Genomic DNA, 72,089 nt, shown 5'->3' on the forward strand with positions numbered 1-72,089 from the left:
AGTGCAGTACTGAGGGAGTGCTGCATTATCCAAAGCCATCTTTTGGATGAGACATTAAACCAAGGCTCCATCTACTCTCTTAGTTGAGTGTAAAACGTATCATGACACTATTTTGAAGAAGAAATGCAAAGGAACTCTCCCCCACAGTCCGAGTCAAATTTACCCTTTAACTGATACAATCAAAACAGATTATTTTTTTGATTTTAGCAGGTCTGGCAGCATCTGTGGTGAGAGAAACAGAATTAAAATTTCAAGTCAGTAAGGCTCTTCTTCAGAGCTAGAGAGAAGTAGAAATATGATGGATTTTATACTGTTTAAGAAAGGTGGAGCAGGTGGAGAAAAGTAGAAGGTCCGGGATAGGTGGGAGCTAAGGAGGCATTTGACAAAGGGAGTGTTAAAGACTAAAGAAGGTGCTGATAGTGGCATAAAGGTAAGATAGCAGAATGTGTTAATAGCAAAACAAGGGTCAGCACTCTGTGAAAGCATAACATAAAAACAAGTGACAGATGGCCCTATTTTGAGGTGGGGGGGTGGTGTTGGGGAAAAGGGATAAAAAATAAATCACTAAAAATGATAATAAATTAAAAAATGAATAAATGAATAAATATTTTTTTAATTGGATTTTAAAAAGTGGTAAAAATGGAGGAGAGAGTTTATGGTCTGAAGTTGTTGAACTCAATGTTAAGTCCGGAAGGCTGTAAAGTGCCTAGTCGGAAGATGAGGTGCTGTTCCTCCAGTTTGCGTTGGGCTTCACTGGAACATTGCAGCAGGCCAAGGATGAACATGTGGGCATGAGAGCAGAGTGGTGTGTTGAAATGGCAAGTGACAGGGAGGTCTGGGTAATGCTTGCGGACAGAGTGAAGGTGTTCTGCAAAGCAGTCACCCAGTCTGCATTTTGTCTCCCCAATGTGGGAGAGACCACAACAGCATAAAATCCATCACATTTCTACTTCTCTTTAGCTCTGAAGAAGAGTCATAGGAACTCAAAATGTTAACTCTGTTTCCCTCTCCACAGATGCTGCCAGACCTGCTGAGTTTTTCCAGAATTTTCTGTTTTTATTTCAGATTTCCAGCACACACGGTATTTTGCTTTTATTTTTTGATCTTGGTGTGCATAAATTAAATGCCAGATTTACCCCGCGCTGACATTTCAAAAGTAATTCTTCAGCAATGATGTTCTTTGACAAATGCTGTGAATATGAAAGACACTATTTCCACGAAAACATCTTTCTTCCTTAAGAATCTATTAACGATAGAACAAAGCTACTCTTGGCATCTCATTTGCATTGTAGATATTAAATTGGAAGATTTTTGAAGGATCTTCAAGAAGTTGACAGCTCAGGCAGAATTCCACAGAACTGCTGGCAGTCAACTCAACCAAAATAAATTACGGGTTGTCTAGAAGAAATAATAATTCTCATAATGTTATTGGAATTTATTGTCAATTAAAGTAATAGTGGGATGTGTCTATGTGTTTATATTTGACTGTATGTGTGTGTTTGTGTGTGAAAGAGATTTAATTGAATTAGAGGCACCTTGCCTGGGTGCTTTGGTCTAAGAAGAGAGGTTGGGATTGAAATGTTAATTAGATAAATATGGGGAAGTTTAGAAACATAGGTGTCAAGGGAACATTTGCATTTTGAAATAAACCAGGCTGGATTGTTTTCAAAGGAGGGGTGAAATGTGTCACCTAGCCAGGTGAAGTTTAGAAACGGTGTGTTTATTTTTCCCAAAGATCACTGGTAAAACTTAGTGCTATGAGAGGGTTCTATTATCAGGGAGATAAAGTCCAAAGACATAGTGAAACAATGGGTATTTGCATTCAAAGGGAAAGATATGTATAAAGAAGGAGCAAGGGCTTTGTGTAAGGGGAGGCAGTTTTAAGATCTTGCAAGTGCGTGAAAAGCCTTCAGCATCTATGCCTCAAACTGCTGTCTTTCCAAAAGACTGCAGTTAAGAAAACTCACTTGGAAGTCGATTTGTTCAGGGGATCATGTTTCTTTGTCTGGGGTCTTTTAAAATCTATGTGTCTTACTGTTGCCTTAACAAAAGTGTAACTGGGAGTTAGACTGATGAGGGGGTTTAGAAATTATCATAGTAGTAATTTGTAGATCTATGTATGTATTTAAAGTCATTTCTTCTATTAATAAATGTTTTATCTAGTTTTGTTAATTTATTACTACTGAATTCAGGGCATGCATTTTAAAATTTGTACAAATTGCAAAACAAGTTATGGCAGTTGTTTCAAGTTTCCCTTTGGGATTTGAACAACTCAGCATCACTGCCGGGGTTCCTCAGATAGCATCCTCGGCCCAAACATTTTATTAAGATTCTTTCATGGGAGTTTGGTACCGCTGACAAGGCCAGCATTTGTTGCCCACCCCAATTTACCCTTGAGAAGGTGGTGGTGAGCTGCCTTCTTGAACCGCTGCTGTCCATCTGGGTGCATATACACCCACAGTGCTGTTAGGAAGGGAGTTCCAGGATTTTGACCCAGCGACAGTGAAGGAACAGGATCTTCTGATGCTTCTTTCTATCACATGGTTAGTCGTGGAGACGAGGTGGCCCTAGTATTTAAGGAGTGGCAGGGAGGGTGTGGGGAAACCAGAAGAGAAAAGGATGTGGAGGTCCTGCTAAATTTTTACTTATTTATTTGTGGGATGTGAGCATTGCTGGCTAGGCCAGTATTTATTGCCCATCCTAATTACCCTTGAGAAGGTGGTGGTGAGCCACCTTCTTGGACCTCTGCAGCCCATGTGATGTTGGTACACCCATAGTGCTGTTAGGATGGGAGTTCCATGGTTTTGACCTGGCAACAGTGAAGGAACGGCGATATATTTCCAAGTCAAGGTGGTATGTGACTTGGAGGGGAACTTGCAGGTGATGGTGTTCCCATGTGTTTTGCTGCTCTTGTCCTTCTAGGTGGTAGAGGCCACGGGTTTGGAAGGTGCTGTTAGAGGAGCCTTGGTGAGTTATTGCAGTGCATCTTGCAGGTGGTACACACTGCTGTCACGATGCACTGAAGGTACAGAGAGTGAACGTTTGTGGTGCTCGATAGTGTGCTAATCAGTCTGGTGCTTTATCCTGCATAGTTTTGAGCTTCTTGAGGGCTGTTTTAGCTGCACTCATCCAGTCAAGTGGTGGGTATTCCATCACACTCCTTATTTGTGCCTTGTAGATGGTAGAAAATCTATGTGGAGTCAGGATGCGAGTTACTCACCGCAGAATTCCCAGTCTCTGACCGGCTCTTGTAGCAGCAATAGTTATGTGGCTGCTCCAGTTAACTTTGGTTACCACCAGGAAGTTGACGGTGGGGGATTCAGGAATGAAAATGCCGTTGAATGTCAAGGAGAGAAAATTAGATTCTAGCATAAAAGCAAAATACTGTGGATTCTGGAAATCTGAAAAAAAAAACAGAAAATGCTGGAAAACCTCAACAGGGCCAGCAGCATCTGTGGAGAGAGAAACAGAGTTGATGTTTGGAGTCTGAATGATTCTGTCTTGTTGTAAATGGTCATTGCCTGGCACTTATTTAGGGCAAATGTTACTTGCCATTTATCAGCCCAAGTCTGAATGTTGCCCATGTCTTGTCCCATGCAAGCACTCCTCAGAATCTGAGGAGTTGTGAATGGCATGGAACACTGTGCAACCATTAATGAACATCCCCACTATTAACCATGTGATGGAAGGAAGCATCAGAAGATCCTGTTCCTTCATTGTCGCTGGGTCAAAACCCTGGAACTCCCTTCCTAACAGCACTATGTGTGTACATGCACCAGATGGACAGCAGAGGTTCAAGAAGGCAGCTCACCAACACCTTCTCAAGGGTAATTAGGGTCGGGCAACAAATGCTGGCCTTGTCAGCGATGCCAACATCCCATGAAATAATTTTTTTAAAGGCGTTTGGGCCTAGGATGCTACATGAGGAACTCCTGCAGTGATCCCCTAGGCTGAGATAATTGGCTTCCAATAACCACAACCATCTTCCTTTGGGCTAGGTATGATTCCAACCAGTGGAGAGTTCCCCCTGACTTCCTATTGACTTCATTTTTTCTATGGCTCTCTGATGCCACACTCGGTCAAATATTGCCTGTCTAGGGCAGTCACTCTCACCTCACCTCTAGAAATCAGTTCTTTTATTCATGTTTGGAGCAAGACTGTAATGAGGTCAGGAGGTGAGTGGCCCCGGAGGAAAGCATACTGAGTGTCAGTGAGCAGGTTAATGTTGAGTGAGTGCCACTTGATATCACTGCTGATACCACCTTTGATCACTTTGCTGATGATCGAGAATAGACTGATGGGATGGTAATTGGCCAGATTGGATTTATACTACTTTTTATGGACTGGACATACCTGGGCAATTTTTCACATCGTCAGGCAGATGTTAGTGTTGTAGCTTTAATGGAACAACTTGGTTAGGGGGCGGCTATTTTTGAAGCACAAGTCTTCAATACTATAGCTGGAGATAGCAGATGCTCTGAGGATGATTTTCCAAGCTTCACCAGATACAGGGGAGGTACTGGAGGACTGGAGAAATGCAACTGTAGTTCCATTGTTTAAAAAGGATCAAAGGAAATGCCAAACAATTATAGGCCAGTTAGTCTTACATCGGTGGTGAGCAAATTAGTAGAATCAATCCTGAGAGATAGGATTAACTGTCATGTGGAAAGGCATGGACTAGTCAGGGATGGTCAGCATGGATTTGTTAAAGGAAGGTCTTGCCTCACAAATTTGATTGAATTCTTTGAGGAAGTGACAAGAGGGTTGATGAAGGTAGTGCAGTGGATGTTGTGTACATGGATTTTAGCAAGGCATTTGACAAGGTCCCACTTGGAAGATTGGTCAGGAAAGTAAAAGCCCATGGGATTCAGGGTAATGTGGCAAACTGGATAAAAGGCTGGCTTTGTAACAGGAAAGAAAGGGTAATGGTCGATTGATGCCCTTACGAATGGAAAGTTGTCTCAAGTGGTGTTCCATAGGGCTCAGTGTTGGGACCCTTGCTGTTTGTGTTATATATTAACGAATTGGACGTGTAAGTGGGGGGCATGATTGGGAAATTTGCAGATGACACAAAGATTGACCGAGTAGTGGATAGTGTAGAGGATAGTCATAATCTCCAAAACGATATAGATGGGTTGGTGGAGTGGGCGGTAAAGTGGCAGATGGATTTTAACATAGAGAAGTGTGAGGTCATACATTTAGGGAGGTCAAATAGTTACAGGGATTACAAAATAAATGGGAATATACTAAGAGGGGTAGATGAGGTGAGAGATCTTGGCGTACAAGTACACAGGTCCCTGAAGGCAGCAGTTCATGTAGACAAGGTTGTAAAGAAGGCATATGGAATGCTCTCCTTCATTGGCAGAGGTATTGAATATAAGGATATAATTGAGTAAGGATATAATGTTGGAATTGTATAAAACATTGGTGAGGCCACTACTGGAGTATTGTGTGCAGTTCTGGTCACCACATTACAGGAAGGACATAATAGCTCTGGAGAGAGTGCAGAGAAGGTTTACAAGAATGTTGCCAGGGTTAGAAAAGTGTAGCTACGAGGAGAGATTGGATAGGTTAGGGTTATTTTCCTTATAACAAAGAAGGCTGAGAGGTGACTTGATTGAGGTGTACAAAATTATGAGGGGAATAGATAGAGTGGACAGGATAAAATTGTTTCCCTTGGTGAAGAATTCTAGAGCCAGGGGACATAGATTCAAGATAAGTGGCAGAAGGTGCAGGGGGGACATGAGGAAGAACTTTTTTACGCAGAGGGTAGTAGGTGTTTGGAATTCGCTGCCCAAGTTGGTGGTAGAGGAAGAAACGCTAGACTCTTTTAAAAAGTACCTGGATCTGCACCTTAAGCGCTGTAAGCTGCAGGGCTATGGACCGGGTACAGGAAGGTGGGATTAGAAAGGGCACCTGGGTGTCCTCGGGCTGGCATGGACAAGATGGACCGAATGGCCTCCTTCTGTGCTGTAACTTTTCTATGGTTCTATGGTTGTCAGGATCCATAGCCTTTGCTGCATCCAGAGTTCAGCTATTTCATGACAACCAGCGGCAGGCAACACTGGGAAATTTAGGCTGTTATCTTTGAAGAAAGGGTGGGAGTACTCTCTCTCCCTATACCTCTAGCTTGCTTTCCTCCTTTAAGACACTCCGTAAAACCTGCCTCTTGGGCTAAGTTTTCGACCATCTGACCTAACACCTCCAATGTGGCTCGGCATCAGATTTTCTAATCTTCCTTTGAAACACCTTTGGGCATTTCATTATGTTAAGTTCAACTATAAGTTGTTCTAGTTGTTCACTTGATGTACTGTCATCCTAAAGTAAAGAATACTTGAGATTTGGTCGTCTTTTTGTAGCATTGTTCTATAAAATTCTTTGGCAGAATGTCTTTTTAGGACACTTTCTGCCTTAAGACTTTGGACTTCTAACACTAAGTTCAGAAGCAGACTGCTCAAAACTGTGCATTTTAAACACCTTTGTTTTGCTACTTCTCTTCTTTTCCATCAAATCTCTCCTTAAAACATTCCTTTTTAACATTGCCTTCAGTCACAAGAGCTATCCTCAACCGCTGCTCAGTGTCTGGTAACCTATTTATTTGTTCACTTCTCAAAGCACTGGGGGGCATTTTATTCCATTCAAGGTACTATAAAAATCAATTGTTGCCTGTGTAACTTGAATATTGTCACTTAGGACACTGTTTCATTGCCTCGGTTAATCAAAAGGCATTCATTCTAGCCTTTCTACACAAATGGTCAATGGTGATTTACAATCTATAATTTATTTGTCTCAAAAATAATATGCTAAAAATATTAAAATATGTATCACAATAGACTTGAATCCATGTAACTTCAAAGATAGCAATCTGCCTAAATCCCTAATTGCCCTTGAGAAGGTGGTGGTGAGCTACCTTCTTGAACCTCTGCAGTCCATATAGTACAAGCACACCCACAGTGTTGTTAGGGGTGGGGGGAGTTCCAGGATTTTGACCCAGCAGCAGTGAAGGAGTGGCGATATGTTTCCAAGTCAGAATGGTGACTGGTTTGGAGGAGAACTTCCAAGTGGTGGTATTCCCATTTGTCAGCTGCCCTTGACCTTCTAGATGATAACGGTCAGTTTGGAAAGTGCTGCCTAAGGACCGTTGGCGAGTTCCAGCAGCGCATCTTGTAGGTGGTACATACTATTGCCGCTGTGCGTCATTGGTGAAGGGAGTGAATGTTTGTGGATGGGGTGCCAATCAAGTGGGCTGCTTGTCCTGAGTGATGTCAAGCTTTTTGAGTGTTGTGGGAGCTGCACTCAGCCAGGCAAGTGGAGAGTATTCCATCACACTCCTGAGTTGTGACTTGTAGATGGTGGACAGGTTTTGGGGAGTCAGGAAGTGAGTTACTAGCCGCAGGATTCCTAGCCTCTGACCTGCTCTTGTAGCCATAGTATTTATATGACTAGTCCAGTTCGGTTTCTGGTCAATGGTTTCTTAACATTTGAACAGAAATCACTCATTACGGTAAGATCACTATCTCAGTTGGTTTCCTTGTCAACTTATTCCAAGTTGTTAGATTCATAGACCACAAAATTTGGTTCTCTAGATAGTGCAGGTGTGCCATGTGTGCACTGGAAACATGCAAAGTGAGTGATTATGATGCCCATCAGTGTCTAGCAGGGATTTGGTGACTGTTCTCTCAGTTTGGACTTGGCAATCCTGTTAGTGCCCTCTCTTAAACACTTCCAGCTGAACATGGGTTCAATTACATGAAGAACACCCCTCACCAACAACACCCCCCCCCCTCCCCCCACCCACAACACAATTCAACTTTTGACTTTCTTTTGCTGCTGCAGAGCTAGTTGAAGTGCCATGTGAATGTTATTGGAGGAGCTGACAGAAGTGTCTGGATTCACAGGGGAGTGGTGCTGGATTCTGACAAAGAGATCAGAGGAGTTGGAAGACCTGTCGGGAGAGAGCCTGCTTTCAGTGACAGAGGCTATAGTTCCTGTTCCTCTTGGGCTGCAGCCTGACTTAGAGATGGAGCACTGGCAGCAGACAGGGGGAGCTGTGCTCAGAGGGAGGGTTCTCAGTAGAAGGCCCTGCTCACCAAGGGGAGTTCTTCTTCTACCTCAACCCCAGCTAGGAGCAGTGTCTGAGACCCTGCTGAACCATGCCACCTCCTGCAACTGGGCCTGCAGCCACATAACAGCTGTCACCAGTGGCCGTGAAGATCACCCAGCCCTTCAATTTCTACGCAAGCGGATCCCTCCAAGCGGGAGCAGAGGACATTTCCCACATTTTAGTTCTCCCTCCATCATTGCATTAGGGGCAGAGGCCCTGTGCAAAATGAGAGGGGACTTCATTGTCTTCTCACTTAATAGGGGCAAGCAGAAGGAATGATTGTGAGGCTTTGCTAGGCTGGCGGGAATCCCATTGGTGCAGGGATCCATCAATTTGACACATGTGCTCGGTGGGCCCTATTTATTAATGGGGAGCTCTATCAGAACCACAAGGGTCACCCATCCATGACCGTGAAGTTAGTGTATGATCCTGTTCCAAAGATCATGCCCAATATCCTGGCAGCAGGCATGACATGGCATAATGCACAGGTCTGTCCTTAAAGAAATGGGGTGTTGCCTCCGAATCTATGTCTATTTTTGCTTGTCGGCCTTTTATCTGTCCCAACTCATCTCAGAATACACTGTCATAATTTAGGAATTCCTCCTGTTCTAACCTGAAAAATTTATGACAAGTTGAAGTTAGTTTCTTTCAACCAATCGCGGCCCAGAAGACTAGGTCCTCCACCTGTTACTATGATCACTGGAAGCTGGGCTGTCTGTTGCCTATAGGACACAGGTACTGTGGCGATGCCTTTTACCTGTATGGACTCTCCAGTGTATGTCTTCAGCTGAGCTGTGGTTTGCACCAGATTCCGTGGCTGGGTACCTTCATTTAGGTATTTAAAGATGTGCTCTCCCACCACTGTGGTCCTTGCTCCTGTGTCAACCCCCATGACTAGAGGATCCCCATTTTCTTTAAGCGTGACGGTGATTGGTTCAGTTTTTACTGCTTTGCGATTGAATAGGGAATAGATATCAGTATCAGCAGCTTGTGGTTCAGTTACATCGTGCACTTTAATCATCTTGGCTTGCTGTCTGATTGGCTGTCTTGATTTTGCCCTGCATTGCTTTACAACAGGCCCTTTTTTGTGACTGTAATGGCATTCTGCCTCTTTAATTTTGCATGTTTCCAGTACAGTACAGATGCTTCCAGTATTTTTTGATTTTTTGGCAGTAGAGGCAGTTTTCCATTTCGCGGTTGTCTCCTTGTTTTTACGTGAGATGCCCAGCGGGAGGTTTCTGCCCCAGCTGAAGAACGGCACTATGTTGCACACTCTGCAAAGCGTGTGACTCCCCCTCAGCACTGTCCATTGCTAGCTTTACTTCCATGGCGCGCTTTAGGTCAATATTAACTTCTGCTGAATGGTATCGTCGTCTACGCCACAAACCAAACAATCTCGCAACATGTCATTGAGTGAATCTCCAGAGCCGCAGTGCTCCGTTAACTGTTTTAACTTTGCGATATACATTGCGATTGATTCACCCGGGGCCCTTACCCTAGAGTTGAACTTGAACTTTGCATAATCACCCGTGGCTTAAGCTGATAATTTGCCTTCACGAGGTCTACCAGCTCGTTAAAAGATTTAGAATTGGGTGCAGTTGTGGCTGTCAGACTGTGGATGAGGTTATATGTCTTGCTCCTGCAGACACTTAGAAGAATTCCATTCTGTATCTCCTCCTCTGTTATTTCTTTTGTCACAAAGTAGAAACCTAGGCCCTCTATGTACTGACTCTAGTCGTCCACGGACAAATCATACAGGTTGATTTTTGCCAAAAAGTGGCATGATGGTGAGTATACTTTTCTTTCTTCCCTTAAAAATATCGATATACTCACTTCAGGAGGTTGCCAGTTGTAATAAACTTGGTGTACTGGACAGGTTTCTTGTTAGAAACAGTAAACTTTATGTACAGAGCTTCTGATGAAGCTACATGCTTGAACCAGGTCCATGACTGGAAAGCTCTGCCTCTAAGATGACCCAGGCTTAGGGCTGAGTCGCCTGTATAATCACATGATCCCCAAAACAATATGAAAGGTTTTACTTACAATTACTACAATAACACAGGCAGGAGTTGGCAGGGTGGCCTGCTCCCAGGAAAGGAAGATGGTCCAATGGTGCTGTACAAGTGAGCTTCACATCCATAGAGTGGTATTTAATGTGGGCAACAGGATTCTCGCCCGCTTGCTGGAGAGCCCACAAGAGTCCTACGTTGCCACCTTTGGGGAAGGCCCACCAGGATTAAGTGACCTTGATACTGGGCCTTTCCCAGTATCAGGACCCTGCAGCATAAATCCCACCCCCAAGTGCTGTCAGCCAATCAGAGGCTGGAAGCTGTCCGTTACAGGCAGCACCAGCGGGAGCAGCGATGACTGTCGGCAATGCACCCAGGGAGAGGCTGAGGGTTACCGAGGGATCTAGGCCACTGCTGTGTGAGGGAAGGATGCGGATTGTGGTGTGAGGGTGTTTGAGAGTGGGGAGGTGGGGAGGTGGGGGGCAAGTTCAGCAGGCAGGGCAGCAGGTGGCTCTCAGGGGGCACCTCGCTCCCAGATGCCAGGTCGCTCAATCAGGCACTGAGATGGACAAGAGGTGGGGAAGGCTCCTTTTGGGAGCTTGCTCATGGGAAGCACCACTCTCAACCCCAAGGTCATCCTCCCCCTTTAACCCTCCTCCTGGCCTCTTGATCCAGGCCCCCAACTTTCCACTCGCCCCCCTCATCCCCATAAAGCCCTTACTGTGACCCCCCAGCCCCGGATTACCAGCCACGGGATCCTCAACGTTGGGGGCTGCTTGTGGTCCCAACAGTAGCTAACGCTGGCATTGCTGCAGGCTATAGGGCTGCCAACCACCCAGCTGGCCGGCATCTTTCTAAGACAGGACCTCTTTCTGAGAAAGAGGCGGAAGTCACACCGGAAAGAAATTAATGCTGCTCCCACCATTGAATTGCTGTGGGGCAGCCACTTGGATCGTGGGTGGGTTCTTCCTGGACTTTCTAGCTGGGTGGGCAGGGACCGCATCGCCCTGTAAAACCGGCCCATCGTGCTTGTGCTTGATCTTATGAAAGAACCATATAATTAGCCTCATTCCAGTTTCCCTAGCCCTGCGAATGTTTTCCTTGTTGGCATCGAAGAGATGTTTCTTTCGTTCCACTGAAACGCCTCTCCCTGCACAGGTGTCCCATTGTTCAACACTCACACTAGAGGTAGCGGGGGGCCAAGTCGCTTGAGGCTGTCTGATGACCCTCTGCTACATCGAGGAGTAGCTGCAAAAACCAATGATGAAAACTGCGTCATGTTGCAGTTTTATTGGATCCACAACAGTCAGGCAAGCTGGGTTTTAATCAGGGCTAGAATCACTGCCGACTCAGTAGCAACCATCCAATGACATCAATTGAGAGACTTGTTGACTGTCAGACCAAAAATAGCAGGTCTCCATGGAGACTTATAGCAGTAACTGGATAAAAACGGTTTCTGGAAAAATGTTTGCATAACTTTAAGTGTCAGGTGAACGTGACGTTAAGAGAATTATACTGTCTCCAGTACTGAACCTTTAACACATGCGTGCACTCTCACTAGACAGTTTACTGATAAATAATAAAATTATATAGACAACATGGCTATTAGTGCACATTCTCAACATCACCCTCTATTATACAACCAGCAGGCAATGGGGAGATAAGACTAAGAAACAGCGAGAAATGGATAAGGCTCAGCTTTGCTATTTGTTTCCCCTGAGGCTTGAAAGTGGGGAGACTTCCAGCTCACAGGGCTGCAGAAACTTGGGGCTGAATTTTCAGGTCGGTTGGCGGACGCGATCGGCGGGCTCGGGGTTGGCCGGGAAAAGGGGTCGCCGCCCGCGATCGGCCCACCGCCACAATTTCACGCTGGCCAGCCAATTAACGAGAAGTGCGGGCTGAAATGCTCAGCGCTGCCGGGGTGAGGACAGGAGGAGGGCAGGCGCTGGCATGAGCGCTGGCACAGGTCGGGCGCTGAATGGAAACCCCCTGAAGGCAGAGAGCTGCCTCAGGGAGCTGAAGGCTTGAAAACAATTAAATAAAGTTTTTAAAAATCAGGAGAAAAATGTCCCAAGCTTCACAATCAGTCCCTAGCATGATAGAAATGCTGTCCATAGATTTTTGTTTTTAATTTAACAACGGAAACCTCATCCAGCCCTTGGATGAGGCTTCATGAAAAATGCAAAGTCCGCCTGGCCGATTCGTCCGTCCGCCAACCGTAAGGTTGGACAGGCAACGTAAAGTTAAAGACAATTGCAACTTAATTTGCTTCTTAATTAATTATCAGCGGGAGCGCTTCCGACTTTTGTGTCTGCCTGCCAACCGAAATATCCCGCGATTTCACGTCTGATTGGGTCAGGCGCACACCCGCACGCCCACCTAAAAATCCTGCCCTTGAGCGCAAAATACAAGTTGACACTTCCTATGCACTACTGAGGGAGTGCTGCACTGTCTTTCAGATGAGCTGTTAAAGCAAGGCCCTGTCTGCCCTCTCAGGTGGACATTAAAGATCCCATGGTACAGTTTTGAAGAAGAGTAGGGACATTCTTGCCCATTGAGCTGGCCAATATTTACCTCTCAGCCTAAAAAAGATGATCTGGATATTCTCACATTGCTGCTTGTGGAACAAACATGAATATTCCACCCTCTGTAAACTTAAACTCTGCTGTCTTTATCCCAACTCATTCCAATTTCACCCCATGCTCACTGGCTCACTACACTGGCTCTCAGTTTGATAATGCCTCAGTTTTAAAACCCTCATCCTTGTTTTCAAGTCCCTCCATGGCCTTGCCGCTCCCTACCCCTGTAACCTACAAGCCTTCAAGACCTCTGCGTTCCTTCAGTTCTGGCCTCTTGCGCATCCATGATTTTAGCTGCTCCACCATTGGCTGCCTCAGCCCTAAGCACTGGAATTCCTTCCCCAAACCTCTCTATCCTCCTTTAAGATGCTCCTTTAAACCTGTGTCATTTGAGTCATCTTTCCTGCTGTTTTCTTTTGTGGTTGAGTGTCAAAAATACTTGATAAATATTGCTCTAGTTAAATGTCATGGGATGGTTTACTACGTTAAAAGTGCAGTATAAATGTCAATTGTTATCGTGGTTGTTGGGACCGTGCTGCATGGGGATTGGCTGTCACATTCCCACATTACATCATTGGCCAGAAAGCTCTCTGGGTCATTCTGAAGTGATGAAAGCTGACATATAAATTGAAGTCACAGAATCATAACAACACAGAAGGAGGCCATTCAACCCCTCATGTCTGTGCTGGCTGGCCAGATCTCTTTTTTTTTTGTAGCTATTACCATGTCCTGCCATGCATGGTCAGTACAATAGATGTCAATCTCCTTACATAGCGGTGAGTCCTTTGCTAGTAGATGCTGAGTTATTCTGCACAGTTATATCTTACATAGATATTGAGCCGACAGCACTGAAACAGTCAAATCAGCCCAACTGGTCCATGCCAGTAATCATGCTTCACAGGAGCCTTTCCATCCCTCTATTGCCCCACAGTCAAACATTGAGTAAGCACCTGCCAAACCAACACAGGTACAGGAAGCGACTGGCAAGACAAATAGCATGATTGCAAGGGGATTGGAGCACAACAATAAAAAAAAGTGTTGCTACAATCGTACGGGGCTTTGGTTAGACCACAGCTGGAGTACTGTGTGCAGTTTTGGTCACCACAGCCTCAACATTGCCCTTGTCGGCCGCGGGCGATCAGCAAACCCGGAAGCGGATGTGAAATGCGCTTCTGCCCATGATCGGCCCCCCAACCGCGATCTTACCACCATAATGGCCTGCCAGCGGGAAACATGTCCGGAGAAAGGCTCAGCACTGCCACTGGTGGCAGGAAGAGGGCGGGCACCCGATAGTCACCGTGGGTGCTGGTGAGCGCTCCCTCTAAGCTCGCTGGAGGCAGACAGCTGCCTCTGAGAGCTGCAGACCTCCAAATAATAAAATCAAGCACAAAAACGCTGCAAAAAATGTCCATGCCGCGCAAACAACCACCTGAAAGCAGACCTAATAAGAAAAGCAGTCCCCAGGTATCTATTTTTATTTTAAATCCTAACAGAGATTTCATCCCACCCTTGGATGAGGTTTCATCAAAAATGTAAAGCCTGCCTGGCCGATTGGCTCATCCGCCAACCGTAAGGTTGGACAGGCCACGAAAAGTCGCTGACAATTGGCCCGTTAATGGGCTTAATTGCCCTTTTAATTCTTGGCCAGCGCTCTTCCAACTCTTGCGCATGCCCGCCAAGCCAAATATTGCGCAAGTGCGTGATGACATCGGGACACTCGCCCGACATCATCTTGTGCGATTTGATGCCGGGCTGGGTTGGGCGTGTGCCCGCCTGTGGGACATAAAACTCTGGCCCACACCTAAGGGAGAATATAATTGCCTTGGAGGCGTTACAGCAAACATACATACAAATAAACGAATTAGGAGCAGGAGTAGGCCATTCAGCCCCTTGGCCCTGCTCTGCTATTCAATAAGATCATGGCTGATCTGATTGTGGCCTCAACTCCACATTCCACCTACCCCAGATAAACTTTGACTCCCTTGTTAGTCAAGAATCTATCGATGTCTGCCTTAAGAATATTCATTGACCCTGCCTCCATCGCTCTCTGGGGAATAAAGTTCCAAAGATTCACAACCCTCAGAGAGAAAAAAAATTCTTCTCATCTTAAATGGGAGACACCTTATTTTTATATTGTGTCCCCTAGTCCTGGCCTCTCCCGCAAAGGGGAACATTCTTTCCGCATCCACCCTGTCAAGTCCCTTCAGGGTCTTATGTGTTTCAATAAGATCACCTCTCAACCTTCTAAACTCCAATGGATACCGGCCCAGCCTGTCCTCGCAAGATAAACCGCACTCCCCACCCCACTTCCAGATATCAGCCGAGTGAACCTTCTGTAACGCATTTAGATCCTTTCTTAAATAAGGACACCAAAACTGTACACGGTACTGAAGATGTAGTCTCATCAACACAGTAGCAAGCCATCCCTACTTCTATATTCCATTTCCCTTGCAATATACATATGAACATGCGAACATACGAAATAGGAGCAGGAGTAGGTTCCTCGACCCTCAAGCTTGCTTATTGCATCATCCAATAAGATCATAGTAGATCCAATTTTAACGTCAACTTCACATTCCTCCCTATCCCCGATAACCTTTCACCACTTTGCTTATCAAGAATCTATCTAGCTCTGCCTTAAGGATATTCAAAGACTCTGCTTCCGCTGCCTTTTGAAGAAGAGTTCCAAAGACTCATGACGCTCAGAGAGAAAAACATTTCCTCACCTCTGTCTTAAATGAGCGACCCCTTAATTTTGGACAAAGACACCGAGTTCTAGATTCTCCCATAAGAGGAAACATCCTGCCCACATCCAGCCTCTCAAAACCCCTCAGGATCTTAAAGGTTTCGATCAAGTCGAAACTTTGACTCCCTTGTTAGTCAAGAATCTATCAATGTCTGCCTTAAGAATATTCATTGACCCTGCCTCCATCGCTCTCTGGGGAATAAAGTTCCAAAGATTCATAACCCTCTGAGAGAAAAAAAATTCTTCTCATCTTAAATGGGAGACCCCTTATTTTTATATTGTGTCCCCTAGTCCTGGCCTCTCCCACAAAGGGGAACATTCTTTCCACATCCACCCTGTCAAGTCCCTTCAGGGTGTTATGTCTTACTCTTCTAAACTCCAGTGGATAAAGCCTAGTCTGTCCAGCCTTTCTTCTCAAGGCATCCCACCCATTCCAGGTATTAGTCTGGTAAACCTTCTCTGAACTGCTTCCAATACATTTACATTCTTCCTTAAATAAGAAGAACAATATTGTACGCAGTACTCCAAATGTGGTTTCACCAGTGCCCTGTATAAGTGAAGCATAACCTCCCTACTTTTGTATTCAATTCCCCTTGCAATACACAACAACATTCCATTTGCCTTTTTAATCACTTGCTATACTTGCATACATACATTTTGTGTTTCATGTACCAGGACACCCAGATCCCCCTGTACCTCAGGGTTCTGTAATCTTTCTCCATTTAAATAATATGCTGCCTTTCTATTCTTCCTGCCAAAGTGAACAAGTTCACATTTTCCCACCTTATACTCCAGCTGCCAAATTTTTGTCCACTCACTTAACCTATCTATGTCTCTTTGCAGACTCCTTATGCCCTCTTGCCAACCTGTTTTCCTACCTATCATTGTGTCATCAGCAAATTTGGCAACCATACATTCAGTCCCTTCATCCAAATCATTGATATGAATTGTAAATAGTTGAGGCCTCAGCACTGATCCCTGTGGCAATCCACATGTCACATCTTGCCAAACCTAAAATGACCCATTTATGCCCACTCTCTGTTTCCTGTTCACTAACTAATCCTCTACCCATGCTAATATGTTACCCCCTACATCATGAGCTCTTATTTGTATAGCAACCTTTGATAGTAACCTTGTCAAATGCCTTCCGAAAATCTACGTACAGCACATTTACAGGTTCTCCTTTATCCATGTTGCTTGTTACTTCCTCAAAGAACGGCAATAACTTAGTCAACATGATTTCCTTTTCACGAAATCATGTTGCCTCTCCCTGATTGCATTGCGATTTTCTAAATGCCCCGCTCTGACCTCCTTAATAATAGGCTCTAGCAATTTCCCTATGACAGATGTTAAGCTAACTGGCTTGTAGTTTGCTGTTTTCTGTCTCCCTCCTTTCTTGAATAGAGGAGTCACATTTGTTGTTTTCCAATCTGAGGGGATCTTTCCAGGATCTAGGGAATTTTGGAAGATTAATATCATTGCGTTGCCTATTTCAGCATGCACTTGCTGAAAAGGGTTTAGGACTACTGCTGGGACCACAGGTTTTGACTTTAGGATGAAGTCCATCAGGACCTGGGGATTTGTCAGTTTTTAGTTCTATTAATTTTCTTAGTACCCTTTTCCCTGGTGATTGTTATTGTTTTAAGTTCCTCCCTCCCTTTCACCTCCTGATTCACAATTATTTCTGGGATGTTATTTGTATCCTCTACAATGAAGACAGACACAAAATATCTGTTCAATCCTCCCGCCATTTCCTTATTTTCCATTATCAATTTTCCATTCTCACTCTATAGGGGACCAATGCTCGCTTTACTTACACTTTTCCTTGTCAAATACCTGTAGGATCTCTTACTATCTGTTTTTATATGTCTAGCTAGCTTTCTCTTGTACTCTAATTTTTCCCTCCATATTAATCCTTCAGTCATTCTTTTCTGTTCTTTATATTCTGTCCGATCTCCTGACCTGCCATTAATCTTTGCTGAATTATATGCGTTTTCTTTCAATTTAATACCCTCTTTAACTTCCTTAGTTAGTCACAGGTGTGCATCTTTCCCTTAGAGTCATTCTTTCTGACAGCAATGTATCTTTTCTAAGTATTCTGAAATATCTCTCAAAATATCTGCCACTACATTTCTACTGACCTATCCCTTAACCAAATTTCCCAGTTCACTTTGGCCAGCTCTCCTTTATTTAAGTTTGAAACACTAGTCTGAGATCCACTTCTCTCTTTCTCAAACCGAATGTGAAATTCAACCATTTTATGATCACTTCTACCTAGTGGGTAGATGCCTTCATGTATCATTGAATATTCAGGTCCCAGTCTTTGTCATCCTGCAGCCATGTCTTTGTAATGGCTATCAGATCATACATATTTATTTTTGTGTGTGCTGTCAATTCATCTGTTTTGGTATGAATGCTATGTGCCTTTAGTTCTGCCATTTTACTATTTTTGTAACCTATAGCCTTATGTGCTGGTGTACCCTTAAGTTTGGACATTCTGTCCCTTCCTGCCACACTCTGATCAATATTTCCCTTATTGTTACCTTGCTCTCATGCCTTGTCTTCCCTATTTAATGTATCACATCTTCCCAAATTTGATCCCTTGCCCCCACTATTTAGCTTAAAGCTCTCTCTACCACACCAGTAATAGGACTTACCAGAACACTCATCTCAGTACAGTTCAGGTAAAGACCATCCCAAGGGTACAGCTCCCATTTTTCCCGGTACGGGTGTCACCATGAATTGAATAATCAAAGGTTCACTAGATTGGTTCCTGGAATTAGAAGGTTGTCCTATGATGAGAGGCTAGCTAAATTGGGCCAATAATCTTGGGTTTTAAAGAATGGGAGGTGATCTGAGTGAAACATCCAAGCTCTTGACAGGGTAAACACTGATAGGTTGTGTCCCCCTGACTGGGGAGTCTAGAACACGGGACACAGTATCAGGATAAAGGGCTGGACATTTAGGACTGAGATGATGAGAAGAAATTTCTCCACTTTGGAATTCTCTACCCCAGAGGGATGTGGACAATCTATTGTTGAATATAAAATCAAGGCTGAGTATTTAAACCAGATGGATTTTGAGAAACATGTCCACACAACAGCAAAGTCCTGATGGAAGCAACAGCTTATGAGTAACAGGTATTTCACATCAGAACAGAGGAGCTACCGTGTAGGTATATTACTTTAACACACCATTGACTTAAGCAGCTTTGCCTGGTACAACCAATAAAGTTGATGAATGTCACCTGCCAGACCACTGGAGAACCCAACACCAGGGTGCAGAGATCTACCAACACAGCAGAACAGATACATCCTCTCAGCAGTGGTTCAAGAAGGCAGCTCACCACCACCTTCTCAATTAGGGATGGGCAATAAATGCAGGCCTAGCCAGCAATGCCCACATCCCATCTCTCGATTTAAAGAATCTTCCTGATGTCGGTGCCTGACAATGAGGGACCCTCGCTGGTCAAGCCCACAGGTAACACTAGCGATAGTGGGATGAGGCCCTTACATGGGCATTAATTGCCCATTTGAAGATCATAATTAGCAGCAGGGCAGGAAGGCCACCCACGAGCCTTCCTACCCTGGAGTTAATCGAGGTAGAGGTGGGAAGGCAGCGGGGACCTCACCTGACACCCTCCTGTCCAATTAAATGCCACCCCCACCTTCAAACTCGCCTCGAGGGAGGGCATTCAATTCTATCCGAAGTTGGGGCAGCAGGTGCGAAGGGTGGGTCTACACATTTACTTCAATGGCATAAACTCCCATTGGTTTAACATCAGGTAGAATTAGGTAGAATTAGATAGAATTTAGCTTATCAAAGTTACGGCTGATTTTGGCAGTGAGTAGATGCTGTTTTGCTTGCCATTGGATTGAAATCAAATTAAAAATAGTAGAATATTTTGAAAAAACCTAGCCTTCCTCAGAGAGAAATAAAAAGAACGTGTGAGGGAAAGAAATGGATGGAGAAAAGAGCGGGAGAGAAAAAAGAGAAGGTAGGGAAGAGATAAAAAGAAGGAAAAGTGGGGGGAGGAGATAGAAGACGGCAAGAACAACAGAAAAAGAGCGGGGAAGAGAGAAAAAGAGAGGTTTAAGAGGAAAAGAAAAAGGACAGAATAAAAGAGAGGGAAAGAAGAAGAAGAGGTGGAGAGAGAAAGAGAGGGGAAAGACAAAATAAGAGGGGGGAGGGAAGAGGAAAGAGAAAAAGAGGAGGGGAGAGAAAAAGAGGAGCGGAAGAAAGAGAGGAAATAAACAAAAAGAGAGGAGGGAGAGAAGAGAAGGGAGGTGAGAGAAAAAGAGGGGAGAGGGAAAAAGAAAAGAGGAAAGACAAAAAGAGAAGGGGTGAGGAAAAGAGAGTTGGGGAAAGATAAAAATGTGGAAAAGGAAAAAAAAGAGATGAAGAGAAAAAAAGAGGAAGATAGAGTGAGAGGAGGAGATGTGGGAAAGGATTATCAGGAACATAAGAAGGATGTTGATAGCAAAGAGGTACAACAATGGTTTTCTGCCCAATAAATATCTGTCCTGAAAGGCAACGATTGATCGGCATGTGGTTTTCATTCTAGAGAGTAAGCTTTGATCTGCCGCTGAGCACACAGTTCGTCATCTGATAGGGATCTTTATATGAATCTTGCAAGAGACGAGATTGGCACTCACCCATCTGTTGTATCAGTGGTAGCCTCAGTATAAGTGCTTGTTACAAAACTCTTCTGTAAGTTATTAGCAACATGATTAATGTGGTTTAGCAGTGTCCAATGAAACGAATCTCCCTCACTGACTCTGAAGAAATCACTGTTTCTTCCCTTTCTCACTGCAGTGCAACTAGTTAGCACTGTGACTACAAACAGAAAGAACCAAGTGATAAATTATTGAAAGATGGGCCTTATTTTTTGTCCATGCTACACTTTACAAAATCACACATGGCAAAGCGTATCGGTGTGATGCATGGTGGAGGGTGCACAATAGACTTGGCGTGTATGTAGCAAGGGGAAGGAAGGGTCTTTATTATCCCCTTTTTCCTCTTTAATTTTTGAGTTTTCCCAGTACTGTGTGCTACTTTGTGATGATAAGTAATGGTACGGTGTCTATGAGTCACACATTTCTAGTAATCTGTAACAGGCCAATAGGCAAACATGGGACTGACCTGGAATGACTCCGATTTTAACATCTCTCACGTATGTTACACCCTCTCCCATGAAAGGTGGAGACAACCCCTCCTTTTTAAAAAATTAAATATAAACATGCAGCAACATGACTGTTATTCCTCTTCTTGATTTCCGGCAAATCTCAGCCCTTCTGCAAGATCCTTGTACGAATCTGGTTCCACAAGTACAGACAAACCGGAGCATGAATAGACTGCACAGTCCCGAGAGTTTGTTCTGTTGTTTAATAAGATCATGGCCAATCTTCCACCTCAACCCCACTTTCCCGTCCCATCTCTTAGTGTCCAAAAATCTACGTCTACCTCAGTTAAATGTACAGGCTTCTGGCATGGACAATTCATGGGATGTCAGCATCACTGGCAAGGCTAGCACTTGTTGCCCATCCCTAATTGCGCTTGAACTGAGTGGGTTGCTTGGTCATCACTGTGGTTAACTCTTAAATACCCTCTGCACTGTGGTTCTGGACTCACATGTGGGCCATACCAGGTAAGGATGGCAGATTTCCTTCCCTAAAAGGAACCAGATGGATTTTTATTACAATCGATGGTAGTTTCATGGTCACCATTACTGACACTAGCTTTATATTCCAGGTTTATATTAGTTTGAATTCAAATTCCACCCGATGCTATGGTGGGATTTGAACCCGTGCCCCCAGAGTAGTAACCTCGGCCTCTGAATTACTGGTTAGTGATGTTACCACCACACTGCCATGCCCCCAATACTGTTTTGATACTATGGGCAGGATTTTACGCGTCGGTGAGCAGGGGGTGGGGCCCGATCGCCGACGCGTAAAATGACGCATGGTAACATCAGGCAGAACTCCCGACGTCACCACGCCCCATTTAAATTTTCAGGAAGGCGGGGGCTCAGCAGAATCAGCTCCGCATTCACCGACCTGTCAATGGCCAATTGAGGCCATTGACAGGGGCAATTAAGTATTTAAAGGACCTGCCCGTCAAACGTTAAGGTTGGCGGGAAGGCCAGGAGCCCTGGCAGGAATTAGAAAAAGCATCAAACCTCATCCACGGGCGGGATGAGGTTTCATGTAGGTTTTTAAAAATTTTAATAAAGTTTTTGCAAAATAATGAACATGTCCCAATTCATGTGATGTTGTTACATGAGGGGACATGTTAGGGAAATCTTATTTTTCTATTTTTAGGTTTTTAACATGTACACCCGATCTCCCTGAGGCTGCACTTAGCCTCAGGGAGATGAGTGCGCTCTATCGTGCGCATGCGTGAAAGAGCGCACTCTCGATTTTGGGATTCCACCCCCCCCCACCCCACAGGGAGTGCATGGCGCTTCTGTGTGGACTTCACGATGGGCCGGTCTTAATTGGCCCGCCCACGTAAAATGGCAATCGGGGGCGCCGATCGGAAGCGCGCCTGTGCGAGCCCACACTTCAACTTCGCCCCCGACTGTGGGGGGGGGGAGAATTCAGCCCTTTGAGCTAACTACGCAATTCTCTGCTCTTTTGTTTACTCTCCAACAATGACAATTTGCACTTGTACCACATCTTTAATATTGCAAAATGCCACACGTCATTTCGCAGGAAGGAACATTGTTAAACAAAATTTGACACTGGGTCACGTGATCGCAATATTAGAACTGGCAATAAAATGCTTGGCCAAAAACGTTGGTTTTAAGGAGTGTCTTAAGGGAGGAGAGAGAGGCAGTCAGATGGAGAAATTTACAGAGGGAATTCTAGAACAACGCACAATATTTAGAACATGGAATTTCTATGACCTTTACTTCGGTGAGAAACATAAACTTCCCCGCTATAACCATCATCACCAATGGACTGTACTATGTAACTGACAATTGGTTGATGTTATAAGAAACTGTCTATACAAGACACACACTTTCAGATTAAACAAGGATATCAAAGTACAGCATCGCTTCCCACTTTAGAAACAATAATCCAAGTGATTTATAAGTTTGACTACAGAATGAGGCCAGCATGAACTCAGGTCTCCTTTAACTGCTTATCTTGTCCACAGCTAAGAACGCTTGACATTGATTAATTGCTTGTCTAGTGCTACTTTTAAATGCTCCTACAACTTGTGCAAAGATGGGCAGAAGCATGTAATTGGATTGCAACATGATCAAAAGGCTCCGGTGTCAACTACCTAAACTGTTGCCCACGTGTACAAATGTTTGCATGTGGTCAGTAGATGGGAATCTGGCACTAGGCCTATTGACATGCAATACACTGTGTTGCGAAGTTTCAACACATTTATTTTCATTAGGTTTTGTTGAGGATGACAGTGGGCTGAGTGTTGCAGTTTCACCATTCACCAACCCTCACCCTGCTAATCCTGCCAAATTCAGGAGGTCTTGATCCCGATCCAATATAACGCAACAGACAACTTTCTACCCACTCTGAGGATGCAATCACAACCCCAATTCAGGTTTGTATGGAGGGTTGGGCAACATGTTTTGCAAAATAGGAAAGCGCAGCATTTGGCAACAAGGCACAAGAAAATAACTATAATCTACTTACAACAGCTGTGTGATTCAACCAATAAATTATAACTGAAACCTTGCCACAAATTGTTATAATTACATCCACAATAGCTCTCACTAGTTTCACTACAGAGGATTGAGGGATTGTCTAATTGAGTTCTTTCAGATGATTAAGGAATGAGACTGGATAGGTGGGCAGAGAGTATTTCCTCTGGCGGGGGAGTATGTAACAAGGGGGCTCAACTTAAAAAAATTAGAGACAGGTCATTCGGGGGTGATGGGAGGAAGTACTTCTTCACTGAAAAGGCGCTGGAACTGTCTCCTTCAAAAAATACTGTTTAGACCATGAGGCCAATTGAAAATTTCAAAACTGAGCTTGATCGACTTTTATTAGTTAAGGGTATTTCATGCTGTGAAATCAAGACATGTAAATGGAGTTAAGATACAGATCAGCCATGATGCAACTGAATAGCAGGAGAGGCTCAAGGGGCTGATTGGCCTATTCTCCTATTCTCCCCATCTCCATGTGCCACGAAAAAGATGGGCAGCGAGGCATGCACAAGATTTGAACAAAGGGATAAGTAATAGAAAGGTTAGATTTGTTTATACAGATAGATGAGAATTTCAAAAGTAAAATATAACTCACCTTTGGTAGGCACCAGGATTGCTAAAGTTTCCTGAGCAGGTTTAGGCCCTGGACCTAAAATAAAACTCTGCAGATGCTGGAAATCTGAGATAGTGCTGGAAAAGATCAGCAGGTCTGGCAGCGTCTGTGGAGAGAGAAACGGGATTAACATTTCGGGCGGGATTTTCTGAGCCTGCTGGCAGTGGGTGTGATAGGTGGTGTGCGGGGAAATTATGGCGCGAACTGCTTCACGACAGCGTGAAGGCAGGTCACAATCGTCCACTCAGCCTGCCGATGGCAGGCCGCATTTCCCACCATCAGTCGGCGGGGAGCCAATTGTAATACATTAGCATATAATTAAAAGGCTATCCCGCCAGGCTCTTGGAACCACGCCGTATCATCCGTCCACGTTGGCGGGAAAGCGCACCGACGTGTTTCACAACAGCACGCAGGCGACATGCACCTGGCAGCCTTCACTTTGGGGGAACTGAGGTGAGTGAGCAGCAGCGTTCTCCACAGCTCATCTGTAGTCTACAGGCCTCAGGGGTGCCGGGGACCAGAGGCAACTGATGCCTGGCCCCGAAGGCAACTACTGGGGGGGGTGGGAGGGCAGTGTCCAGGGGCAAGTGCTGGCCAGCTGGTCTATAGACACCGTCTGCCATTCCTGCAGATGACTGGGAACCAGTGTTGCCGATGACTGCACATGTCTAGGGACCTGGTGGCTCACATCTGCCACTTACTGCAAGACTTGGCGCTAAGGGGACATGGAGGGCATCCACTGCCAGTGGCTGTGAAAGTGACTGCGGGGCTCAATTTCTATGCCAGTGGCTCCTTTCAGGGCTCCACAGGTGACCTCTGTGGGATTTCACAAGGGTTACCCACAGAGGCTGTGGCTGATGACACCCATGTGGTGGCTTAAGACTGCAGCAGAGTGACGCTATAATGAGCCTCATGCTGGAGCTCACAACTTGGTGGAGCAGACCATCAGGATGCTGAAGATGCGGTTCAGGTTCCTGGACCAGTCTGGTGGAGCCCTGCAATACAGTCCACAGAGGGAGTCCCACATTGTCATCGCCTGTTGCGATCTTTACAACCTGACACTGCCATGGGGAGATAAGCTGGCTGAGGAGGAGATACAGGAGCTGGAGGGTGAGGGGGACCTCGGTGATGACGATGACGGGGTTGAGGCTCTCGCACTGGCTAGATGAGGCAGGCACGCTTGGGAGGCCCTCATAGCTGCCAGATTTGTGGAGGGTGGTGTTGACATGTAGTGAAGTGTCCCCGTAGATCCTCACATCACAGTTGTGAATGTTTGACTCCAGTCTGGCTTCAATACCCTCTGTGAGAATGCTTCTGTCATGGAGATGCAGTGGAGGCCCTGATAGTCGCTCAATTGCAGGAGGATGATGACAACATGCAGCGAGGATGCCCCATAGATCTTCACATAGCCTCTGAGAATGTCTGATTTCAGTCTGGCCGAAGGCAGCTCGCTTGCGCTCCGTGATCAGGGCCATCTTAGAAACACAGCTATGAAACTTTAGATGTATCCGATGCTGTGTCTGCCTTCAGCACCTCAGCACTTCAGGAGCTGGTGCACAGCATCACTGGTCACAGATGCTGGTGTGATGGGGGCCAGCCCCACCTTAAAGGGGCTGAGAGCACACAGAGAGAATGAGAGAATTCTGTGGTGCCTGCCCACTACATTCTGGCAGCATTGACCAGCACCGCTGAGGTGCAGAGATCAGTAATGTTTCCAGGGAGTGTGAGGCTGGACCATCACTGTGACCTAAAGGCTGCACAGAGCACAGGGCAGAGGCCCCAGAATGAGACACCTACCTTTATCTAGTGCAGAAAGGTTTCACATCTGAGTGACAAGAACACTGCTCATCAGAACAGGGAGACATTCTTGGGAGTTTACTGACAATAGTGAACAGTATATACAAGTGATCAACACCCATGGCCATGCTGTGCAACTACCTTTACTTAACCATCCTAACCCTGCCGCTACATCTTGGTGTTCCCCAGACATCCACAGCAGAGGTGGAGGCAGCCTGCTGACTGTGACATTGTGATGCCTTTGGCGGGAGCCTCTGGAGGGCCGAGACCTGGAGGGCCCCGGCCTGCTTTATGGATCCTGCTGTGAGGCAGTGGCACCCTCCTCGGCCTGTGGAGCTGGAGCTACGGAGGTCATAGGAAGAGAGAATTCAGATGGGCCGGTCACTCCCCAAGTCACCTAGGTGCATGGTCCCAGAGACCCTGCTGATCCTCTTTCCTATGGGTGCCCGAGGGCCCCTGTGTGGCTCCATGAGCAGAAGGGTTAGCTGGAGTGAGATCGAGCTGCCCAGGACTCCTCTCACATACACACTGTTGGACGCCAACTATGTCATCAGCGATGGAGTTAAGCCCGTGCAGCAGTGCAGGAGTGATGTCCTGGACCAAGTTCTCCAGGGTGGCCGCCATCCTACCACTGTTGATCTCGGTGTGTTGCAATGCCAGCACTATCACTTCAGCCTGAAGACGGACGGACTCCTACATCGTGCCTTGCAATCTGAGGAGTACAGCGGAAATCCCTTCCTGATGTTCCTGAGCTTGCCTTTGCAGCTCCAGCAACTGTGACATGACCAAGTCCAGAGGCTCATCATCTGACTCAGACTCAGCAACGTTCTGGCCTCCAGCAGTCCTCTGAGTGCCGGGGACCTGGGAAGTCCGGCCTCCGCCTGCTGTGGATCAGAAAGTGCGATGTGCTCACCAGATTGTGGTCCCGAGGCTACTCTAAAGCTAGGTCCCACTGAGGTGTGTGTCTCTGCGCTGGTGGAGGGTGTGGGTGACGCTGTGATGGGTCTTCATGGAGGATGCCTCCAGATTCCTCTTCAGAGGTTTCTTCGGGGCTTGAGTGGAGGTCCTGGGTCATGGACTCTGTCGGCTGTTTGGCAGATGTGCCTGCGAAAGCAAAGAGTGATAATTAGTGCATGGCAGTGGCCTGTGAAGGAGGACACATCACTCACGGTATGGTTGTCTGATGGATGTTGCACTGCTGGATCCTCACTTGGGATAGCAGCGCCGACCTCACTGTCAGTATAGGACCAATCCCGGTCATCGCCGGCCAGCTGGATGGTTTTGTTTTCGAATTCTGTCAGAACTTCGATCTCCAGCATCCCTCCACCTGACTGCGACCTTTCCCTCCTGTTGTATGCCACTTTGGCCTGCCTGGATAGAGGTGGTGTGAGTGTATCAGGACGCTTGCCGGACCAGATGATAAGTATGCCAGGCCTGTGGTGAGTGGCCCCATGAAAAGGGCGAATTACCCTGGCGGAATGGAGGAGGTCATTCATCCCTTTGTGGCACTGGGTGGCTGTCCTCCTCTGAAGGGCATTTGTGCTGACCACCACTGCCACCGCCTCCCAAGCCAGGTTTGTGACTTTTCTGCCCATCCAGCGGCCAGAGCACATCCCCTGCTGACACATCAGCCAGTACCTGCCTGCACGGCATCCAGCAGTCGCTCAAGGGACCCGAGGTTGAAGCGGGGGGGCTGCAGTCTTTTTTCCTTTGCAGGCCATGCCTCCTGGGACAGTGAGGTTTTAGATGTCTGCATGGCAGTGCTAAATAAAAAGGACATCACATATTTTAACAGTGGAGCCACCAGCGCAGAGTCGGCAGTACCATTACCAAACAGGTATGCTTTGCTCTCATTCCACACTCGCAAACCAGGGGCAATACAGGGCCAATTGATCCTCCTGGATGTGAATCTTAGTCAAGTGTGGCTAAGTACAAAGATAGACCACTCTAGCCGGATGCGATAGCCTTCTTCCATTTAAAAGTTGCATCACTCAACACTCTCAATGGTGCCAAGGAGTTTGACCTGGGTTAACCCGGAATGTATTGGACTATCCAATATTTGCTGGAGTTAGGAATCATGTTCCAGATTAATTCACTTCTGCCCAAATAGCTTACGCTCATTTTTCTAACTTGGGTTCAGATGATAATGTTGTCAACATTTCTGCTTCCTTCCAATTTCCGGCTGTGGATCTGTATGCTGAGAATTGGATGCGATAATATTTCCATAAATGCGTATCTAATAATTAAAGCTGTTTATTTTGCTTCAGTGCAATGTTCAAGTGGCCTAAAAGTATTAGCATTTGTTCCACTATTTGTTCAATGCTTTACAAAATAAGCAAAACATCAGGCTGCAATTTCATGTTCCGCCCACGTAGATGTTCCTGTGGGCAGAATTTTGCCCTCGTTGGGTGGGCTCGGCAGGGGCGATCGGGAGCCTGACCGCCGCCCGTGATCGGGGCCGGACCCGAGATTTCCCGCTGGTGGGCCAACTAAGACCCACCCAGCGTGAAACACGAGTGGCAGCGCTCAGCGCTGTCTGTGCGGGCGGGGGGGAGGAGGGCGAGCGGGGAACTGCGCGCATGCGCGAGTGAGCGCTTCATAATCTCCCTGAGGCAGCTCTGATGAAGGGTTTTAAAAATTAGAAATAAAGATTTAAATCATGTTATAAACTATGTCCCCTCATGTGACTCTGTCACGTGAGTAGGGACATGGTATAAATGAAATTTATTTTGTTTTTATTTGATGTTGGAAACCTCATCCCGCCCGTGATGTGGGTTTCCTAAAAAATGCAAAGGCCGCTTAGCCTTTTCCCCTGCCCGCCAACTGTAAGGTTGGACGGGCAGTGAATAATTGAAGTTAATTGATACTTCAATGGCCCTAATAGGCCTTTTAACTGTCGGCGGGCGCGCTGCCGATTCCTGTGCGCACCACCGACCAAACTATCGTGCGACTGCGCATCGACGTCAGGACATTCGCCCAACGTCATCGCGCGTCATTTCACACTCGAGCAGGTCGGGCATGCGCCCGCCCGCCAAGGTGAAAATTCTGCCCTACATCAAATGTGCGCAGATTCCCTTCTACTGAATTCATTCTGTAATAAGATCATTATTTGATTGAATGATCCATTTTGGAGGTGAAACTGAACTGTCGTAGTGTTTATTCTTGCATCATTTACCTATCAATAGGCTTGTAGTCAAATTGACTTTCATTGGGGGATTATGGTAAGAGGCAACCAAAAACAATACTTGGGCATTGGAGCATTGAGGTAATAACAATTGACACAAAGGCCATGGAGATAAACTGGGTCTAATTTTAACTTGCTCAAAATTTATTTAAACAGAATCAAAATTTGGCCCAAACACAGCTTTGTACGACTTGGGAGAGAAAGGGAAGGAATTTTGGCTCTTTGTTATTTTCTCACAAACTAACCTAAATGGTTTAAAACGATGCCCCAACTGGATTTAAAAGATCCCATGAAACTACTTTAATCCCTGGCGCCCTGGTCAAATCTTATCCCTCAACCAACATCACTAAAAACTGTTCATTGTCACATTTATGTTTGTGGGAACTTGCTGTGCAAAAATTGGCTGCCACATTACCTACATTACAACGGCAACTATATATTTCAAAAAACACCTCTTGTACCTTAACTTACCTTCTCTTGTCCTTACAAAGGCGCTTATTCATGCTGAGATGTGTTTCCGCCAGCCCTTTGGGACTTCATTCAAGTTAGCAATCTTCAAACTCAGCAAGTGAGTGCTACTAAACCTGAAGCAAAATCCATTGCTGCGCAATACCCAGCAGGGGTTGCGGGGATACAATGGCAGAGCAGTATTGTCACTGAACTATAGACCCAGGGTAATGATTTGGGTTCGAATGCCGCCATGGCAGATGGTGGTGAGATTTGAATGCAATAAAAACCTGGAATTAAAAGTCTAATGGTGACCATGAAACTATTGTTGATTGTTGTAAAAAATCCATCTGGTTCATTAATGCCCTTTAGGAAAGGAAATCTGCCGTCCTTACCTGGTCTGGCCTACGTGTGACTCCAGACTCACAGCAATGTGGTTGACTCTTAAATGGCCTAGCAAGCCACTCAGTTGTATAAAACCATTACAAAGCCTCAAAAAAGGGATGCAGCCAGGTGGACCACCCGGCATCGACCCAGGCACCAGAAACAACAACGGCAATCACAGCCCTGTCGACCCTGCAAAGTCTCCCTTACTAACATCTGCCAAAATTGGGAGAGCTGTCTCACAGACTAGTCAAGCCACATGTCCGCATGTAAAATGATGCGCGGTGACGTCAAGTGAGTATCCTGACGTCACTGCGCGCCATCACGATATTTCGCTGGGCGAGTGATGCATTCTGACGCATACCCACCATTAATTAATGAGGCACTTAAGGCCCTTTAGTGTTCAATCAAAGCCGATTTTTCGGCACCCGTGCGATCTTCGGGTCAGTGCACGGGTGCAATGGGCAGGCGGATAGGAGACATTTGTATTAACCTCATCCACAGATGGGATAAGAGGGTTCAGTGGGGTCATGAATCTGCTCGGTGAAGCATTTATTTTTGAAAGTTTTACAAACTTGCCTGTGTGATCTGCAGTACTTCAAAACGTATACCAGCTGCTTTTCCTGGACTCTTAACCTTCAGATCAGCACTCTGCAGTAAGGAATCATTTCTGGGCCTGCAGGTTTCAGGAAGCCTTCCCTTAGCCTGGGTATGGGAGTTGAACTGTCCACTGGAGGCAGCTCCTCTGAGGAGGAAGGGAGGGCTAGAATAAGGAGGAGGCCAAGAGTGCACAATCAGCCTCCAGGGGAGCCACCTTTGGGAGGACAGGCGCAGACACAAGGGGCGCAGGGCCAAGAGGTTGTCCAAGGCGGAAGGGGCTGCAGAAGATGCCACTATCCTGCTGCCAGGATACAGGCAGCGAAGCAGCTACCTCAATATGTCTGAGGTGCAGTGCCGAAGGAGGCTCCGTCTCTCAAGGGAGACAGTCAACTATATCTGTCAGATGATTGGCCCTGAGATCTCAGCTAACTGTGTGGGTGGACACCACATGCCAGTGGCTCTGAAGGTCACAGTTGCCCTTAACATCTATGCCTCTGGCTCCTTCCAGAGCTCAGTGGGTGATCTTTGTGGTGTCTCCCAATCAGCTGTCCACACTTGTGTCAAGCAGGTTACAGACGCTCTGTTCAGACGGGCATTGACCTTCATCCACTTCCATTGGGACCAGGCAAGTCAGGCACAGCGAGCCAGAGGATTCGCGGCCATTGCTGGCTTCCCCCGTGTCCAGGGTGCTATAGACTGCACACATGTGGCCATCAAGGTGCCAGCAGGTGAGCCCGGTGCCTTCATCAACAGGAAGGGCTTCCACTCCATGAACGTGCAGATAGTGTGTGATCACAGGATGCTGAATCTACAAGTCTGTGCAAGGTACCCAGGCAGCTCCCACGACGCCTCCATCCTAAGACACTCCCAGGTGCCGGGACTCTTCAGTGCTCCAGCCCGGCTGGATGGATGGCTGCTGGGTGATAAAGGCTAATCCCCTCAGAAGGTGGCTATTGACGCCTCTCCACCATCCAAGAACAGAAGCTGAGGAGCGGTACAATAGGAGCCACGCCTCCACAAGGGCTGTGGTGGAGAGAGCCATCGGTCTCCTCGAGATGCATTTCTGGTGCCGGGACCACTCAGGGGGCACACTCCAGTACCCCCCAGATCGTGTGTCGCTGATAGTGGTTTCATGCTGAGCTCTCCACAATCTTATGCTGGAAAGGGGGGATGCAGTGGACAATGAAGACGTCGATGCAGTGGCTGTGGCTGCACACGATAAGTCCAGAAGTGATTCTGAGGATGAGCATGCACAGGGAAATGCTGAGGGGGTAGACGCTGACCCGGGACTACTCCAGGGAGGTAGGGACACCTGGGATACTTTAATCTAACGAACATTCAGCTAGCCCACCACAGATGGATCACCAGGACAAGCCTGGGCTCTGCCTCAATACTTGATACCTCAGTGCAAAATCTGCCAGGTCAGCAGCACTAACTAAGGGCCTTGTAAATAAAGCTGAATGTCCAACAAATCACTCATTACACTTTTGTCAACCATACACATGCAGAAGAAATGAGGCACCCTCAGCCATGGTCACACATCTGCATTTAATGTGTGAAGCAAAATAACTTATCACAAAGAGAAAACAATAGTGTAAACAATCAAAAAGAAATCATAAGGACCTAATCTCGGGCCAACACAAAATCACCTGTGAAAAACCTGTGGTGTGCCTAAGGTGCTTTATGCTTTTGTTTACGGGTGCCATGTGTGCCCCATTGCTCAGAGTGGCACTTGAGCCAGCCTGCTGACTCTGCTGTCCTGTTGGCCTCGATGACCTTGGCTGTCATCCTCTGGCCCATAGAACCTGTGCTGGCCCTGCCTGGGAGTGAGCGGCCAGGTCCACAGCTGGCATCTCCCCAGTCGTCACAGCCTCACCCGATGAAGCTGTCACCGGGAGAGGAGCGGAGGAGCTGCCGCCCTCATCCGGAGTGCCCTGAGAGGTGCCCGCAGAGACGACAGGCAGCTGCTGCGCCGACGTAAGGTCGCTTCGGACCTCCCTGCTCACTGTGGATGGATGGGCAATGAGCTGGGAAGCTTGGCGCCCACACCATCTCCCACGCTGGCACTGACCAGCTGAGGTCAATGCCGATGTCAGGGCTTGCTTGTCAGAGCGCATCCCCAGGAAGCCCTGGTGGGACTCCTGGAGTAGGCTCTCCACGAGAGTCGCCACTCTCTCCATGGAGGACGCTTGGCGTCCAGACATATGGCTCGTTGCATCTGCGATTGTCTATGTGGACTCCTCCACCATGGACACCAAGCCAAGCATAGCCTCATGTGTCTCCCCCAGATGCTCCCGCACACCTGGCTGCATTTCCTGTATTTGTCGTGTCGCAGACAACTCCAGACCCATCAACTGAGCGTGTGACTGGTCCCCTGCAGTCCTCCGACTGCTGGCACCATGGGCACTCTCTGTCTCTGCCAGCTCCTCCAGCGAGTGTGAAGTGCCCTCTCCACTGTGCCATGAGACACTAGCTGTTGTTCTAATTCCCACTGAGGTGCTAATATCTGCGCTGGTGCCTGCCTGGCAGAAATGGTGTGACACTGGTGAAACTTCAGGCCCCTCAGGTGTAAGAGGGGGCATCTGCTGCTCCTCCTCCCGGCCGCGTTCTGATGATGCTGAAAGGAAGAACAAGGACAATGGATCAGTTAGCGTGCAGACAATGACAAAGTTGATCCCTGTCCCCCCGGCTCATTATGTGCTCAACCTTCCATAACCAATGGCCCAGCAATGTTGCAACAATAACTAATTTAACAATCATCAGTGCTATGGCTGTTGGGAGGACAATGTGGACCTCACTGTTGGCCTTAAATACCTGGCTGTGGCAGCCCAGTCTCACTGACACCAGTAGACCTGGGTGCATGGCGCCTCTCCAGTTCAAGGGCCTCCTGCTCGAAGCAGCTTAATATGGAGAGCTGTGCCTGGCCACTTCCAGTCCTCACACGCTCAGCTGCGTTATGAGCATTCTTCTCCTGAAAAAGAGAGAAGAGCATTGATTAGGGCAAATTGTACATGGATTCTGTTTGCACATGACACACCCCAACCAGAGTGGGACATATCAGGCCTCCAACGCCTCCTCACTCCGCTGCAGCCGACCACTCAGACATAGATGCTAGGCCTGCTCTCTATCCCTCCCACTGCCCCCTTTGGCCACATGCTGCCTACATCACATTAGGAACCACACTGTATTTCCTCCCATAGCAAGGAGGCGCAAGCACATGCAGTGTAGAGGGCAGCAGATGGATCGTTGCCACGTCACCTTAAGGCTCCCCTTCCACCATCTCATCACCCTGACTAGGACACGTCCTGGAGTTCTGACTCTGCGCCTAGATGAATCTCCTCCAAGTTGCCCCCAAACCAGTCATGTGGGACTCAGACCAACACATGCTCCGGGGGAAAACTCATCTCCTCATGACCCACTCAGGCTGACCTCAGCATGGGCACTATCTGCTTGCCCACCCAGCAAAGGAAAAATGCCCTCAATGATTCAATGAAGTCACGACACTGAGACTTGGTGGGGGGGTGGGGGTGTGGCTGCAGAGGTTAAGGTGACTTGCTGGGTTAAATGCCCAATGCCAACATGGTACTCACCCTGCCAGAGCACAACAAATCGTTGAAGCGCTTGCGACACTGGATCCAGGTGCACCGCACCACATCATGGGAGCTCACCACCTCCGCCACCTCCACCCAGGCAATGTTTCGTCATGTGGGGGGGCCTCCTCCTCCCGTCCTGGGGGACCAACACCTCCCACCGTGCTGCCACCTCCTCGAGGAGGGCAGCAAGGCAGTCATCAGGAAAACGAGGGGTGCACTGGCCTACCCTCCAGCCTAGCCTGCTCACCCGAACTCCTCTGCTGCAGCCTAGCACTGGCCGTTCTGAGCAGCCTACAGAAGACTGCCAGGCCCTCTTTTAAACAGGCTGCTGGGTTGCCATTACACCCGACGGTCTGTGCACGCCTGCCACAACCCGCTCACTCCCGCTATCCACAGGAGTCGGGAAATACGCTGGACGGCTCTTAATTGGCCCGCCCGCATAAAATGGCGGCGTGGACCCGATCGCTGGCAGCAATCAGGTCTGCGCCTGCCCTCGCCCGCTCATGCTCCATCTCCCCCACCTCTGCCAGACAGAAAATTCTGCCCCAAGAGTGTCTCGGTAGCACCACCACCAACCGAGCTGGCCGAGTCCTAAAGGACATAGCTGCTAGACTGGATCTGCGGCAGGTGGAGAGGGAACCAACAAGAGGGAAAAACATACTTGACCTCATCCTCACTAACCTGCCTGCCGCAGATGCGTCTGTCCATGACAGTAACGGTAGGAGTGACCACCACACAGCTGTGAAGACGAAGTCCCACCTTCACATTGAGGATACCCTCCATTGTGTTGTGTGGCACTACCACCATGCTAAATGGGATAGATTTTGAACAGATCTAGCAACTCAAGACTGGGCATCCATGAGGCACTGTGGGCCATCAGCAGCAGCAGAATTATACTTGAGCACAATCTGTAACCTCATGGCCCGGCATACCCCCAACTACCATTGCCATCAAGCCAGGGGATCAACCTTGGTTGAATGAAGACTACAGAAGGGCATGCCAGAAGCAGTACCAGGCATACAGTGAGGTTCTGTAGTTAAGAAGGGCTAAATTCATATCTTCCTTCTTTTTCATCAATTCCTTGATTTTTCGATCTCCTCTTTGTACTTCTCCGTCAACTGATGATATCTCGGTGAACTAGTCACACGCATGAAACCATATTCCTGCACAAAATAATGGAACAGCTCGTTAACAAACTGAGGGCTGTTGTCTGACACCACAACACCCGGGATGCCATGTGTTGCAAAGATTCTTCTTAGTGATGTAATGACTGCCTCTGATGCTGTGCAGTCTACTCACTTCCAACCACCTGGAGCAGTGATCAATGATGATGATGAAAACTTTGCCTTTAAACTCAAATAAATCCATTCCCAGGTCCTGCCATGGCCTTAAAGGAAGTGCCAGTTGTTTGTGTTAGCTGTTGGCTATTCACTGCCCACGTAAGGCAATTTGTGATTCACTCTTCAATGGAGTGACCTTGCCACCAGATTGACTACTGGGCTCTTGCTCGGCATTACCCTATCCCCAAATGACCTTAATGGATTTTCTGGAGAATGACAAGTCAAAGTGTTTTTGGGGATGACTAGCCTGTCATTAAAAACTAAAAAGCCATTGATGATTGTGAGGTGTTTTCTCTGTTCAAAGTATTGACAAAATACTGGGTTGTTAAGAGTATAATCCAGCCATCCATTCTGGCAATACACTTTTATTTTGATCCTGCTGTTGTGTTTGCTTAGTTTCTTGTAATCTCCTCTCCATGTCTGGTAAATGTTTGGTAATGAACAAAGTATATGTTTCCACTTCCCCATTAAAATTTCAATTTTCCAGTTTGAGTCCTTCCACTAATATTTTTGATATTGCATCTGCTGGTCTCTGGTATTTCCTTTGAACATACTCAGTAACTGAATCATATGTCGATATTGTTGAATTCTAGGCGGCATTTTTGCAATTTCCTTTAGGTTAAGAAGAGTAACAAAGGGTTTCGGGTCAGCTTCAATTTTAAACCTTGGTCCATGACATAATCAGAGAACTTCCAATAGGCCCTTGTGACTGCTAATGCTTCTTTCTCAATGGTTCCATACCTCTTCTCTGTGTCCATGAGAGATCTTGAGGTGTAATAAACTGGTCTTCTTTGTCCACCTTTCTGAACTTGAAACAACACTGTACCCAAGCCTTAGATGACATCTCCACTATTACAATTGTTGGCAACTCTGGACTGTGGCGAGCTAGAATTTCTGGTGCAATAAGGAGATTTTTGATCTGGTCAAAAGCATTTTGCTGATCCATGTTCCTGCACCACCGTTGACCTCGTTTCAACAGCTGTCGCAGCAGCTCATTGATTTCGCCCGAGTTTATTAGGAACTTGCCAACTTGGTTAACCGTCCCAAGGAATTTTAGTAATTCTGTGATGTTTTTAGACCGTGGGAACTCTAATCATCTTGGTTTTCTGTGGATCAACCATAATTCCTGAAGCTTGCACAATATGCACTAAGAATGTTATCATTGGCTTTGCAAATTCAAATTTATCATTTAATGTTAAACCTGCTTCTTGTAGGACTTTGAGGACTGCTCTCACTCGGAGGTCATGTTCTTCCCTCAATGAACCGTGTAGGAGAATATCGTCCATATGGCCTGGATGCATCTCGCGCTCTATTGACTTGTTTAATCGAGTCAAGTCAATGCAGATTCTAATTGAACCTTTAGACTTTGGTACTGCGACCGTTCCAGAACATCACTCCGTCGGTATGGTCACTGGAGAGATGGCCCCTTGTTGTAACATGTGCTCAATCTCACTTTTGACTTTGCCTAAGAGTAGGTGAAGGACCCTACTTGCTGTGAAGAGACAAGTAGGCTTAGCATCCGCCCTTAGGGACGCATGATATTCTATCTTCAGCTTTCTCAAGCCTGAAAATAGGGATGGAAATTGATTTCTGAATACATTACTGGACTGCTGGTCAGCAAATTCATCAGCCTTGTAAATGACCCCCAGCTGCAATCATGCTTTTCTGCTCAATAATGATGATTCCTGGTTCTGTGTAATGTACAGAGATTCCACAATTTCTTTATCCTTGTATTATAATTTTGTCAAGTATTGGCTTACTACTTATAATACAGTCCCTCCTGGACATTGAAACTGGATGGAGGATGGCTGTAATATATTTTTAAGTCATATTACCATAGCAGATAACACTGAAACACCTGTCCCAGTATCTAGCTTGAATTCTATGGGGTGACCATCAACCTCTAATTTAATGCTCCAAAAGTTATTTTCTGTTTTGTTAACTTCTCCTACAAAGGTTATGTGTTTTTTTTTTCCTGTGGCTCTTCCACTTCTTCGATTTTACTTAGTTTCGTTGTCATCTCTTTTTCCTCATGAGCTATAGGTACTTTGGATCTGTAAATATTTCAAAATCTCCAAACTCCCTAAAGTGTGGCACTCAGCTCCCTCTGCTGGGCATTCTTCCTGCTTGTGCAGGGTTCTCCCGCCACAGAGAACATCTCAAGATGGATGTTGGTGCACTTTTTCCGATTTTGCGGGCTTTTGCTTCACTGCGCTTTCTCTTATTGATATATTGAATGGTTTCATTCATTTTTTCCAAAGGACATCACTCTCCCCACAAACAACCTTTCTGTTTAACTCCCTAAACTAGGTCTGTTGCGCTGTTGGTACTGCCTTTGTGAGAGTTAACTCTTCCCTCACTTGCTAATGCTCCGATAGGGTTTCATCTAAGAGCCAACCGCTATACAATTGCATATTAATTCATCTCTGAAGATCCCATAGTCACAATTCTCTGCAAATCTGTACAGGTCATTTATAAATGAATCCATGGACTCGCCTGGTTTTTGCCCCCCTCTTATTAAATTTTGCTCGCTCAATTATCAAATGTTTTCAAGCACTGAAGTACGAATTGAATGCCCAGAGGACTTCCTCATATGAGTTTGAAGCCTCATCGATGCCCGGTCTTGCAATAACATCGACTGCTATGGCCCTTACTATGTAAAGTCAAGTACTGACCTGATCCTTCTGGTCCTTCTTAAGCAGACCTGAAGCTGTTCTGTATCTGGAGAGTCTCCTCATCCAATTGTTCCAGTATTGACCCTCTTGTGACCCTTCAGCAGGGAATGGTTCTGGGAGTGGAAATGTAGACACCATGCTTACCTTGATCTCTGGATCTGTTGCTGCTTCAGTTGTTTGGCTGTTTGGCTGTGGTCCAGATCACTGTCGTCTGGACTTTGCTTCTGCTGCACCCTTGAGCTTTGATTCCAAGTGAATCCACAATGTTTTTTTCTTTTCTTCTTGTCCTTTTTCATAGGATTTGTAGGTCCTTCAGGTCTGCAATCTTCTCTTGGCGTTTTTCTAGGTCTTTATGTTCTGTCCACTGCTACCATATGTTGTCTTGGGTTCCGGTCTAGATGGGGTTTCTTTAGCCTGTTACTGTAAGAATGCTACCAGAGACTGTTATTTGTAAAAAGCATTCTTGTTTATTTACAGGCCTATATACTTCTCAGTACCCTATACCTGGTTGTACTTCTGCCTCTCACCAGATCTCAGTCTCTTAGTTATGTGGCATTGCATCATAGTTACATCATTGTCATGAAGCTATTAATGTATATGATGTTAGTGGAAATTATTTTGTTTTAAAATAGAGTTTTAGTCCGTGGGTGTGTCTGTGTGTGTGTTAATTGGATTAAATCCAGCTGGTCTGGGTGCTCTGATTTATAGTAGTTTTGAGATGTAACCACAGAGGTAGAGGATATTTGCATTTTGTTGAATAGAGCAGTCAAGAGCGGGAGTGAAATCTTACACCTAGCCAGGAGACACCAAGCAATTTGTCTATATTACTAATAAAATCGGTGCTATGGAAGGAGTTCAAAGGGCCTGGTGATACAATGAGAATTTACATCAAAAGAGATGTGCTGGGTATAAAAGAAAACAGTTTTATGTGTGCAGGGCAGAGGTATGTAACATCAAAGCAGCTGTAAGCCTACAACTGTCTGCAAAGGAACCAAAGTGAAAGGAACCTCATTTTGAATTTGTACAGTGACCATGCTTTGCTTGGTATCTGTTCAAAGTTTATGGGCGGAATTTTCTGCCTGTCGGCGGGCTGGGCGGGCGCGGACCTGATTGGCGCCCCCTTTCGGGTCTGCACTGCCATTTTACGCGGGTGGGCCAATTAAGGCCCGTCCAGCGTGAAGCACACCCGGAAGTGCTGTGTGCTCCCTGTGCGGTGGGGGGGGCTTGCCTGAGTTGGAGACTGAGCTCTTTCGAGCATACATGCAAAAGAGCGCAGAAATCTCCCTGAGGCAGATTAGTTTTAAGTCCAAAAAGTTTAATAAAGTAGCAAGAAAATCTTTATGATATGTCCCCTCATGTGAAGCTGTCACAAGAGCTGGAAGATGTGCATTAATTTCAATAAAAACTTTTGTCACAATTTAAAATCATTCATGAAATCTCACCCCACCTGTGGGTGCGATTTCATGAAAAATGCGTAGGCCGCCTGGGCTCATCACCTGCCCGCCAATGTTAAGGTTGGGTGGGCAGCTTTGTTAATTACTTTAATTGAGAGTTAAATGGCCTTAATAGGCCTTTGATAGTTCGGCGGGCGTGCAGCCGACTCGGGGGTGTGCCCGCGGAACTGAAAGCCTGAATGAAGTGCCATGACATCGGGACGCACGCCTGACATCACCACACGTCATTTTACGTCTCGGCGAGCGGGCCCCACCCCCGCTCACCGAGCCGAAGATTCAGCCCAATGGGTTGTTCTCTCAGTGGAGCTTAGTTTGGGAACTTGTTAAAAAGTCATGATAGTGGTTTTGTGCAGCTACGTGTATATGTTTAACTTGTGTAAATTAATAAATGTAGTTTGATATAAAAACATCTCGAGAATTGGTGGTCTTATTCCTGAATTTAGAGCTGCAACTCAAAACATACCAATTGACCGTTATTTTAAGCTTCCCTCTGGGATTTTAAATAACAGCCTTTACCAACTGCTGTATCATAACAATCATTAGTTACATCAGTATCTGGTGCTCCTGATGTTAACTCTACAGAGACCACCTCTTACAAAAAGTAGATACTGAAATGAACTATGATGGAGTGAGCTCTAGAGTAGGTTTGATTCACCAAAGGCGAATCAGAGAGGAATTTCCCAGTATTTTTTTCCATTCAGTTTGGCCTGGGTTTTTTCATCTGTATTTTTCACCTCTCTCAGGAGATGACATTGTTTATTTGCGTAGGACGGAAGGTGTATAGATTCTGATAGACAAGGTACCACGATTGTGAGGGACAGGTATTTGACAAGGTCCCACATGGCAGACTGGTCAGGAAAGTGAGATCTCATGGGACACAAGGGAAGGTAGCAGGTTAGATCCAAAATTGGCTCAGTGACAGGAAATAAAGTGTAATGGTCAATGGATGTTTTTGTGAATGGAAAACAGTTCCAGTGGTGTTCCAAAGGGTTCAGTGTTGGGGCCCTTGCTGTTTGTTGTATATACTAATGATTTAGACTTAAATGTGGAGGCATGATTGGGAAATTTGCAGATTACACAAAAAATGGCCATGTAGTTGACAGGGAAGAGGATAGCTGTCAACTCCAGAACAATACCAATGGTTTGTTTGAGTTGGCGGAGAAGTGGCAAATGGAATTCAATTTGGATTAGTGTGAGGTAATGGATTTGGGGAGGGCAAACAAAGCAATGGTATACTCAATAAATAGGAAGTTATTGAGAGAGATTGTGGAAGTGAGAGACCTTGGAATGTGTGTCCACAGGTCCTTGAAGGTGGCAGGACATGTGGACAAGGTGATCAAGAAAGCATATGGAATGCTTTCCTTTATTGTGCCAGGTATTGAATACAAAAGCAGGGATGTAATTAATGAACTGTATAAAATGCTGGTTAGGCCACAGCTGGAATTTTGTGTACAGTTCTGGTCACCACATTACAGGAAGAACATAATTGCTCTGGAGAGAGTGCAGAGGAGATTTACAAGAATGTTGCCAGTGCTTGAAAATTGCAGCTATGAGGAGAGATTGGATAGGCTAGGGTTGTTTTCCTTCGAACAGAGGAGGCTGTGGGGTGACCTAATTGAGGTGTACAAAATTATGAGGAGCCTAGATAGGGTAGATGGGAGAGACTTGCTTCTCTAGCTGAGGGGTCAATTACCAGGGGACATAAATTTAAGGCAATTGGTTGAAGGATTAGAGGGGACATGAGAAAGTGTGGCTGTGGGGGAGGGGGCGGGCTACCAATATATTCCCAGGAGGGGTGGGGTTGGTTATTTAACTATTATAATAAGACTGCAGGCCTCATATTTTCCATGCCTTCTAGGTTTAACCCCAGTTAGCCAGGTTTTCCGCTCATTGGGAAACTCAGCAGCTAAGGGAAGCGAAGGTTGCTGAGTGGAAGAGGTAAGTGCCTTTCCAGCACTGCTTGTGGGTTGGGAGACGAATGTATTAGGGCCCTCCCCTGCAAAAATCCAGAACTCCCCGTCACGTTAACATTACCGCAGCAGCAGACTCCCTACGTGCTCCTGGACATATGCCTATCTCCAGAGTTTTCTCCACCTGACTGGGACCCAAGCAGGTATCAATCAGGCAGACTTCTGAGCAGGTAACCTCCTGGAAAAAGGACGCACGGTGTACAATTGTGAAGAAGAGCAGGGGAGCTCGCCCCAGCGATCTGGCCAATACTCATCTCTCAATCAACATCAGTAAAAAAAACAGGTTATCTGGTCACTTATCACATTGTTGTTTGTGGGACCATGCTGTACACAAATTGGCTGCTGCATTTCCTACATTACAATAATGGCCGCACTTCAATTGATGTGACATGCTTTGGGGCATCTTGGGGTTGTGAAAGGCACTATATGAATTTCATTCCTTTACAAGCTTAACTTGCCTCTTTACAATACTTTAAAACCAAAGCCAATCGAAAGCATACCACCTAATTCCAACATAACTCCCCCCTATTTTTGTCAACATTAGCAATACATTCCTGAATCCCATGATTATTAGTCTTCGTTGTTAATGCGTGTGATTTATTTGTGCAATAAAGAAATGTTCTATTTATTCTTTACTCATGTGAACATGGAAAACAAAAACATGAAAATTAAAGGACACTTTGTAAATGAATTGGCAGCAATTCCATTTAACAGGCCTAAGACACAAGGAGGTTAACCTTCTACGTCTGGATATCCAGTTTTAGATCTTGAAAGTTTCTTTTCAGCCGATAATAATACAGTTCGTTATGTTCTCGTCACAACAAGCCCTCTCACCTACTTTTGTTTGCTGATGATACAATAATAGGTGGGAGGGCATTTTGTGATGAGGTCATAAGGAATCTGCAAGGGGATCTAGATGTGTTGAGTGAGTCGGTGAAAACTTGGTAGCTGGAGTTTAATGCAGGGAAGTGCGAGGTAGGAAAAATCAAAAGGCAGATTATTATTTAAATGGAGAGAGACTCCAGCGAAGTGCAGCACAGAGGGATCTGGGTGTTCTTGTGCATGAAACACAAAAAGTTAGTATGCAGGTGCAGCAAGTAATTAAGAAGGCAAATGGAATTTTGGCCTGTATTGCTAGGGGGTTGGTGTTTAAAAATAGGGAAGTCTTGGTACAACTGTACAGGGTGTTGGTGAGACCGTAACTGGTGTACTGTGTACAGTTTTGATCCCCGTATCTAAGAAAGGATATACTGGCATTGGAGGCAGTTCAAAAGAGATTCACTGGGCTGATTCCTGGGATGAAGGAGTTGACTCATCAAGAACGGCTAAACAGGTTAGGCCTTTATTCATTAGAGTTTGGAAGAATGAGGGATGATCTTATTGAAACATACAAGGTTCTGGGGGGCTTGACAGGGTAGATGTTAAGAAGATGTTTCCACTAGTGGGGGGAATCTCGAACTAGCGGACATAGTTACAGAATAAGGAGACACTCATTTAAAACTGAGATACAAAGGAATTTATTTTCTCAGAGGGCAGTGAATGTCTGGAATTCTTTACCTCAGAGAGCTGTGGAGGCTAGATCACTGAAAGTATTTAAAGAGGAGTTAGATAGATTTTTTGAAATATTGGGGAGTTGAGGGCTATGAGGAGCTGGCACAAAAGAGGAGTTGAGACCTGGGGCTGATCAGCCATGATCTTATTGAATGGTGGGGTAGGCTTGAGGGGCCGAATGGCCTACTCCTGCTCTTATTTCTTCTGTTCTTATATGTAACTGTGGAATTGGACTCTCAGCTTCCAACGATTATTAACAGTCTCATTAGTACACCAGCCATCTTCATATTATTGTGCTTCTCGAACAGTGCTTCCTACACTTTTTCCCACTGTGACCCCATTTTAATGCTTGAAAATTGGCAAAAGCAGCTGAGTTGGGTGAGGGTGGGGAGGAGGGTGGTAATAGTGGTGCGGGAGTTGTTGTGTAGAGGCTCTTGGCTTTGTCCACAACCATTTTGAAGACTCTGATGGTGCATGTAATGGAGTCCAGGACTGTCCCGCCATTCGCCACAGCACACATTCACATTACCTCCAAAAGCACAATCATGGAAGTCCTCTATTAGCCTATCACAGCGCTGAACTGAACTGCAAATTGGTGCACTGAAAGAACAACCAATCAGAGCAGTGAAAAGCTGCCCTGTGGATGAACCGTTTGGAAAAGAAAATTTGTGTCCCTGCTCGACTGTCGCCATTGTTGCCTCGGAGCTCACGACCCTAAATGATAGGCCTGAGACCCCAACAGGCGTCATGACCCATGGTTTTGGAACCCCTGTTCTAGAAATTGGTTAGCAACTCCTGAGTGTAAGGCATGGGATCAGCTTACAGTATTAACTGGTGATGCTAACATGGCCAAATATCTATAGCAGATTCAGCTTTTTATTGTTGGTAAGGGATTGTATTCAGGGAGGAAAAACCATTAGAAAAGGTAATATGGGTAGTAATATTCGAGTATAGTGTGAGAAATGGAGGCCATAGGGGCCAATGACTGAATGAAAATAGACTGGCCTGATCTTGACCGGGGTGAGTTCTGGTCAGCAAACCCCAAAACATGAGTTTCTTTTCTGAGCTTTCCTTCCTGGAAGCTTCAGGAAGGGGACGAGCTGAGAGCCAACCCCTTCCCATTGCTGTTAAAACCCCGACCCCATGACCCCCACACCGCGAAAGCCCTCCTGCTATGACTTACCTCTGGCCTGGGTTGCTCGTTAGTCCAGGGCCTCTCTTCGCTGCCGTCGCAGTAGCAGCCGTCACCTCCCTGGCGATGCTGTTGAGCCGCTGAAAGGCTAGCAGCTCTGGGCAGTGCAATTTCCACAAGCGGGATCCTTGGCCACTTAAGTGCCCGAGAGGCACATAATACAGCCGGGCCTTCCCGGAGGAGGCAACGTAGGTCTTTCGCCGGCTCTCCAGCCAGCAGGCGAGATCCCTGACGCCCCCACAACCTTCTAACCGAGAGACTGAGAGGCAGAAGTGCTACAAGCTGAGTGATGACCGAAACACCAGGCAGAAGGCAAGGTCCATCACTTGACTGAAAAGTGAGAGGCACCACGCTTCTCACACTGTTCCTCGAGAGCCATGCTAGCAAATACTGACCACAATCCCAAGCTGCTCTGTGCTGTGATTTCAAGCTCTGTTTGTAAAGATATGAAGCAATTATCCTTGCGTTGCTGAATCAGTCTTGGTGCTCAGTCATAAATGCTTCACAATACCTGTGGAGCATTCAAACTGACTGCATCTGTTTCACTGCACTGAGGCAAAGCGCATGAATCACAGGATCATGGAATGATGCAGCAGAGAAGGAGACAATTCAGCCCATTGCACCTGACCCCTGAAAATAACTCAAACGTATTTTAAATTAATAGGCAGGACAGTTTTATTACCGAGTGACAAAGCCAAAAGCAAAACAGAGCAGACCCGAGAGAAGAGAGCTAAAAATAAAATCTTTGAAAAACCATGGAATGGTTCGGGTTAGTCATAGTTTCATTGGTATCTGAGGATGTTAGGCCCAGGATGTTAAAGCAACAATCTATTTAAAACCTTGGCAATAAAATGTATTTTGAACACACGCAGTTTTAGAGAACTCCCTTGGTTGCTCACTCTCCCCTTCTCTGCTTGCGAAATCATCGCTTTAATCAGCGAAGCTAAATTCTGATCTGCTTGAAGTTGATTATCAATCTTCAATTTTGTTTTGGATACAGTCGTCCATGACACAGTAACTACTGCAGCCACGTGCCGTGCCTTATCCGGGGAAGGTCTCTTAGCAACTCCGCTGGGGAGACTGTAAGAAGATACCATTCTTGCACTTACAGTCTTATGCCGTCCTTCAGTTGTTAGGCAGGCTTAGGAGCGCGAAGCGATTTGCTGGGGCAAAAGCTGGAAGGAAAAGGTCCGGTGCAGAATGAGGCAACCTGGACTGGAGGGTAGGCAGGGAGAACAGGCCTTGCCAAAGAAACTGAAGTGTCCCTCGAGTTAAAGCAAAATACTGCGGATGCTGGAAATCTGGAATAAAAACAGAAAATGCTGGAAAAACTCAGCAGGTCTGGCAGCGTCTGTGGAGAGAGAAACAGAGGCCGGGATTTCCCGGCTCCACGGGTGAGACGGAGCCCCAGCCAGAAGCCCATTGACTTGCGGCGGGACCGGACAGTGATGGGCGGCGAGCAGGTGTGGGAAAACCCGGCGAGAGTTAACATTTCAAGTCCATATGCTCTGAAGAGGTCAAAACGGACTTGAAACATTAACCCTGTTTCTTTCTCCACAGATGCCAGGCCTGCTGAGTTTTTCCAGCGTTTTCCTGTTTTTTATCTCAGCGTCTCTTGAGTTGGGTTGGGAAGTGTTTTGCACTGAGCAGAGGGCTTTCCTTATTGGTATCACTTGGGAGTGGCTAGCCAATATGGTGTAAGATTCACCTCGGCTAGTTGTGCACAACACATGATAGGGGAATCAGTACGGTGCACCATATTCATCCCAATTTTCCTTTCCACTGTTGTTGTGGACAACAGGCTGTTGACTCACTGTCACCTGCTTTTCACCCCAAAGCATGCCAGATTCTTCGACCTAGAATGACTTCAGCTAGTTTCAGTTCGGATTGAACTGCTATTAAAGGAGGACTGATTCCATCACCCAGGTGTGATCAAGGCATCTAGGCTCAGTGGGCCTGGGTCACAGTGGTTGCCTTAGCTACAAGTGTTGGTGAGATCACACTGCGATAATGCTGATTTTATTTTAACTTCTTGCTGTGGCTGAGAACCCTTGAGGTCTCAGATGTGTCAGCAAAACATTGAAATTTAATTTGATACTTGACATGCGTCTTACATGTACCTTGTTTGGTATTTGGTTTGCTTTGACGCACAACCTAACATGATGAACTGATAAATGCAGCCAGCTGCTTCCCTTGTCTCTGACCTTTGGTTTCTTTTATTCACGAGGCTTCGAAAGGCACAAAATATCCTGAACTCATGTCAATAGTTAAAAACAAAATATGCATACAAAGGTGAAGATGTTCCTGATAAAAAGGCCCCCACTGAAACTCTAATCTTTCTTCAGCTGAATCTCAATCAAAACACCGCACTATCTATCCCACGCCCAGACAAGCCCCTCAGTCCCATTTCTCAACCTCCACTGGCTCCCTCTTGCCCACTGAGTGTTTTTTGTTGATATTAGCTCTTGACTTGTGAACAATGCTGACAAGGAATGTTTGTTGCCTGTCCCTAGTTACCCTGAAGACATTGCGAGTTAACCACATAGGGTGCGATTGGAATGACATGTAGATCAGACCGAATCAGGCCAAATAGGGACAGCAGCTTCCCTTCCCTGAAAGGCATTTGTAGATCAGTTGGGTTGTTACCACAACCTGACAGCTTGCATGATTACCTTCTGTTTTCTGTTCCCAGGTCGCAAATGACCAGGTTTATTAGATTAAATACTGAAACGTGCCAAAGTGAGATTTTAACTCACATCTTCAGGGTTGTTAGTCCAATATCATAACCCTTAGACTACCAGTCCCATCAAACTTCTTACCTTCATAGCCTCACCTCTGACCTCAGGCAAGTTCTGTTAGCGGTGTATAGTCCTCCCGATCTGATTTTGCTTTCTGTTCCCCTACCTAGGCATTGCTTAAGACCCAGGCGGTGAAGTCAAAAATCTACTTTGACGTGTGTTAAAAAAACATGAGGGTTTGGCAGTCGTATGTTTTCTTTTGCAAAGTTTTTTCTTCCATTTGACACCAGAAAGAAAGGTCATGCCACATGCTAAATCATCAGTAAAGGGATGGAAGGCGTGGCCGACAGTGCAATCAAATGGCAGTCACTGAGCAATAGCCTGCTCACCGTTGCTCAGATTGAGTTCTGTCAGGGCCACTCGGCTCCAGACCTCATTACATCGAAACATGGACAGAAGAGCTGAGTTCCAGAGGTGAGGTAAGACTGAATGCCCTTGAACTCAAGGCAGCATTTGAATGAGCTCTTGGGATATGAGGGTTGTTGGCAAGGCCCACAATTATTTCCCAACTGTCCTTGAGAATTCCGTGTTGAGCCATTGCCTTGAATCTCTGCAGTCCATGTGGTGTAGGTATACCCACAGTCCTGTTAGGAAGGGAATTCCAGGATTTTGACCCAGCGACCGTGAAGGAATGGCATCAGGGTGGTATATGACTTGGAGGGGGACTTGCATGTGGTAATGTTCCCATGCATCTATTGCCTTTATCCTTCTAGGTGGTAGAGGTCACGGGTTTGGAAGTTGCTGTCGAAGGAGCCTTGACGAGTTGCAGCAGTGCATCTTGTAGATGGTACACACTGCTGCCACTGTGCAGTGGTGGAGGGAGTCAATGTTTAAGGTGGTGAATGGGGTGCAGATCATTTGGATTCTTTCTTCTGGACAGTGTTGAGCTACTTGAATGTTGCTGTCATTTGGCAAGTGGAGAGCATTTCATCACACTCCTGACTTGTGTCTTGTAGATGGTGGACAGACTTTGGGGAATCAGGAGGTATGTCACTCACCCCAGGATTCCTAGCCACTGACCTGCTCTTGTAGCCATAGTATTGATATGGCTAGTCCAGTTCAGTTTCTGATCAGCCCCATAATGTTGGTGGTAGGGGATTTGCCAATGATAATGCCACTGAACGTCAAGGGGAGATGGTTAGTGTTTCTGTTGTTGGAGATGGTCATTTCCTGGCATTTTTGTGGCACAACTGTTACTTGCCACTTATCAGCACAAGCCTGAATGTTGTCCAGGTCTTGCTGCATATGGACACGAAGGGTTTCAGTATCTGAGGAGTTGCAAATGGTGCTGAATATTGTGCAATCATCTATGAGTGTCTCCACTTGTGATCTTATGATGGAGGGAAAGTCATTGGCGGAGTAGCTGAAAACAGTTATGCCTAGGACAGTACCCTGAGGAACTCCTGCAGCAATGGCCTGGAACTGAGATAATTAGGCCATTGCAACCATCCTCCTTTGTGCTAGGTATGATTCCAGCCAGGAGGGAAAGATTTGCCATTATATAGTGCTTTTCACAACATCAGGGTATCTCAAACCATTTTACAACCAATGTAGTAATTTTTTGAAGATAGATTAAGTTGGTCCCTGATTCATTCCGAACTGGAAAAACACTTCCCTATTCGAAAACCAGTAGCAGAATAAGAAGTCATTGCAATTTTCCAATGCCAGCTGCCTTTTTTACCTTCATGGAAAAAAGATGCTTTTGTTTGGGAAAAAATAATCAGGGACCAACCAGAACAAAATAGAGTAATATATTGGGAACACTGCCAAAAAATATATTTATTTCCCAGCTACCATCACCAAATTACAGGGGTTACCAAGGGAAGAATTTTCCCCCCGGTCGGAGGGGAAGTGCAGGAGTGGCCGCATGCAGGCGCGCCTCCAATCGGCGCCCCCAAATGGGGGTGCACCGCCATTTCACGTGGGCTGGCCAATTAAGGCCCACCCAGCGTGACGTCCGCCAGGAAGGGCTATACACTCCCTGTGCGGAGGGGGGCGGGATTCCCTCAGCCGAGAGTTCACTCTTTCACATATGCGCACAAAAGAGCACACAGATCTCCCTGAGGCCAAGTGCTGCCTCAGGGAGATTGGCACCAAATTCAAAAACGATCAATGTACAAAAATAAAATTCCCCTGACATATCCCCTCATGTGACACTGTCACGTGAGTTGGGACACGTCCATCACTTTTAATCAAACTGTCATTAAATTTTTTAAAACCCTCATGAAACCTCATCCCGCCCCTGGATGAGGTTTCATGCTTTCTCTGAAGTCCGCCAGGGCTCCCGGCCTGCCCGCCAACCCTAAGGTTGGACGGACTGGTCCATTAATTACTTGAATTTGTTTTTAAATGGCCACAATTGGCCGTTGACAGGTTGGCGGGCACACAGCTGATTCGGGTGCACCGCCGCCAACCTGAGAATGGAAATGGGGCAGAGTGACATCAGGAGTTCCGCCCGAAGTCATCCCGGGTCACTTTACGCATCGGCGAGCAGGCCCCGCCCCCCGCTCGCCAACCTCAACATCCTGGCCCAAGAGTTTTTTGTTGAAAAGATCTTTGGAGAGAAGATCTTTGGGAAGTTAATCACATGTTTGCATCCTTATTATTATTAGCTTGAGAGGGTTAACTTGTCCCTAGACTTGAACTGTTTGCAGGTGGGACTGGCAAGACAACCACTTTTGCCATCTAACAAATTTCCTATCATATTACTCATTGTAAGTTATATTGTGCAATTTTACAAAGAATAGCAGCATCATATTAATGCGACAGACAATTCACTTGGCTATGAAAACCTAACTGCTCCTGTCTTGATACAACAGCAGGTGATCTGACTCATCGGGACCATCGTCATAAAAGAAGAGGAAAATATATCGAGCCACGCAAGTTTCTTTACAAATTGAAGAAGAGCACAGTTGACGTTTCGAGTCCTCATGACCCTTCAACAGAACTAAGTAAAAATAGAAAAGGGGTGAAATATAAGCTGGTTTAAGGGGTGGGGGGGTTGGGACAAGAAGAGCTGGATAGAGAGCCAGTGATAGGTGGAGATAACCAAAAGATGTCACAGACAAAAGGTCAAAGAGGTGTTGAAGGTGGTAATATTATCTAAAGGAATGTGCTAATTAAGGGTAGAAAGCAGGACAAGCAAGGTACAGATAGCCCTAAACAAAAACAGAAACAGAAATATCTGGAAAAACTCAGCATGTCTGGCAGCATCGGCGGAGAAGAGTACAGTTGACGTTTCGAGTCCTCATGACCCTTCAACAGAACTAAATAAAAATAGGAAAGGGGTGAAATATAAGCTGGTTTAAGGGGGGGGGGGTTTGTTGGGACAAGCAGCCAGTGATAGGTGGAGATAACCAAAAGCTGTCACAGACAAAAGAACAAAGAGGTGTTGAAGGTGGTGATATTATCTAAAGGAATGTGCTAATTAAGAGTATAAGACAGGACAGATAAGGTACAGATAGCTCTAGTGGAGGGTGGGGGAATACTAAAAGGTAGAAATAAACAATGGTGGTAAAAAATAATGGAAATAGGTTGGAAATGAAAAAAATATATAAAAATTATTGGAAAAAACAAAAAGGAGGGGGAATAAACGGGAGGGGGGTGGGGATGGAGGAGAGAGTTCAAGATCTAAAATTGTTGAACTCAATATTCAGTCCGGAAGGCTGTAAAGTGCCTAGTCGGAAGATGAGGTGCTGTTCCTCCAGTTTGCGTTGAGCTTCACTGGAACATTGCAGCAAGCCAAGGACGGACATATGGGCAAGAGAGCAGGGTGGAGTGTTGAAATGGCAAGTGACAGGGAGGTCTGGGTCATGCTTGCGGAAAGCACGCCTTCTCCTCCCTCCCAGAAACATGATAGGGTCCCCCTTGTCCTCACTTATCATCCCACCAGCCTCCGCATTCAAAGGATCATCCTCCACCATTTCCGCCAACTCCAGCATGATGCCACCATCAAACACATCTTCCCTTCACCCCCCCGGCGGCATTCCGTAGGGATCGTTCCCTCCGTGACACCCTGGTCCACTCCTCCATCACCCCCTACTCCTCAACCCCCTCCCACGGCACCTTCCCATGCAACCGCAGAAGATGCAACACCTGCCCCTTCACTTCCCCTCTCCTCACCGTCCAAGGGCCTAAACACTCTTTTCAAGTGAAGCAGCATTTCACTTGCACTTCCCTCAACTTAGTCTACTGCATTCGTTGCTCCCAATGCGGTTTCCTCTACATTGGAGAGACCAAACGCAGACTGGGTGACCGCTTTGCAGAACACCTTCGGTCTGTCCGCAAGCATTGCCCAGACCTCCCTGTCACTTGCCATTTCAACACTCCACCCTGCTCTCATGCCCACATGTCCGTCCTTGGCTTGCTGCATTGTTCCAGTGAAGCTCAACGCAAACTGGAGGAACAGCACCTCATCTTCTGACTAGGCGCTTTACAGCCTTCCGGACTGAATATTGAGTTCAACAATTTTAGATCATGAACTCTCTCCTCCATCCCCACCCCCTTTCCGTTTTTTCCCCCTCCTTTTTGTTTTTTCCAATAATTTATATAGATTTTTCTTTTCCTCCCTATTTCCATTATTTTAAATGTATTTCCATCCATTTTTTTATTCTACCTTTTAGCCTTTTTAGATTCCTTCACCCCATCCCACCCCCTCTAGGGCTATCTGTACCTTGCTTGTCCTGCTTTCTACCCTTAATTAGCACATTCCTTTAGATAATATCACCACCTTCAACACCCCTTTGTCCTTTTGTCTGTGACATCTTTTGTTTATCTCCACCTATCACTGGCTCTCTACCTAGCTCTTCTTGTCCCAACCCCACCCCCCACCCCCTACCCCCCATTAAACGAGCTTATATTTCACCCTTTTTCTATTTTTACTTAGTTCTGTTGAAGGGTCATGAGGACTCGAAACGTTAACTGTGCTCCTCTTCACCGATGCTGCCAGACCTGCTGAGTTTTTCCAGGTATTTTTGTTTTTGTTTTTGTTTTGGATTTCCAGCATCCGCAGTACTTTGCTTTTATTTCCTTACAAATTGCCTGCTAAAACCCTTGTTTGAATAAACAGATGAAAGGAGAACATAATGAGTTGGGGAGGTAAAGAGTGGCTTTTATCTGTCATGTGAGGCTGCTGAAATAACATGAACACTTGTACCTTAAAGGGTTCATCAGTGCCTGTATTTGACATTTTGGCTGGTGGGTGGGTCATGAGGTGACCATTCAGGAAGTGTGGCCCACACTATTTTAACTCCAGGGCCTCACTATGGGAGTTAAGTTGGTGGGAGGCATCAGTTAATGATGTGTTCCAGAACTAGCCAGCCAACACCAGCTCGTTGATGGGATGGGAGCCGTCTCACGAAGGTCCCCTGTCTTGAAAGTGGGGGCAGGATGAGGAATGGGAAGGAATTCATGGAAGGGGAGGTCCTAAATTTCCATGAGGAACTGGGAGGAGGCCTGACAAAGCAAGTGAAAATAAAAGACCTCTTGCTGTTATTTTCAATGAGTAAAGAAGGCTGAGGGGCAGCCTAATAGAGGTCTTTTAATTGACAAAAGGTTTTGATAGAGTGGATTCAGACAGAATGTTACCTTGGCTTGGGATGACTCACAAAAAGGTAGTGACAACCACCTCCTGAATTCTCAAATGACCCATAAAGATTTTAATAACCTAAGGTAATGAGGGATATGGGGCAAAGAAGCAATGGAGTGAGGTCACAGATCAGCAATGATCTCATTAAATGGCAGAGCAGGTTTGCAGAGTTAAGTGGCCTACTCCTGTTCTAATGTTCATATTTATATACGGGAATGCATTAATATGGTCTTTAACTTAAAATACTATTGTAATATGCCTTTAAGGGATAGCAGCATGCGATCACTTTAAGGGAAGTATGTCATGTCATCCAGCCTCAGATTCACTTCAGCCCAGAGCTGAACACAGACATGCAGCCCTGCTCCTGATGTCCTCAAGCTTTCTATCCGTGTATATATGTTCACATGTACCTAGAATTAATAAATGAACCCACAACACGTTTGCACAATCCCATATAAGCGATTGGTGCCTTTACATCATTACAACACACACAACAAATACAGGACCGTCACAACTAACGTGGTGTTCCATCTGTGTCTATTACACCAGTGATAACTATTGTTCACATTTGAAAATACAAGAGCAAAATACTGCGGATGCTGGAAATCTAAAATAAAAACAGAATCAGTCTGTAAGCACGACCCCAAGCATCTGGTCGCCTGTCATTTTAATTAACAACCTCCGCTCCCTTTCCAATTTATCTAATAATCTCAGCCTTTTTATTTGTTCTTATGAAGCTCAATGTAAACTCAGGAAAGAGCATTTCTTTTGATTCGGCACATTATAGCCTTCTCTCAACACTGAGTTTAACAATTTCAGATCATAATCTTGGCTCCCATTTCTTCAGAGAGCAGCTACTGGTGATGATGTTCCTATTTACACCTCACCTACAGACCCAACTTTTATTTATTTACTTTTCTTATCCCCTTCGGCTTTATACCATCCTCCCTTTTGTCAATTAATCTCTCCTGTCTTCCACCTTCCCTTTTGTTCTTTCTCCCCCTCCTCCTATTCCCTGCTTTGCTTAAACCTGTTGCATTTCTAACTTCTTCCAGATTTGATGAATGGTTACCGACCTGAAATGTTAACTCAGTTTCTCTCTCCACAGAAGCTGCCTGGCTTGTTGAGTATTTCCACCATTTTCTGTTTCCAGTACACCTTTACAACTCAGGCTTGTGTTTCTGAAGGTCATTAAGTCATTGCAGCACAGAAGGAGGCTACTGGACCATCGAGTCAATGCCAGTTTCCGACACAGTATGACTAATGGGAAACAAAGCAGCAGGTTAGCGTGTTGGGGGGTGGATTCAACTTTATAGAAAATTATGAAAAAACTGAAAAGAAAGGAGAGCCCAGGAGAGGCTATTAAAGTCCCCAGAACACAAAATAGGACAGAGTGTTTGGAAAGGGCTAGGAATCTAATTTCAAGCACATCAGATAAAGGGACGACAATGAGAAAGGGGACGGGAAATACAGGACTGAAGGTGTTGTATCTGAATGCACGCAGTATACGAAATAAGGTAAATGAGCTTGTGGCGCAGATTGAAATTGGCAGGTATGATGTGGTGGGCATCACAGAGACATGGCTGCAAGGGGATCAGGACTGGGAGCTAAATATCCAAAGATATACATCCTATCGAAAAGATAGGCAGGTTGGCAGATGGGGTGGGGTTGCTTTGTTAGTAAGAAATGAAATTAAATCAATAGCAAGAAATGACGTAGGGTCAAATGATGTAGAATCTGTGTGGGTAGAGTTGAGGAACCGTGAAGGTAAAAAAACCATAATGGGAGTTATGTACAGGCCTCCGAACAGTAGTCAGGATGTGGGGCACAAGATGCACCAGGAAATAGAAAAGGCGTGTAAGAAAGGCAAGGTTACAGTGATTATGGGGGATTTCAATATGCAGGTAGACTGGGAAAATCAGGTTGGTAGTGGATCCCAAGAAAAGGAATTTGTGGAATGTCTACGAGATGGCTTTTTGGAGCAGCTTGTGGTGGAGCCCACTAGGGAACAGGCAATTCTAGATTTAGTGATGTGTAATGAGGCAGATTTGATAAGGGAACTTAAGATGAAGGAACCCTTAGGAGGAAGTGACCATAATATGATAGAATTTACCCAGCAATTTGAGAGGAAAAAGCTGGAATCAGATGTAACGGTATTACAGTTGAATAAAGGCAACTACAGAGGCATGAGGGAGGAGCTGGCCAGAATTGACTGGGATATGAGCCTAGCAGGAAAGACAGTGGAACAGCAATGGCAGGAGTTTCTGTGAGTAATTTGGGAGACACAGCAAAAATTCATCCCTAGGAAGAAGAAGCATGCTAAAGGGAAGACGAGGCAACCATGGCTGACAAGGGAAGCCAGGAACAGCATAAAAGCTAAAGAGAAAGCATACAATGTGGCGAAGAGCAGTGGGAAACCAGGGGATTGGGAAGCCTACAAAGACCAACAGAGGACAACTAAAAAAGAAATAAGGAGGGAGAAGATTAAATATGAGGGTAAACTAGCCAGTAATATAAAAGACGATTACGAGAGTTTTTTTAGATATATGAAGGGTAAAAGAGAGGCAAAAGTGGAGATTGGGCCACTGGAAAATGACGCTGGAGAAGTGGTAGTGGGGAACAAAGAAATGGCGGAGGAACTGCATAGGTACTTTGCATCAGTCTTCACGGTGGAAGACACGAGTAACATCCCCAAAGTTCAAGAGAGTCGGGGGACAGAGGTGAGTATGGTGACCATTACCAAGGAGAAGGTGCTCGGAAAACTGAAAGGTCTGAAGGTGGATAAATCACCTGGACCAGATGGATTACACCCCAGAGTTCTGAAGGAGATAGCTGAAGAGATAGTGGAGACGTTAGTCGTGATCTTTCAGGAATCACTGGAGTCAGGGAGGGTCCCAGAGGACTGGAAAATCGCTAATGTAACCCCCCTGTTTAAGAAGGGAGTGAGGCAAAAGACAGGAAATTACAGGCCGATTAGCTTGACCTCGGTCGTTGGTAAGATTTTAGAGTCCATTATTAAGGATGAGATTTCAGAATACTTGGAAGTGCATGGTAAAATCGGGCAAAGTCAGCATGGTTTCATCAAGGGGAGGTCATGCCTGACAAATCTGTTAGAATTCTTTGCGGAGGTAACGAGTAGGTTAGACAAAGGAGACAATGGATGTTATCTAGTTGGACTTCCAGAAGGCCTTTGACAAGGTGCCGCACAGGAGGCTGCTCAGTAAGATAAGAGCCCATGGTGTTAGAGGCAAGGTACTAGCATGGATAGAAGATTGGCTGTCTGGCAGGAGGCAGAGAGTGGGGATAAGGGGGTCCTTCTCAGGATGGCGGCTGGTGACTAGTGGAGTTCCACAGGGGTCAGTGTTGGGACCACAACTTTTCACTTTATACATTAATGATCTAGATGAAGGAACTGAGGGAATCCTGGCTAAGTTTGCAGATGACACAAAGATAGGTGGAGGGACAGGTAGTATTGAGGAGGCGGGGAGGCTGCAGAAGGATTAGGAGAATGGGCAAAGAAGTGGCAGATGGAATACAACATGGGAAAGTGTAAGGTCATGCACTTTGGTAGGAAGAATAGAGGCATAGACTATTTTCTAAATGGGGAGAGAATTCAGAAATCTGGAGTGCAAAGGGACTTGGGAGTCCTAGTCCAGGATTCTCTTAAGGTTAACTTGCAGGTTGAGTCAGTAGTTAGGAAGGCAAATGCAATGTTGGCATTTATTTCGAGAGGACTAGAATATAAAAGCAGGAATGCGCTGCTGAGGCTTTATAAGGCTCTAGTCAAATTACATTTAGAATATTGTGAACAATTTTGGGCCCCTTATCTCAGGAAGGATGTGCTGGCTCTGGATAGGGTCCAGAGGAGGTTCACGGAACGATCCCAGGAATGAAAGGCTTAACATATGAGGAACGTTTGAGGACTCTGGGTCTATACTCGATGGAGTTTAGAAGGATGAGGGGGGATCTGATTGAAATTTACAGAATGCTGAAAGGCCTGGATAAAGTGGACGTGGGGAAGATGTTTCCATTAGTAGGAGAGACTAGGACCCGAGGGCACAGCCTCAGAGTAAAGGGAAGACCGTTTAGAACAGAGATGAGGAGAAAGTTCTTTAGCCAGAGAGTGGTGATCTATGGAATTCATTGCCACAGAAGGCTGTGAAGGCTAGGTCATTGAGTGTATTTAAGACTGAGTTAGATAGGTTCTTGATTGGTAAGGGGATCAAAGGTTACGGGGAGAAGGCGGGAGAATGGGGTTGAGAAACTTAGCCATGATTGAATGGCGGAGCAGACTCAATGGGCCGAATGGCCTAATTTCTGCTCCTGTGTCTTATGGTCTTATGGTCTTACATTGCCAGAAATTTAATTAAGTACCCCATAAATTTCTCCCAAGTCAAGCAGCTGGTCAGACCAGGGAATCTGCTAAGCACAGCCAATGTATTTAAACATGTTAAGCCTGTTAACTGACCAGGAAAATCAAATGATGAACATTGAATTGCAAGAACCTCACATCTGTCAGGCCTATCAATTTTTCCAGGAACTTTGCAAGGATAGTCACACAAGGCCACCAGAAGGGAAGGACAAACACTGGAACCTAAAGATGAAAACAAAAAACTGCGGATGCTGGAAATCCAAAACAAAAACAGAGATACCTGGAAAAGCTCAGCAGGTCTGGCAGCATCGGCGGAGAAGAGCAAAGTTGACGTTTCGAGTCCTCATGACCCTTCAACAGAACTTTTCACCCCTTTCCTATTTTTACTTAGTTCTGTTGAAGGGTCATGAGGACTCGAAACGTCAACTTTGCTCTTCTCCACCGATGCTGCCAGACCTGCTGAGCTTTTCCAGGTATTTCTGTTTTTGCACTGGAACCTAAAGGCTGGCAAGTGACAAAAGACATCAAACTGAACAACAAGCAGCAAACAATTACAGCATCAACCTGCGTCTATGCAGCACCTTTAACATTGTAAAACATCCCAAAGCATTTCACAGGAGCTTTACCAAACAAAACTTGACACCGAGCCAGGGGGGAAATTAGAACAAGCAACCAAAAACTTCTTCAATAAAACAAGGTTTTAAGAAGTGCCTTAATAGGGGGGAAATAGTAGAAGAGGTTTAAGGAGGGAATTCCACAACTTAAGGCTGAGTCACAAGGGACATTAATTGGAAGAATATATATTCAGCAGACATTCAGAACATTTGCACCTGTCTCTTTTAGTTTTTCAGTTTCACTCAAATGAAGTGACTGCCTGAATCAGTAGCTATCAGCATTCCCAATCGCACACTTGCACAGGGTTAACATGTGTGAAGAATGATCATCTGTAGATCTGGCTTTGGGGGGGAGAAATTTCACTTCTGTTCTGACACATTGCCAGAAATTTAATTAAGTCCCCCATAAATTTCTCCCAAGTCAAGCAGCTGGTCAGACAATACCAGGGAATCTGCAAAGCACAGCCAGTGAATTTAAACATGTTAAGCCTGTTAACTGACCAGGAAAATCGAATGATAAGCACTGAATTGCAAGAACCTCACATCTGTCAGACCTATCAATTTTTCCAGGAACTTTGCAAGGATAGTCACACAAGGCCACCAGAAGGGAAGGACAAACACTGGAACCTAAAGGCTGGCAAGTGACAAAAAACATCAAACTGAACAACAAGCAGCAAACAATTACAGCATCAACCTGCGTTTATGCAGCACCTTTAACATTGTAAAACATCCCAAAGCATTTCATAGGAGCTTTACCAGACAAAACCTGACACCCAGCCAAAGGGGAAATTAGAACAAGCAACCAAAAGCTTCTTCAATAAAACAAGGTTTTAAGAAGTGCCTTAATAGGGAGGAAATAGTAGAAGAGGTTTAAGGAGGGAATTCCACAACTTAAGGCTGAGTCACAAGGGACATTAATTGGAAGAATATATATTCAGCAGACATTCAGAACATTTGTGCCTGTCTCTTTTAGTTTTTCAGTTTCACTCAAATGAAGTGACTGCCTGAATCAGTAGCTATCAGCATTCCCAATTGCACACTTGCACAGGGTTAACATGTGTGAAGAATGATCATCTGTAGATCTGGCTTTGGGGGGGAGAAATTTCTGAGGTTGGCTGAAGAGGAGATGAAGGAGCTGTACCTATCCTCCGATGAGGTGATCGGCGAAGGGGATGATGATGAGGTCCTCGAAGGCGACGATATCGGCAATGAGGCCATCGCACTTGCCAGATGAGGCAGGAACGCTCAGGAGGCCCTCATAGCCGCAAGATTCATGGAGGATGATGACGAGGTGCAGTGAGGACAGTCCTGACATCCTCACCTTGCATCTGCGAACGTTTGACTACTCTGTGGCTGATGGCAGCGCATATCCCCTCAGTGCTGTGGCCCATGTCATGGAGATGCAGAGGAGGCCCTAATAGTCACTAGATTCCAGGAGGATGATGATGACATGCAGTAAGGATACTCCATAGATCTTCACATTGTCTCTGTGAATGTCTGACTCCTGTCTGGCTGGGGACAGCTCACTTGCGCTCTGTGATCAGGGTCATATCATGGAGACACAGCCATGAAACTTTAAATGCGCCTGATCCTTTTTCATCCTTCAGCACCTGACCCCTTCAGGAGCACAGCATCACCAGTAACATATGCTGAAGATATGGGGGGGCAGCCCCACCGCAAAGGTGCTGAGAGCACACAGAGAGAATGATGGATAAAAACAAAAAACTGCGGATGCTGGAAATCCAAAACAAAAAATAAAAAATACCTGGAAAAACTCAGCAGGTCTGGCAGCATCGGCGGAGAAGAGCACAGTTGACGTTTCGAGTCCTCATGACCCTTCAACAGAACTAAGTAAAAATAAAAGAGGGGTGAAATATAAACTGGTTTAAGGTGGGGGGTGGGGGGTTGATGAGGAGAAGGGGGGGTTGGTTGTTGGGACAAGCAAACAGTGATAGAGGAGATAACCAAAAGATGTCACAGACAAAAGAACAAAGAGGTGTTGAAGGTGGTGATATTATCTAAAAGAATGTGCTAATTAAGAATGGATGGCAGGACAAGCAAGGTAGCTCTAGTGGGAGTGGGGTGAAATAAGACTAAAAGGGCATAAAAGGTATAGATTTAAAAATAATGGAAATAGGTGGGAAAAGAAAAATCTATATAAATTATTGGAAAAACGCAAAATAATCAATGCAAACTGGAGGAACAGCACCTCATCTTCCAGGCACTTTACAGCCTTCTGGACTGAATGTTGAGTTCAACAACTTTAGATCTTGAACTCCCTCCTCCATCCCCACCCCTTTTCCGTTTCTTCCCCCTCCCTTTTGTTTTTTCCAATAATTTATATAGATTTTTCTTTTCCCACCTATTTCCATTATTTTTAAATCTATACCTTTTATGCCCTTTTAGTCTTATTGCACCCCACCCCCACTAGAGCTACCTTGCTTGTCCTGCCATCCATTCTTAATTAGCACATTCTTTTAGATAATATCACCACCTTCAACACCTCTTTGTTCTTTTGTCTGTGACATCTTTTGATTATCTGCTCCTATCACTGCTTGCTTGTCCCTACAAACAACACCCCCCCCTCCCCCGCCCCCCACCTTAAACTAGCTTATATGTCACCCCTCTCCTATTTTTACTTAGTTCTGTTGAAGGGTCATGAGGACTCGAAACGTCAACTCTTTTCTTCTCCCCCGATGCTGCCAGACCTGCTGAGTTTTTAGAGGTATTTTTTATTTTTTGTGAGAGAATGATGGAACTCTGTGATGCCTGTCCACAACATTCTAGCAGCAATGACAAGCACCGTCGAGGTGCAGGCATCACTAATGTGCCCAGTGTGTGTTAAGCCGGACCGCCACTTCAGTCTGAAGGTTACAGACTGCACAGGGAAGAGACCCTGGACTGAGACAGCTGCTTTTATCTTGTGCATGAACCAAGGTTTCACATCTGGTGACAGGAACACTGTTGAACATATCAAGGAGCCAAGGGAAGGAGACATTCTTGGGAGTTTAATTACAATAGTGAACATTATGTGCAAATGATTAACACCCAATCTCAGGCTGTGCAACTGCATCTTCTTAACCCTCCTAACCCTATCATTATATCTTTGTGCTCCCCCAACATCTACAGTGGAGGTAAAAGCAAAAAACTGCGGATGCTGGAAATCAAAAATTATTTTCCAATAATTTATATAGATTTTTCTTTTCCCACCTATTTCCATTATTTTTAAATGTATTTCCATCCATTGTTTTATCTCTACCTTTTAGCCTTTTTCGATTCCTTTACCCCACCCCACCCCTACCAGGGCTATCTGTACCTTGAAAAAACTCAGCAGGTCTGGCAGCATCGGTGGAGAAGAAAACAGTTGACGTTTCGAGTCCTCACGACCCTTCGGCAGAACTGAAGTATAGTTAGGAGAGAGGTGAAATATAAGCTGGTCTAAGGTGGGGGGCGGGGGGAGAGAGAAGTTGAGGGTGGGGTGGTTGTGGGGACAAGCAAGCAGTGATAGGAGCAGATAATCAAAAGATGTCACAGACAAAAGGATCAAAGAGGTGTTGAAGGTGGTGATATTATCTAAGAAAAGTGCTAATTAAGAATGGATGGCAGGATACTCAAGGTACAGCTCTAGTGGGGGTGGGGTGGAAAGACTAACAAAGTATTAGTTGTAGATTTAAAAATAATGGAAATAGGTGGGCAAAGAAGAATCTATATATATTATTGAAAAAAAAAGGGAGGGGGAAGAAACGGGGTGGGGATGGGGGGAGGGGGAGTTTAAGATCTAAAGTTGTTGAATTCAATATTCAGCCCAGAAGGCTGTAAAGTGCCTAGTCGGAAGATGAGGTGCTGTTCCTCCAGTTTGCGTTGGGCTTCACTGGAACAATGCAGCAAGCCAAGGACAGACATGTGGGCAAGAGAACAGGGTGGAGTGTTAAAATGGCAAGCGACAGGGAGGTTTGGGTCTTTCTTGCGGACAGACCGAAGGTGTTCTGCAAAGCGGTCGCCCAGTTTGCGTTTGGTCTCTCCAATGTAGAGGAGACCGCATTGGGAGCAACGAATGCAGTAGACTAAGTTAGGGGAAATGCAAGTGAAATGCGGCTTCACTTGAAAGGAGTGTTTGGGCCCTTGGACGGTGAGGAGAGAGGAAGTGAAGGGGCAGGTGTTGCATCTTCTGCGTGGGCATGGGGAGGTGCCATAGGTGGGGGTTGAGGAGTAGGGGGTGATGGAGGAGTGGACCAGGGTGTCCCGGAGGGAACGATCCCTACGGAATGCCGCCAGGGGGTGAAGGGAAGATGTGTTTGGTGGTGGTATCATGCTGGAGTTGGCGGAAATGGCGAAGGATGATCCTTTGAATGCGGAGGCTGGTGGGGTGATAAATGAGGACAAGGGGGATCCTATCATGTTTCTGGGAGGGAGGAAGCCTCCCCACCCCGTTTCTTCCCCCTCCCTTTTATTTTTTCAATAATTTATATAGATTCTTCTTTTCCCACCTATTTCCATTATTTTTAAATCTACAACTAATACTTTGTTAGTCTTTCCACCCCACCCCCACTAGAGTTGTTCCTTGAGTATCCTGCCATCCATTCTTAATTAGCACTTTTCTTAGATAATATCACCACCTTCAACACCTCTTTGATCCTTTTGTCTGTGACATCTTTTGATTATCTGCTCCTATCACTGCTTGTTTGTCCCTACAACCCCCCCACCCTCAACTTCTCTCTCCCCCTGCCCCCCACCTTAGACCAGCTTATATTTCACCTCTCTCTTAACTATACTTCAGTTCTGCCGAAGGGTCATGAGGACTCGAAACGTCAACTGTTTTCTTCTCCACCAATGCTGCCAGACCTGCTGAGTTTTTCCAGGTAATTCTGTTTTTGTTTTGGATTTCCAGCATCCGCAGTAGCTTTTAGCTTTTTGTTTTTATTTCTATCTGTACCTTGCTTGTCCTGCTTTCTACCCTTAATTAGCACATTCCTTTAGATAATATCACCACCTTCAACACCTCTTTGGTCTTTTGTCTGTGGCATCTTTTGATTATCTCCACCTTTCACTGGCCCTCTATCCAGCTCTCTTGTCCCAACCCCCCCTTAAACCAGATTATATTTCACCCCTTTTCTATTTTTCCTTAGTTCTGTTGAAGAGTCATGCGGACTCGAAATGTTAACTGTGTTCCTCTCCGCAGATGCTGCCAGACCTGCTGAGTTTTTCCAGGTATTTTTGTTTTTGTCCACAGTGGAGGTGAAAGCAGCCTACTGACTGCTATGCCCTGTCCGTGATGACCTGGGCGGGCGTCCTCTGGAGGGCCGATACCTGGAGGGCCCTGGCCTGCTTTCAGAATCCTGTTGTGTGGCAGTGCCACCCTCCTTGGCCTGTGGAACTAGAGCTGCTGAGGTCACAGGAAGAGGGGATTCGGATGGGCCGGACACTCCCGGAGTCACCAGGGTGGATGGCCCCCGGATATGCACCTTCTGATTCTCCTCCTCGTGGGTGCCCGAGGACCCCATGCTGACTCCTTGAGGAGAAGGGGAAGTTGGAGTGAGATTGAGCTGCCCAGCACCCCTCTCGCGTACACACTGTTGGATGCCAACTATGGTGTCAGCGATGGAGTTCAGCCCGCGCAGCAGTGCAGGACCGATGTCCTGGATCAAGGTCTCCATGGCGGGTGCGTTCATACCAGTGTTGACCTGGGTGAGTTGGCATGCCAGCTCTATCACCTCAGACTGAAGGCTCAGATGGACTCCTCCATCATGCAATGGAGTGCAGCAGACATCCCTTCCTGATGTTCCCGAGCTTGCCTTTGAAGCTTCAACAACTGAGGTATGACTGAGTCCAGAGTCTCATCATCTGACTCGAACTCAGGAGATGTCTGGCCTCCAGCAGTCTTCCAGGTGCTTAAACCTGGGAAGTCCCTGTTGCTGCCTGCTGTGGATCAGACAGTGCAATGCGCTCACCAGATTGCCACCCCAAGCCTACTCTTGAACTAGCTCCCACTGAAGTGTGTGTCTCTGTGCTGGAGGAGGGTGTTGGTGAGTGCTGTGACAGGTCTTTAATGATGGTGTCATCAGATTCTTCTTCCGAGGTGCCTTTGGGGCTTGAGTTAAGGACCTGGGTCGTGGACCCCTTGGCTGCTCCCCAGATGTGCCTGTGAAAACAAGGAGAGATAGTTAGTGCATGGTGGAGGCTGCGGAACAGGGGAACTGACTCACAGCCTGGTTGTCTGATGGATGTTGCACTGCTGGATCCTCACTCAGTTGAGTACTGCCGACCTCACCGTCTGCACAAGAATGGTCCAGATCGTCACTGGCCAGCTCGATGACCCTATTCTCTAAGTCTGTGAGGACCTTGATATCACGCATTCCTCCACCAGCCTGTGACCTCTCCCTTTTGTTGTGTGCCAGCTTGTCCTGCGTGGATACAGACTGAGAGAGTGTAAGCAGGATGCCTGCCAGGCCAGATGAGAAGGATGCCTGGCATGTGGGGCTGGTGACTGGTGCCATGGATGGGATGAGGACACGATTCACAGGACAGATGAAGGTGTGTGTGCAAGAGAGTAAATGATGATGTCCCTTGAACTGGCAGTGAGTGAGATCCCTGTAGTGAGTTTGTGAGTGTGTGAGTTGAGAGTGACGAGAAGAATGACTTACCCTGGAGGAACAGAGGGGATCATTCATCCACTTGCGGCACTGGGTGGTTGTCCTCTTTTGCAGGGCATTGGTGCTGACCGTGGCTGCCACCACCTCCATGCTGGATTGGTGATCTTGCTTGCCAGTCTTCGCCCAAAGCAGAGGTAGAGGATTTCACGGCGGGCCTCCACAGTATCTAGTAGGCAGCCAAGGGAGGCATCAGTAAATCTGGGGGAAGCATGTTCCGTCCCTTTGGCAGCCATGACTTTGCTTCCGATGCCTTAGAGTATGCTGGCTCTATGCAGGGGGCATCCTTTAAACATGGTGCCCGTATTACTGAAGGCCTGAGGTGACGGCAGGAATGCATTATTAATGAGGTGGAATGCAGTGGGAATGGCACAATATGGTGCAAAAAGCTGCCATTGCGGCCCAGTGGGTAAAACATCCTTTTTCCCACTTCCCGAAGCACTTTGTGCCAATCTGGGATGATTCCGCCCAATGTCATTTTCTTTCTTAGTCATGTAAATAGATTGATTTTTTAAAAGTTAATTATCTAATTTAGGCAAAAAGGGGGAATAGTGTGATAAGATGTACATGTACCTTTAAGGGAGTGTATGTTAAATTACTGTCAATCATTACTCCTTTGCATCTCCATGACATGAGGATGTAGGATGGGATGTTTAAACCCAATGACATTTTTACTCAGAATACAACAGCTGGTGTAGGAGTTAGATATGTAACCCCCAACCCCCACCCAGTTAACACCGTGTATATATATATATCATCTAACCTTTAAATAAAGAACACACTTTATTGTTTCACCAATCCTTGTCATATTACTGGCATGTTTACATCAAATAGAAGAACTGAACATATAACACAGCCAACATGCAGATCACCATAAGAACATTTATACATGACTTAATCTCAGGCACAGATGTTCTACATTTCTTTTTAACCAGTTAACAAATAAGGGATTAGATTGCAACTCAATTCAGTTTGGTTATTAATGTGATTTACACAGATGTAAGGTGAAATGAGCCTTCAATAAAAAGATTCAAGCTTTTTTTTTTGTAAAAATATACTTTATTCATAAAAAATCTTCAATCACATTCAAAACCATTTCAAAAACAACATTACAAGGGTACAATCCAGGTTAAACTTTTACAAAATGTATCACCAGGTGCATCAGTACAAACAATATTACAATCATTTACAGCCTTTCATTTTGATCTGTACAGCCCGAGGGGCTCTAAACAGTTCCCAGTCTCTCGGTGCGCTGTGGTAGAAAGGTCTTAGACAGCGACCCTTCCCCATTGCGCCTTTGCGGCAGCTGCCCCAAGCTTTAGTGCGTCCCTCAGCACGTAGTCCTGGACTTTGGATTGTGCCAGTCCGCAACAATCGGTCGGGGACAACTCTTTGTGCTGGAAGACCAACAAGTTTCGGGCAGACCAAAGCGCCTCTTTCACCGAGTTGATGATCCTCCAGCTGCAGTCGATGTTTGTCTCGGTGTGTGTCCCTGGGAACAGCCCGTAGAGCACAGAGTCCTGTGTCACAGAACTGCTCGGGATGAACCTCGACAGCAACCACTGCATCTCTCTCCAGACTTTCTTTGCAAAGGCACAATCCACAAGGAGGTGGACAACGGTCTCTTCCCCACCACAGCCACCTCGAGGGCAACGTGCAGAGGGGGTGAGACTCCTGGCGTGTAGGAAGGATCTGACGGGGAGGGCCTTTCTCACCACCAGCCAAGCTACGTCTTGGTGCTTGTTGGAAAGTTCTGGCGATGAGGCATTCTGCCAAATGACTTTGACAGTCTGCTCGGGGAACCATCCCACAGGGTCCACCCTCTCCTTTTCCCTCAGGGCCTCTAGGACGTTACGTGCTGACCACTGCCTGATGGACTTGTGGTCAAAGGTGTTTTTCTGCATAAATTTTTCCACCAGGGACAGGTGGTACGGCACGGTCCAACTACTTGGAGCGTTCCGCGGCAGCGTGGCCAGACCCATCCTTCGCAACACCGGGGACAGGTAGAACCTCAGCACGTAGTGACACTTGGTGTTTGCGTACTGAGGGTCTACGCACCGCTTGATGCAGCCACACACAAAGGTGGCCATCAGTATGAGGGCGATGTTGGGCACGTTTTTTCCCCCTTTATCTAGAGGCTTGTACATCGCGTCCCTGCAGACACGATCCATTTTCGACCTCCAGATAAAGCGGAAGATGGCTCGAGTGATCGCCATCGCGCAGGAGTGTGGAATGGGCCAGACCTGCGCCACGTACAGCAACAGCGAGAGTACCTCACACCTGATGACCAGGTTCTTACCCGCAATGGAGAGGGAGCGTCGCTCCCACATGCCCAGTTTCCTTTTCACCATAGCCACTCGCTCCTTCCAGTTTCTAACGCATGCCCCGGTCCCTCCGAACCATATCCCCAGCACCTTCAGGCCGTCAGCCCTGACAGTGAAGGGGACAAAGGATCGGTCAGCCCAGTTCCCAAAGAACATGGCCTCGCTCTTCCCACGATTTACCTTGGCTCCCGAGGCCAGTTCGAACTGGTCGCAGACGTGCGTCAGTCTGCGCACCGACAGCGGATCCGAGCAGAAAACGGCGACGTCGTCCATGTACAGGGAGGCTTTTACCTGAGTGCCTCCACTGCCTGGGATCGTCACTCCTCTTATGCCCGGATCCTTCCTGATGGACTCGGCAAAGGGTTCTATGCAGCACACGAAAAGGACAGGCGAGAGAGGACAGCCCTGCCTGACTCCAGATTTAATCGGAAAGCTATCTGTTTCCCACCCATTGATTGAGACTGCGCTACTGATGTTAGTGTAGAGCAGTTGGATCCAATTTCGAATTCCCTCCCCAAAGCCCATTTTGGAGAGCACATCCCCCATGTAGGTGTGCGATATTCTGTCAAAGGCCTTCTCCTGATCCAAGCTGATGAGGCAGGTATCCACACCCCTGTCCTGTACATAGGCAATCGTATCCCTGAGCAGCGCCAGGCTGTCAGAGATCTTCCTGCCTGGCACAGAGCAGGTCTGGTCAGGGTGAATCACCAATTCCAGAGCGGATTTGACCCGGTTGGCGATGACCTTGGACAGAATCTTATAGTCCACATTCAACAGTGAAATGGGTCGCCAATTTCTAATTTCCTCCCTTTCCCCCTTGTGCTTGTAGATGAGGGTGATGATGCCTTTCCTCATGGATTCTGACATGCTGCCGGCCAGGAGCATACTCTCGTACACTTCTAGCAGGTCTGGGCCGATCAAGTCCCACAGAGCCGAATACAACTCCGCCGGCAGGCCGTCGCTTCCGGGGGTTTTACTCTTCTCGAAGGACTCGAGGGCCTTAGTCAGTTCGTCAGGAGTTAGCGGTTTGTCCAGGCTCTCCCGCGTACTGTGGTCTAAGACCTCCGTGATAGAGGACAGGAAGGACTGGGAGGCCGTGCTGTCCGTGGGCTTCACGTCATACAGTCCGGCATAAAAGGATTTGCTGATCCTCAGAATGTCGGACCGTGATGACTTTACTGAGCCGTCTTCTTCCTTCAGGCTGCTGATCACAGAGCGCTCTCTGTGTACCTTTTGGAAGAAGAAACGTGAGCACGTCTCATCCTGCTCCACGGAGCGGACTCTGGAACGGAAGATGATCTTGGAGGCCTCCGAGGCAAAGTGCGAGGCTTGCTGGCCCTTCACCTCTTGGAGCTCCTCCTTGACATCGACCCCCATCGACTGCAGCCGGAGCAGATTCTGCATCTTTTCCTGGAGTCGGGACATTTCCCTCTGTTCCTTTCTAGCTTTCTGGGTGCCTTTGCGGATGAAAAACCTCTTGATGCTTCCCTTGATCACTTCCCACCAGTGTGTCAGGGACTCAAAGAGGGGTTTCACGGTTCTCCAACCTTTGTAATCCCTCTTGAGCTCCTCAATGTTCTCTGGGGTCAGCAGTTGCACATTTAGCTTCCATGCCCCCCTGCCCACCCTCAGGTCTTCCTCCAAGTGGCAGTCCGCCAGTAGGAGGCAGTGGTCAGAGAAGAACACCGGCTTGACGTCGGTGGATCTGACTGTGAATGCACGGGACACAAACAGGAAGTCTATCCTGGAACGAATGGACCCGTCTGGCCGCGACCAGGTGTATCTACGCTGCGCTCCGTCTGCAGGGTTGCTGAAGACGTCGTGCAGCTTGGCATCCTTAACTGTTTCCATCAGGGATCTGGACGTAGCGTCCAATCTGCTTCCGGCCCTGCCGGATCGTCCAGCCGCATCGATGATGCAGTTGAAGTCCCCGCCCAGAATGACCGGCCTGGAGGTCGCCAGCAGCAGTGGGAGCTGCTGAAAAACCTCCAGCCGCTCAGCCCCTTGTGCCGGGCCATACACGTTAATTAACCGGAGTGGAGCGTTCTTGTACATTACGTCTGCTACGAGGAGTCGCCCGCCCACCACCTCCTTGACCTCGGAGACGGTGAAGTTGCCTCCCCGCAGCAGAATACCCAGGCCGGAGGAACGAGAGTCGTTTCCGCCCGACCAGATCGATGGCCCGTGGGACCACCATCGTGACCATTGCCTGTAGGAGCTGAGGTGCGGTATCGCACACTCCTGCAGAAACAACAGGTCAGCTTTGACCTTGGCTAGGTAGTCCAAGGTCGCAACACATCGCGTAGTAGATTTAATGTTACGCACATTTATGGATACAATCTTTAAACCCATTTTAAAGCATTTATTCTCCTACCAAACCCACTGTCTCTGAGAGTCCCAGACCTTTAGTCTGCTCCTTCATACCCGTAGTGAGCTCAAATTCCTTCACTTTGGATGGGCTGAGGTAGATCTCCTTGGCCGTGTTCTGCTCCAGTGGCATCTGGAGGTTCACGTGGAGAGCGGGTTTTGAGATGACCTTTGCTGGAGAAGCTTCTCCAAAACTCACCCCCTCTGGGGTGTTGCTGTTCCCGGCTTCCTGGAGCTGGGGTGCGATGATTGCCTCACTGCTCCCAGATTCCAGGGGCTGTGGTGCACTGGCCTCCTCAGGTTGCAGGCAAAGTTGGGGTGCGCTGGTCTCCTTGTTGTCTCCAATTTTCTGGAGCTCGGGTGTCTCGTCCTCCAACGCCCTGGAGCTTTGCCGCCTCTTCTGTCGGTGCCGCCCTGGCACTTCATCATCCGAAGAGCTGCTGCCCTTGTCATCCGTGTCGGATGGGAGACGCCTCTTGCTGCTTCTCTGGGAAACGCCTTTGCTTCTTCTTCGCTCCCTCTTACTTTTCTTGTTCTTCACCGTCCGCCACTCCCCCTGCTGCTTTTCCACTGCTGCCTCCTCCTCCATTGATTCGCTGTCCTGAGGACTGGGAGGTACAGGGGGTAGTGCTGCTGATTGGCTCTCTGTTGCCTCAATCTCTTTCTCCACCTTGTCTCTCTCTGTGTCCTCCTTTGTCCCGTTGAGCTCCCTGGGGGCCTTGGTGGTTGGAGTGACACGAAAAATTTCTTCTGCTTCCCCCTGGTCGGCTTTGGCTGCCTGTGTGTAAGTACGGCAGCGTTTGGGGCAGGTCCTGTAGAGGTGACCTGCCTCACCACACAGGTTGCAGCACTTGGCCTGTTTGCAGTCTTTTGTCTGGTGCCCTTCCTGTTTGCAGATCTTGCAGAGGGAGGCGCTGCAGTTGGCCGCCACATGACCAGCCTTGCCGCATGAGCGACAATGCTTGGGTTGCCCAGCGTAGACCAGGTAGCCACGGTTTCCCCCGATAGCGAAACTGGAAGGAGGGTGGAAAATGGCTCCCTTACCATCGGTCTTTAGCGTGACCTTAAACAGGCGTTTGCCTGTCCAGATCCCCAGGTTGTCTCGAATCTCGGTGCCGCTCCCCACCTTATCGAAGTACCTGGTGAGGAAGGTGACCACGTCGGCGACAGGGACGAAGGGGTTGTACACATGCACCATCACCACACGTTCCCGTTGCAACGGCAGAGAAAAGTGCGGCTCCGCCGTCAGGATCTTCATCTCCGGCAGGTCTCTCTTCTCCTCGAACACCCTCAGGAGCTGGACGCAGTCTGCCACCCGCTTGAACGTCACGTCAAAATAACCACCTTTGCGGGAGTCATGCAGGGTGAAGATCGCCGTAGCTTGGAAGCCGCACGCCTTCAACAGGATCCTCCTGGTGAAGAAGCCCCGATCTTACCTGGACTTCAATTCAACCCCAGAATTTTAAAGGAAACCAGCTAACTTCAAACAGCCACAATGTTCAACAATCTACACCTTAAGGACAAGCAAAGATCTTAGTCATTTATTCTTTTAACTTTTATTTGGACTCTTAACTTTTCTCACTTCTGAAATCTGTCTGTGAGTGTCATTGCAACTTTTATTGTTTTTTCTCAGGTTTAGTAGCTAATAAACATGCTCTTTCTTTGACTCAAGAAAATCTGGTTAGATTTGCTCCTTAGCTTTGTTATTCATCGATGGGATGTGGGCTTCACTGGTTGGGCCAGCATTTATTACCCATCCCTAATTGTCCTTGAGAACATGATGGTGAGCTGCCTTCTTGAACCGCTGCAGCCCATGTGGTGTAGGTACACCCACAGTACTGTTAGGAAGGGAGTTCCAAGATTTTGATCCAGTGACAGTGAGGGAACGGCGATATCTTTCCAAGTCAGGATGGCGAGTGATTTGGAGGGGAACTTCCAGGTGGTGATGTTCCCATCTATCTGCTGCTCTTGTCCTTCTAGATAGTAGTGGTCGTGAGTTTGGAAGGTGCTGTCGAAGGAGCCTTGGTGAATTCCTGCAGTGCATCTTGTAGATGGTACACACTGCTGCTACTGTGCGTTGGTAGCACAGTAACATACTTCCTGACTCCCCAAAGCCTGTCCACCATCTACAAGGCACAAGTCAGGAGTGTGATGGAATAATCTCCACTTGCCTGGGTGAGTGCAGCTCCAACAACACTCAAGAAGCTTAACACCATCCAGGACAAAGCAGCCCACTTGATTGACACCACATCCACAAACATTCACTCCCTCCACCACTGATGCATAGGGTCAGCAAGTGTACCATCTGCAAGATACACTGCAGGAACTCACCAAGACTCCTTAGACAGCACCTCCTTAACCCATAACTACTACCATCTAGAAGGATAAGGGCAACAGACACATGGGAACACCACCACCTGGAAGTTCCTCTCCAGTTCACATCCCATCCTGACTTGGAAATATATTACTGTTCCTTCGCTGTCACTGAGTCAAAATCCTGGACCTCAGTCCCTAACAGCACTGTGGGTGTACCTACACCTCATGGACTGCAGCAGCTCAAGAAGGCAGCTCACCACCACCTTCTCATGGGCAATTAAGGATGGGCCATAAATGTTGGCCTAGCCAGCAATGCCCACATCCCATGCACGAATGAAAAAAAGTGATGGAAGGGATCATCAGCATTGCTCTCAAATGGCACTTACTTAGCAAAAACCTGCTCACTCAAACCCAGTTTGGGTTCTGCCAGGGCCATGCAGTTCCAAATCTCACTGCAGCCTTTATCCAACCATGGACAAAAGAGCTGAATTCCAGAGGTGACTTAAGAGTGCCTGCTCTTGACATTGAGCAGCACTTGACTGAGCCCGAGCTCAAGAGCCCTAGCAAAATTAGCACTAATGGGAATCAGGGGCATACTCTCCACTGATTGGAGTCATACCTAGCATAAAGGAAGATCGTTGTGGTTGTTGGAGATCAATCATCTTCGTCCCAGGACATTTTTTGTTACATGAGTTCCTTAGGGCAATGCCTTAGGCCCAATTGTCTTCAACTTTCTCTCCATCATAAGGTCAAAATTGGGAATGCTTGCTGATGACTGCACATCTCCTCTGATAGTGAAGGAATCCATATCTAGATGCAATAAGACCAGGACAACATTTATGCTTGGACGATAGTAGCAAGTAGCTTTCACACCACAGAAGTTCCAGGCAATAACCATCACTAACATGAGAGAATTTAACCATTTCCCTTGACATTCAGTGGTACTGCTATCAATGCATCCCCCACCATCAATAATCTGGTTGTCAGCATTGACCAGAACTTAACTGGACCAGCTACATAAATAGAGTAGCTACAACAGTAGGCCAGAAGGTGAGAATTCTGCAGAGAGTAACTCTCCTCCTGACTTCCTAAAGTCTGTCCACCATCTACAAGGCACAAATCTGGAGTGTGATGGAATACTCCCCACT

The 72,089-nt window shown here is 46.6% G+C and overlaps 1 non-coding gene across 1 annotated transcript; it reads right to left on the reverse strand.

Annotated features, from left to right (window-relative positions):
- Positions 1 to 18,525: 18,525 nt before the first annotated feature.
- On the reverse strand, positions 18,526 to 18,782 carry LOC144682323 (small nucleolar RNA SNORA53). Its single transcript, XR_013576981.1, has one exon. It is a non-coding gene; the product is annotated as a small nucleolar RNA SNORA53 (small nucleolar RNA).
- Positions 18,783 to 72,089: the final 53,307 nt, after the last annotated feature.

Source organism: Cetorhinus maximus, chromosome 6 (genome assembly GCF_964194155.1).
Source record: "Cetorhinus maximus chromosome 6, sCetMax3.hap1.1, whole genome shotgun sequence".
In the NCBI taxonomy this organism is placed as follows: domain Eukaryota; kingdom Metazoa; phylum Chordata; class Chondrichthyes; order Lamniformes; family Cetorhinidae; genus Cetorhinus; species Cetorhinus maximus.